This window comes from Poecilia mexicana, unplaced genomic scaffold, assembly GCF_051168715.1.
Source record: "Poecilia mexicana isolate PSO_F unplaced genomic scaffold, ASM5116871v1 scaffold_20, whole genome shotgun sequence".
In the NCBI taxonomy this organism is placed as follows: Eukaryota; Metazoa; Chordata; class Actinopteri; order Cyprinodontiformes; family Poeciliidae; genus Poecilia; species Poecilia mexicana.
The window spans coordinates 13586998-13659086 of NW_028263389.1; the positions used below are offsets into that span (position 1 = coordinate 13586998).

The window sequence follows — 72089 nt, forward strand, 5'->3', positions numbered from 1 at the left end:
AGGTCAAGGTGTAACCTTGTGATCGTGTTTCTGCTTTTGGCAGGTTATGCAATCCTGTCGCCATCATCAGGTTGTGATGAACTTAGAAATTTGGAGTAAGCAATGGAACACTCAGATATGGCAAAAAGGCCTAATGCTGAATGTTTATCCCCCCAACCAGAAATCTGCTTCTAAATGTTTCACTTTGACAAATTTAATAAATGTTAAAAAAAAACTATCTTGTCGTACAAGTAGTAATCCATGCCGTTGTAACAAGTGGGCTGGTTTGTGCTGTAATTACTTGTACCTTGGATTTATTAAGTCATCTTTCTAATCCCTTCAGTTCATGTAAAATACTGCATTTTTTAAAAACTGGAACACAAAGAAGAGTGCATGTCCTTCCAATTTTGTCCTCTCTGCAATGCGTGCCTGTCCATTTTAAAGTTCATTTTCAAATTTCTTTGTTTTAAAATCGTTAGATGATCTTGCCCCTCCCTGCCTCTCTGAGTACCACACTTTTTACTCTTATTAATTTTCTCACTCTCTCACTATGCTGACATTTAGTTGTGTTTATGTAAATTATAGTTGTATTAGGAATTATAGATTTAAACTTTGACTCCAAGAGTGGCCAAATGATAAATATCTATTTTCTATTGTTGACTCAAACTTTATCTCTGAGTCGATAATAAGGAAGAAAAACAGATGAAACACTTGATAAATGTGAGTTATTATTATTTAAGGATTTCCTGCATTAAAACTCCCAGCTTCGTGTGCTCTATTTATTTCAGCTCTAGTCGCTTCTGTTTGCTTCTGTTCGCTTAGATCTACTGTGCTATATTCCCATTGGCGCAGGAGAGTAGGAAGCGCTGTGACGTCGCCCAATCAGATTAGAGGTTTATTCCACAGCTTTGCTTCCATTCTGAGTGACCCGTTATTATTGGAAGTAGCACGTCAAAGATCGGTGAGTATTTATTTTTCTCGCGTTTTATTTCTCGGTTTTAATGTGGAGTTCCAAGCTGTGGGCGACACGCGTGGAAAAAGCAGCCTTACGGAAAGCTTTGCACGAGCGTTTCAATGAAGAGGTGGGCAGATGAGACGTCGGTGTGCGCTCGATTCTCTCTAACTGACGAGACGTGAGGAGTAAACATGCATAACACGACCCGTCGCCGCGATCTCCATTGACGCAACCTCCATGGACACGGCTGGTGTGCCTATTGTTGGAGTTCACGTTTAAGTCTGTTGTTCGCGTGTAAGCGAGAGCAAGTAAGAGGATTTCCCACGCTGCCGAGTTATATATGGAAGCCTTTCACTTCCAGATATAACCAGAAATGTCTGTGTCGCCCACCATCACGTAGACCCCTGTAGCACTGAGATTCCCCGGGCGATGACTTGAGGGAAAACACACTTCCTCATTTTTTATTTTTTTTTTATATTTAAATATATTAACTTTTTTTTTTTAAATGAAGCAAAGGCACTGTCTGAATTTCCTCAACTGCGATGGTTCAGCATTTGTTTATGACTGTGACCTAAATTATCACAAGATGGCGCCAGTTTGCTGTTTTAAACAGTTTCCTACACATCAACAGGTCTCCCAGCATTCTGGAAACATGAACATGTACGCTGTGCCCAGCCCAGGAATACCAGGGTGTCCACCAGGATTAGAGTACCTGACAACTGTAAGACCATGTTGCCCTACATTAAAGTTAAAGTGCACCTTGATATGCATTGAAAAAGTTAAAAGTATGTTCACAGTGCCTTGTGAAAGTATTCACCTCTTGGCATTTTTGTTTGTTTTGGTTACATTACAACTTGTATTTAAATGTCTTTATTTAATCTAGTGTCTTGATAATACATCTGCACAAAATATTCTAAGTCGGTGAAGTGAAATAAAAAAAAAGCTCTACGTCATAATAATAACTTAAAATATGCATGTCCTGACCCTTTTTGCTATGGAGCCTCTAAAAAGTTTCTGGTGCAGCCAATGACCTTCAGCAGTTGCATGCTTGGTGAAATAAAATACACTTGTGTGTCACATGATCTGTCACCATGCACCTTTTGTAACTCTTCATGAATTGTCTCCTTCGCTTCCTAAGTGAAGGAGACATTATGTGACATTATGTGAATCCTGTCACATAATGTCTAACCCCCCTCCACCTCAACAAACTCCCTTCTTTGTTTCTATTTTTATTTGGTTGCATTAAAAAAAAAAAATGCTTATATGTGGTTTTCCAGGTGGATCAGCTCCTCATCAAACAGAAGGTTGAGGTTGTTGAAGGTACAGTATATAGTATGAGTATTTTTTTTTTTTTTTTTTGCTGCAACAACAGCTGATGTCGTATGCTTCAACTCACACAGCCCTAGTCGGTTTTGAAAGCAATAACAAGTATGAGGTGCGGAACGTCATGGGTCAGAATGTGTTCTACGCCGTCGAGGAGAACGACTGTCTGAGCCGGCAGTGCTGCGGCCCCCTGCGGCCCTTTAACATCCATGTCCTCGACAACTTTGGCCAGGAGATCATCAGCGTCACCAGGCCGCTGAAGTGCATGTCTTGCTTCTTCCCGTGCTGTTTACAAGAAGTGAGTTCAATCGCCTGGTCACGAATTGCATCGTAGAAATCAAGTGGGAGCATTCAGAAGTTCTTTACACTGCCTTTCAGAAGTATTCAGCCCCATATTTTACACTTGGCATGTTACTTTCATTGTTACATTAATTTTATTAGGACTTTATGTGGCAGACCCATAGAAAGTAGCAGGCTAATGTGGAGTAGAAGAAAAAATTATTCATGCAAATAAAATGATGAAAGGTTCATGAGACACCTTACTTCTATGTCCCTAAATAAAATGCCACTCAAACCTACCAAGGTTTGTTTGTCCGGTTCAACGCACAAGTTGAGCATGGAGAGCTTTAAAACAGGGAAAGAGGCCAGTGGTAGCTGCAGAGAGCCACAGCTCAGATCCAAAAATCTGTTGATAGGACAAATCATCATTTTTCACCTGTACAAATTTGGCCTTTTTGTTTTTGACAAGTGACAAAAAGTACAGTTCTGAAAGTAAAGCCAGCAAAATCTTCTCAAAAGAAGATTAAACATGTGGAAGTAGGTGCTTAGGTCAGATGAGGCCAAAAACAAACATTCTGACCTTGCAAAACTCTATGTGTGGCAAAATATCTATAGCCATGCAACATCCTAATCTCACCATTCCATGGTAAGGCAGTGGTGGCAGCATCGTGGTGTGGGGATGTTGTTCTTCAGCAGAAAGTGGCTGTAAAAGACTTGAGACTCAGGAGTAAGTTTATCTTCAAGCAGGACAATAACCTAGAGAACTCTTAAATAAAATTCCAGTCAAATAGGTTTACTTTTGTGGCTCCATGTCAAAACATATTCATGGCACAATATTTGTTCTTTGTATTTTGCATGTATTTTGAAAGCTTGGTCGTTTAGGGTGTAAAAAACAGTCACGTTTTTCTTCCTCTTCCAGCTGGAGGTGCAGGCCCCACCCGGTAACACGGTTGGCTACGTGATACAGCAGTGGCATCCGTTGTCTCCTAAATTTATTGTAGCAAATGAACACAATGAACCGGTACTGAAGATCCATGGGCCCTTCTGTGGCTGGAGCTGCCTTCCCGATGTTGACTTCGAGGTGGGGCTCTTTATTTAAATGACTTGAATCGGTCCTAACAGTCTAACAGCTTTTCCCTTTAACAACTGTCAGGGAGTTTCCAGTGACGAACAGGACACACTGACATTTTGGTCACAATCTGGCCTTTGTTCCGTGGTTCGCATAGTTTTATTAGACTGAGCCGTGAGAGGGTTCGGGGTCAGTGATGTAGACGTTTTACAAGACCCTGTGGATGGGAAAACGAAACATGTTTTACGGCCATGATTTCTCTCTCGGGTCTTTGAAGAATTTACAGAAATAAAGAAATTCCTTTGGTCATAAGTAATAATATACATGAAAATAAACTGCTCACTGATCCGTATCCTAATTCAACACACTTATTTTCTATATCCTGGATGCTTTTTTTTTTTTTTTTTTTTCCCCCCACAGATTTTGACAATGGACGAAGTCAGCAAGATCGGAAAAATCAGCAAGCAGTGGACAGGACTGCTACGGGAGGCATTCACAGACGCCGACAACTTCGGCATTCAGTTTCCCATGGATCTGGACGTGAGGATGAAAGCTGTAATGATCGGCGCATGTTTTCTCATTGTAAGTGCAGCATAAAAAAAAAAACATTTCTCTTATACATATACTTATAGCAGTAAATCAGCCTGAAATGTGATGATGACCTGTAATGTCAGGATCTTGTAAAGGATGCAGTTTGGGGATTCTCACGTTGTAATTTGAAAGCAAGCGTCTGTATAAGTGCGGCTGCCGCAGACGCCACGGCCTCACTTGACCCTGCTCTCATCGGGAAAGTTTCTTGTTGCTGGTAGTCGGGATCTTCATGGAGCTTCTAATTAGATTACCACTGAGGCTACATTTAGTATTATTTATGACCTAAAACGAAACCCAGTCCAAGACTGTTTGAGCTACAGTTTGGATGAGATGTTTACATGGACCTACAAAGGCCAGGAATGCCATTTTAATTTGGGGGTTTCGATGATTTATTTGATTATTTTTCTTACACAGGGTTGAATTTAGAGATTTTTTTTTCCTTCCCCACACAGGGTCAATTGTTTACATACGCCCAATTAAGTATTTAAGTAAATATCCTGAGGCAAGTTGACCACAGGCATTCTGTAGTCTTCAGCAAGCTGCTAGCATGATTCTGGCTTTAAAAAAAAATGTGATCTTGTGATTTTGGTTGTCCAAAGGTGTAGCGAGGCAGAATCGGAGGAGAACTTTGGCTAGTTTTCTAACATGGACTTGACTGCTGAGGGTAGTTTGCAGATTTCCAGTAGGGCTTGGCTTTCCAGAAAGCTCACTATTGTCCTATTTTATCCACTCTAAAGCCAGATTTGGTGTGTGCTTCAATTCATATAGAGGGTGTTGGAGATGAAGTCCTTCTTTCCTCATAATTCCTTCTATGCTGTGCCAGCACTAATTGCAGCAAAAAGAACCCAACAGCATAATGCCACCAACATTCTGACTGTTGAAACAATGTCTTTTGGTTGGAAAATCTCACCTTCACTCTTCCAAACATACATCTTGTCCCAAAAATTAAATTATTGTCTCATCTATCCATAAAAATAAGGCATTGGTCTTTCCCTTTTGGCACCTGCAAAGTTCAGATGAGCTTGAAGGTGTTGACTTTGGATTGAGGGCTTCATTCTAGGCCTTTAGCCTTTCAATACATGGTCTCGTTAAAGTCTCGTTTAATGTTTTTAGTTTTACATAAAATCAGGATCTAGAGTTAAACTTTGGACACAGTCTGGTATCACTATCCCCAAACTCGCATCAAAATTGGCTTTTGAATAATAGATAAAGCTGGTTACTATTAATCTTTGAGTGACGTCCCCAAACCCTTCACTGCAACTGTGTTTTGTGGACCAGACTTAAAAGTTGACTCAGTACCTGGATCAAAATAATAATAACGAGCTGCACGTACAATAAAATAAAGGTAAAATGTGATTTATTGTCTAGCTGTCGATTTCCATTCAGTAAATGTATTCCAAGCCCTTTCATGATGCATTTCCACCCAATAAGTGTCACATGAATACCAGTTTTAGTTTTGGCTTCATCATTAACACTTTCTTCTTGTTCTCGTTCACAACAGGATTTCATGTTTTTTGAGACTACCAACTGAGACTAGGAGCCAAGCAGGATTTCTACATCGCAATCCTAGTGGAACAAGGCCACGAAGCCATGATGATCAGTCCCAAAATGCAGATCGATCAAACAACCTTCAATAAATAGAGTACTAAAATGAGCCCAAAAGTTCTAACATTGCATGAACAATGAAATGTAGAAGGTTTGTTTTTTTTGCTTCAGCTGCTCAGGTTCGTTTGTCTTGTTCCTGTGGCTGTGTGGGTTCTGTTACTATTTCATTTTTTTTATTTTTATTGTTTTTGAATAGCAGTGATTGTATGGATGTTGCTGTGTTTATTTATAGGGTGTATTTACATGATGGTTACTGATTACATATTGAGCCCAAGAGTTTTAATAACTGCTATGAAAGATTTTTTTTTTTTTTTTACAGTAAGAAGACACTGGTGTAAGATTTAGAAAAGGAAAAACAGCCATGTTCTGTTATACACTTTGAAAAAAAGTATGCTAATAGAATTTTGTCCATTCAGATATTTAACACACACATTGCCAATTTTGTAGGTATGTTAGGTGGTGTGATAAACAATTCATGTAATGTAGAAGTTTGGAATTGTGAAAAGCAAAACAAGCTTTGAGTGTGTGTTAAGTGATGCATATACTGTAACGTTTTAAGGTTGTGCAGCATCTATAATTTTATTTACACAGTGGATATTTTATTTTTTATTTTTTTAGGGAGGAACTGTAGCTTCTTATGACATGTCAGCAGTGACCAGGAGAGGGAGCTAGATAATTGCTTAGTATCGGTTCATTTTTCCAAATGAACAATTTCAAAACTCACTAATAGAAGTTGGTTATGTATTTATTATTATTTTTTCAATACTAGTCTGTATTTTCGGACAAACTCAGGTTGAAATGCATGCTGCTGCACTGTAATTCTGATCACTGCTGATTTTGGAAATTACACACTTGCATTTAATTCTACATATATCAAGATGATTTATTTATTTATTTATTTTTGTTTCCATCCTGTGGAGCATGCATGGCATGGTCTGTGTATCCATGTTCTTGCAGTTCCATCGTGATAGTTTTGCAGTTTAAATATTAGAAATCATACAAAACCAATAGGTTCTATTAAAGCCACTGGCAGCTACTTGCTCTTTGATCATGTCGAAATGTAACAAGAAAGACATGGATTATGTTCTTAATAATGCCAGTATTTTTATAGTGCTGTTAAGACATTTTATAATTTTTTTTTTGTTTTGTTTAGTTTAGGCATTTTTTTACAACCCCAATCAATTTGCAAACTTTGAAAAAAAAGACCCATCTTAAGCCATTTTATGTCATATTTAAGTCCTGAAATTCTATAGACTTTTATTTTTGTAAAGAATACTGCCAGTTAGAGAAATTGATTATACCTGTGCAAACCTAAGATGTCCTCTGTCAACAGTGTTTTACTCTGCCTTCAGTGAGCCGACACTTACTTGTAGAATTACTATAAGTGGATTTAATTCACCAGATCTATTTCCATTATCAATTTGGAGACTTTATGACTAGTTCTTGAGTTGGTTGTCTTTTTCTAATTTAATGGCATGCAGATTGCCAAGGTAAACCTGGTAAAATGTCATTTCCGCTGACCCGATCATTTTACAGCGCAGTACAAGTTTGGGATGCATTTTGTTGGTGCGTAACCTTCGGTTTGGGACAGAATGTGATGCAGTGTAACTTTTAAACAGATGAAGCCTGTATTCTACTTTTGCACTAATACTGTGAATTAATAAAATGTTTAGTCCTTGCAATGTATTAAAACTGAGCTTGGCTTAAATTGTGCAAATAGTCTGTAAAACCACCTCAATAAAATTTGCAAAATTGTTCAATTGCAACTTGTTCAATTTTACAGTTTTTACTTAATTGAAGACTTTCTGGAAGCTGTCTATGCCACTGTATTCCCAGTCTCAAAAATATTCAAACACCCTCTCTGATAAATGGTCTGGTGGCCCTCAGTACGCATCTCCCTTAATTTCCTATTTTGAGCTGTAACACAAGGAAGAATGGGAAAATAACATCTGTCTCTGTTTATTTCTTTCTGAAAGGGTCTAGCCACACATCTAACCACAACCAGAAACTCCCCTCACCCCCAGATAGAAAACCTCTCCGATTCACTGCTGGAAAACATTCATTTCTTGATTAAACTGAACACTGTACTACAAAATGAGATGTTGAGTAATAGTCAACATTTGGTGTGAATTAGATTCAGCGACCACATCTATGTATACAGATGTCAATAACACAGTGATTTGCTGCTCGAGAGATCTCAATCTGTGGGAAATAAATGAGCTGGTGCTCAAGTGAGGAGATGTCAAGTGGAACCCCCCGTTTTGACCAAAACTTTAACATGTGTTCTTATGGACACATGTCAAAGCTTGGCTTCTCATAAACAGTAAAGTCTCTGTGTGCTCTCTATATGGGAGTCAGGCAATTTAAACAAACAGCAGTTGAGACATTTTTGATTCGTTCTGTTTGACTGAGTAGGATTTGCCAGATGGACCAGCCAGAGGCCATTTGTTGTACCCTGTTCACACCCCTGATGGATTCCCATCATATTGGGTGTTGACCATTTAGTTTTTAACCAAGCAGTCCCTGTTCATTAAACATATCTGGATTGGCTTATTTTTAAGAATATAGACATTAAATATAATTTAAAATTCTCTGATTTTTTTTTTTTTTTTTTTTTTTAATCAGGAGATTTTTTTATGCAAACTGTGGTTCATAAACATATAAAGATCTGAGCCAGTGGAGCCATTTCATCCTATGACAAGTCATTAAAAAAATAATAGTTTCATAATTCCTGCAACTTAGCATGCACTGGGAGCTCTGTGGAATGCATTGTGCTCTGTAATGGGGTGACTGTACTGGTGTTCTCAAAGGCACTCACTGGAATTTGAGCTATTTGTGTTTCAAACATACTGGGACAAACACATGGCTGAATCCACATCTGTACAAGCACAGCCTAAGAAAACAACACACCCAGTAGGTTAAAGACACAATCTGTAATTGTCACACAATTATTTACTTTACTCTAGAATAAGAAAGACAAATCAAGAACAAAAGAGGAGCTAAAGTTAAGCTCCTTAACTCACCCATGGCCACAGTCAAACATGGTCATGACAGCATTATGATGTGGGATGATGGCTGCAAAGCTACAGACTAGTAATTAGCGAGCCAGTTTACAAGCCATCTGGATTTTTGACAGGTTTTTTTTTTTTTTTAAAAGTTATATTTCAGTAAAACTTGGTTCATAAATTAAAGTGGCCTCAAGGACACATGATGTATACAGTCCAGATTAGTTTCAGAGGTGGAGCTAAAAATTCAAAAAAAGCACTAACAAAAAAAAAAAGAAAAAAAAAATAGGTGGAAACATCTAAGAGTAAAACAGTTGATAGTTACTTCCCTGCCTATCCAAACATTCAAACCAAAAGTGGAAAAAACAGAATTAATCGCAACTCCTAACTCAACCAACGCCACAATCCAATAAAATATAGATTCAAAAGCATTTCTTCAAGTGTGGCAGGATGCCTGTTGATGGAAGCAGAGGATGGGACTTAGGTCCTGCCTCTGGGTTTTTATGTCCTAGGCAGCCAGTCAACCCTGAAGAGAGCGCTCCATAATCACTATGGAGAGCTCAATCATAAAACACACACACACAAGGCATAAAACACCAAAAACAAATCAACTTAAAAATCTCTAAAAACACACTAGTGCTTCAAGTTTAAGTCCCAGCTGAAGAAAATCAGGGAAGAAAAACTGTCAAAGAAAAAAACCCCACAATGAATAATGTAGAATTATCTTCAAACTTATGAAAATTAACATTCAGAAGAAAATTTAATAGCGTGCAGAAAGTTCTGATGAAAGTAACTCTTGTCTCTCAAGATTAAACGGAAAGAAGGCAAACAGTCTTGCAGGAATTTACGATTACACACACTAACTCAAATGTAGCAGCACTTATCGCAACCAAATCTTGACAGGGTGATTAGTCCTCATTCCAAGTGATTGTGCAAGTTTTCTTGTGGTTCTGGTGTTTTTTTTTTTTTTTGTTTTTTTTTTCTTGTCAGAGCCTGAGTCTCAGAAGTCCTACGCAAATGGAATATCTGGGAGACGATGATCACAACTGATCAGCTAATCAGTGGTGAAATTTGGAAAATGTTTGGCCACGTCATTTTACAAAGTGTGTTTAAAAAAAAAGAGAGAGATTATAACCTAAAATTTTTCTTACCACATTATTTGAACTCAGTGACATGGAAATAAATTAATGCAAGCAAATTTCGCCTGTTTACAATCCCTCTCTTGCTGTCTAAAGCCGTCTCCCACATCGAAATTATGAACATAATCTTTCCATTCAGTAAAGCGATAAACATAGATCACACAATCTGATACATAATAAAAATTTAAAGTTAGCACTGAATATAAAGGAATTCTATATACTTTTAAATGCTCTTCTATCACAAATAATAAAAGAAAAAAACATTCATATATGAAGGAAGCTTAGACCACATCTACACAGACAACTTTTGAAACTTTTGAAAGCTTAAGTTCCTGGATGCATTTTGACCAATTCTTTACTCGTGGCAAACTCTAAAAGAATGTGAAAGATCTGATCTGCTGTGTTTCTGTGCTCTATACTGCTGTGTTCTTCTTTTGTAGCTTTGTTATTGTGCTCTAGCCAAAAGTATTTTTTTAAACACGTTTCTCTTTATATAAAAGAACACATTGTCATCTTGTTCTGTTTGTGTAAAGTCATTGTTTAATTAACCTTCTCTATCGTTTGAGGGCTGTGGCAGCCTGGCAGGTCCCGTGATTCCTGGGCAACTACTATTACCCTTAATTTGCAATAAACAGCCCTGTGATCCTTTTAAGTTTGATCACTTCTTATAACCCTAATTCAACAATAAGTGTTATAAGCTTATAACCATAATTCAATTTACTTTTAAGCTTTAAAACTGGTAGATTGCCTACATAGCACATGATGCTGAGTTTTTAGTTTTTATTAAACAGGAGTTTTTCTTTACTACAGTAACACAAGTAACCATGTTATGACTATGCCTGGTCGAGGTGTGGTAAGAACATTTCAGATCCTATTTTTAGTTACATGGACAAAAGTGACTTGCTGAAAGACTAAACAAAAATGCCAGCCCATCCTTTTTTTTCTGTTTATCCAAAATTGTGATGCTGGTACACCAGGTCCGGGAAAGGAACCAGATATGTCTGTCCTCAGCAACACTCACCAGTTCCCCGTAGTGTTGCCAGACCCAAAGAGAGTCCCTCCATCGAGTTCTGAGTCTACTTAATCTCCTCCAAGTGGGACATGCCTCGAAAACCTGCAGAACAGCAGCATCTCTACTTCAAACTTCTCTATGGTGATGGAGTTCCTCACAGTATCTATAAAGCTTAAGCTTAAGTGACTCAAAAGTAGAAGTTTATTTCTGCAACTTGTGTCCAAATCCTTATTCTTTCACCCATGATCATCTAATGGATCTGGTTGACAGCAGGACCTTTGGCAAACCAGGGACCAGAAAGTGTTCCAGATATAAAGAGGTTACACTTCTCAATCTCCTTGGAAGCATATTACAGTGTTTGAAAAAAAAGGGTTTGACCATTAGTTGAGATTCAGATTTAGGAGATTTGTCGCTTTTGTCCACCGTCACAGAGTTACTGAGGTGTAAGAAATATGGTTTTATTGGCCTCATTTTCTTTGTGGATCTATATGCTTTATGGCTTGTCCAGTTCTTGAACAACTAAAGCAATTAACTTTCTCTCTTGCTCTCGATGAAGGCGGACGCTTTTTTCCCCTGCTCCCTCCCTGCCCATGCCTGCCCTGCTTGCTCTGTTTTTGTCTTGTCTTTTTCTATATTTGTGGAGCCTTTCTTTGCACATCATCCAAATCTACAAATTATGGATCTGGTCAACCAATCTTTCAATGCAATTGATCAAATTTTAGACAAGAAGTCTGGGCAAAGGACAGCCCTCTTGTCCTGCAGGGACACACCCGACGGGATTCACCCTGGATTTATTCATGATAACAGGATTTCTGCTGTTTGGAGCTTGTGGATTCCTGGATTATCAACTAATTTGTGATGGACTTGGCCAAACTGGCGAACACTCTGACTGTTGGTGTGGACAGAGACGAGGACTCTAAAACTCACTAATGGGATGGAATCGATCTTGGAGAAGTTGCTAGTTTCAGTTCAGTGGAACGACCAAACTAATTTGGATGATTGGGAACTGAGATGTATTGGAGAGATTTTAGGGAAGATTGAAATGTATAATCTTCCCGACCAAAGACATTCTGTTTCTGAATTGGCTTTTCCCATGTGGCCTTGGAAGGGCTGCGTATTTCCAATCTCCTTGAACACAACGCTCTTCCCATCTCACCCCCTCCTGTATCCATGGAGTTGTGAAGCTGAACGCTCCCAAGGACATCATGCCTTGATAACACCTCTATCGGACATGGCCCTTTGACATTACCGCCTGCACTCATGTCTTTGTTTTGCCCATTGTTTTTGTCTTAATGTTGCCACCTGCCCTACTGTGTCCATTCATCTTTTTTTGTTTTAGAAATGGTGGAGTACTTCCTATTTAACCCAGAAAAGGATTATTTTTAGTTTATTAGTAATATCAGAAATTGTGGAGTACGCACTATTTAGATCAATATTATACAGCCCAGAAATGGAATTAGAATTAGAATAACTACGAACTTGGAATCCAGAAATACTTTACAGGAACAGTCACTGCTTAGTTTATATTACTTTTAACCCAGAAAAGGACTTAGAACAAACTTAGAATTGTGGAGTACTCACTTTAACCCAGAAAAGGAATTAGATCAGTCACTCTTTAGCTTATTTTATCAGAAACTGTAGAGTACTCACTATTTAGAAATGGAAATAGATACTTAGCAACCCTGAATAGGAGCACTTAGTGTACATACTTTAAAACAATAGATTAGTTTTCTTTCCTCTTTTTTTTTCTTTCCTTTGCGTTATTTTGTTTGTATTTCCTTTTAAAGCACTTTGAATAGCCTTGTTGCTGAAAATGTGCTATATAAATACAATTACCTTACCTTACCTTACCTTACCTTACCTTACCTTAAAGCAAGAGCTCTTACCACAAAACTGAGCTTGTTCCCATTGAACTCTCCATGGGATGGCTCTTGTTCTATGTCCTGTAATAGGTGTTTATGAACAACCAAAGTGTAGTCATGGAGACGAGGGTACGTTTGGAAAACTCAGGGTTCTATCCTTGCTTGTCTGTTTCTTCTGTTTCTGTATTCAGGCCATCATGGTCTGTGTGTGCTGAGTATGAAGCAGCTGAGAGGAGTGCTAGCTCCTTTAAATCTGTGACCTTAGTTCTCCATCAGAAAAAGGTGGGACTACCGAGTACCTGACTTGCGGAGGGAACAACAGTCTTAGTATCAAAACAAAAATGAGAAAGTAAAAGTAAATAACAAGAAAGGGTTTTTAACAATCTGTTTGTGCTAGTGACCGTGAATGGCAGTAGTTAGACAGGAAATGGGCAGAGAGTGGAAGACATGCAGCACAGAAACTATGGATGCCTGTGTCAAAGATCAATAGCCTCTTTACCTCTGAATGGTGTGCCACCCCATAATAGGTAGGTTTAACAAAAATCTACATAACATAGTTCTCTAACAATGTGAGGGACATAGTAACCAAATAAAAATACCTTTTGTTTTCCCTGTAAACAATGTTCAAGCTACCCTACGCCCAAACTTTCCCCCATGACTAGCTGGATATATAAATATATGACATGTCATATAGACTGTTTAAGACAAGTTTTCACTGTCTTCAATGATTGGAATCAAAGCATTGGTTTTGTTTTCTCCAAACTTAACTTAAAAAAGCTAATAAGTAATGTGTGGCTATCCTCCATGGCAATGAGAGTGCACTGTAAGGAAAGGTTTGTAGGAAGGTTTATTTTTTATTTTCACAAGCTTTGTGGTTTTAACATGTGGTTGCCAAATAAGGATATTCTAATGAAACTGCCCAAAGAACTCATTATGTGTAATTCCGAGAACACCGTCCAAGTACCTCAATCTGCCAAATGTCAAATTAATTGAGATATAGCATGTGCAAATATCTTCAACAGTTGCTCACATAAAAAAAAAAATCATAGATAAGGTTTGAAGTGAAATAATCAAAACATAGCCTCTTACAGACAAGTTTTGCACAAGTACTAAAATGTAAAAGATTCACTGGGTAAAGTTCTTGAGTCTTTAATTAAACAAACCAATAGCAAATCCCCTAAAGTCTACCCCTTCACCACACCCCAGGTCAATAGATGATTTGCATTCCCATAAGTGTGACCACAAGAGTCTGAACTAAACAGGGCATGACGCAGAGATACATTTTTTTTTTAGGAGGATGAGCTAACTAAAGTAAATGACCGATATGCTTTCCACCCATCTGGATCGGTAATTAAACTTTCTGTGAGGTGATCAAAGAGTTTGAGATAAAAATACAACCTATTCTTTAACAATCACAGAGCAATTGTGGGTTCCTGAGAAAAGGTTTAGGGGGCTGACTTTCTAGGTTATGTGACTCACCAGCATGATTGCAAAACCATACAGTTTTACCACTAAAAGAAGTTGAAAGTGGTGTAGAAAGTAGATTCAAATCCAAGGTCTTTCTCAACTACTTCTCAAAGAAATTGGCTGTGTTGTGTAGCCTGTGAACAACTTTCTGAATAAACTAACAGTTTTGTAGCTATTGAAGAAAACAAAATAAGTTAAAAAATGTTAACATGGCCACGATCGCTTGAAGACGGTTTTTGCTTTTTATTCATCACCCTCTTTTCAGGCTGCCTTCTCAGTGTAGTCTAATTACACAGTGGTTGCAAACCCACTGTCTCCACAACAGCACCAAAACAGAGGATACATCACTGCTGTCAAGAAACGGCATCACTAATGCTTGTCATCAGGGAAGTCTGCAGGCTCGTGAGTTGAGAAAATAATAAATAAAGCGCAATAAAAAAAAAAGCTACCACTGTCCATTGTGACATGAAAAAAATTCCATGTGTTTTTTTTTTTTTTTTTGGCTAAAATGTTTTTAGCTTGAGGGTCGTTACAGCATCCACTGGTAACCAGGCAGAGTTGAGATAATTATTTGCAGCTTTGCCTTGTTGTCCACACAGGCTCCAAGCGTTTTACTCTGTCCTCCTCCAACTAACCACAGCCACCTCTTTACTGAGGTATTTTACAATTTTTGAGCAATTAAATGTTATTTTCTCACCCACAGCTTCTGTACCCCACATTTAAAATTGTCGCCAGTCTCACTGCCTCTACCTACCGACAATTTACTTGCAAGTACCGACTCAGAAAGGTAGAATTGCACAAACACATTGTCTTGTAAAATGCTTTAAGACAACCTCTACAGTATAAACCAATTGTAATTTATAGGGATTTTAAGTGGTAGACCAACACAAAGTACCACATAATCACATGGTAAAAAATGTTGTATTACTTTATTACTTTAAATAAATATCTAAACTAATGTGCTGTGTAGTCAATTTGTATTTTGAGTTGGAGGTTGGTGAGTTGGTGGAAAATTTCTGAACATGTGGAATATCACCATTAGGGTATTTTCTTTTTTCTTGTCCAAGTTTTGAAAAAAAAAAAAAAAAATAAAAAGGTTATTAAAAAAATGCATCCCCACAGCATGATGCTACCACCTCAATATTTTAAGGTGGTTATTGTGTATTCTGGATTATTTCCATTTACCTCACAATAAATTAAATCATAGTCTCATTTTTGCAGGCTTTTGGGTGCCTTGATTTTATTAAAGGATATTAAAGTAAAGGAGTCTGAATGCAAATGCAGACTATAAAAACTATGAAAACTAGATATCTTTGTTTAATCCCTCTCCAAAATGGTTTAATTTGTATTGGTCAGTCTCATAAAACTCAACAAAACACAATGAAATTTGTCGTCTAAATATTTCAAAAAATGTGAAAAAAAAAAAAAAATATGGAGCATGGATACTTTTTCAATACACTGTGGGTATCTGACTCAGAATAATCTTCTCAGAACATGACATTGATGGAACGATAATCTGCTCAAAGGATATTAACTCATGTAATGCTTTCCTCAAACTAATAAATATAATGAATTTCTAAATCGTTGGCAGGTGTGAAACGAAATAAGCCAATGAAATGAAGCAACGCCATATATATCATTCTGCAAAAATGCGTCACCGTTTCCACCCCCACTCCCCCATATCCTATTATTTTCATGTTTCAGACAGTCCCTCACAAGCCCAAACAAACAAATGAATGTATTTATGTCATGTATTTGTCTTGAGCTGTTGAAGATCACATTTGAATACAAATGTAGAACTGACACCTTTAAGCAACAACCAAGACGAGGAGTAATCTGTTGTTGTTACTTTTTGTTTGAGTTTCACAGTGGGGAGACTGACCTTTGTCTGATGTGTTACAATACGGGAGACAGACAGCAAGCGTCAAAGTGGTAATTTTCCCATGACATACCAATTTCCATAGACATGCCTGCTCCATACTCACTCTAGTGTGAGTTGCATGCTAAGAAGAATGGCTGACGTCCAATTCAAGCTTCTTATGTTGGTTTTCTGGCACAACTCTGCATTTCCGAGGTTTATCAGGGCCTCACTGGAAGCATGTAATTTACTTCATATAAAAGCTTGAATTTCTACTCACTCTGCATTCGGATGGATAAACCCATGATGTCATTACATATGCTGGAAGTCATCAGCACTGCCACTCACTGCCAAAAAAACAATGTTAGCGCGTAAGAGGCAACTCTATTCTAAAGCCCTCTATATATTGTGACTTCAATGGAAAACAAAATCCCCTTCATAAAAAAAAATCTCTCCTTGTAAACTTGGATTCTTACAATTCATTCTCCCTGCTTATGTTATTATGGAAATAATCTACTGCCAGTCATCACAATGTCCTGTCAAGTGTTTGCAAGGAGGAGAAACCAGTCGGGTGAGGTTTGTCTTTTCTTATTAACAAGGAATGGAGAGAAACAAATTAGATGTAGCATTTGGTTTAAGGTTCAGCTGGGACACATATTAAGTCTGACAGTAAATGGAAGCCACATTCAGTGCCTGTGTTTTTGCTTCATTCACCCATTTCCCAAAATAAGGCGGGACAATTGGTTTATACCATAGAGGTTGATGTATATACCAGAAAAGGTACCAACTACTAAATAAACATCTGTCAAGACTGGTTGATGGAATCTTGACAAACTCAGTTCTCCAACTACAAACACCACTGTTGTGACATGGGTTTTACTCCTGTAAAAAAAGGAGTGGATACAATTAGACAACCATGACTTTCTTACCTCTTCGTAATCCTGCATTATGTCGTGCTGGTCCATGGCACCTCCTACGTAGCCCCAAAACAAACCGAAAGAATAAAATAATTTAAATGTGTGGAAGTAAGCAAATGTTCAACAGGTTTTTATCACAGAGCACGCTATTTGCAGGAGATATATTTTCTATGAAACGTCTAAAATGTTTTTTTGAGTCAATACAAAAAAAAAAAAAATCTGCTATTGGGAATATACTTTTTTCTTGCTCTATTGAAAGCTAGGTTTTAAAATGGGGGTGCCACAATTGTTAAGTTTTCCTGTGCTGTGGGTGTGATTTCCATGAGTTTCTCTTAATGAGCTTGAGTGTACAGCTAAAAATGGTCAGCTTGACGCTCAGAGGGGAGGAAACCATAGTGGAGACACAGCCAGTGGGTGTGGGGCACAAACACAGCTGTGTTTAGTCGCACTTTCACGCAGGACGTCCCTGTGTCCATGAGAAGGACCGTTATCCTCCCTTTCTCCTCCCTCCTCTTACCCTCTGCTATGGAAACGCAAGTGGCTGCTGCGGCAATTAGTGAACCCCGCCTGCTGGGCTCTAATTTCTCTGAATTGTGCTCCTTATATACAACCCCCCTCCGCAGCTGAAGAAACTTGTCTCCAGTGGCTGCAGGTCTGCTCGTCCAAGAAAACGCCCTATTATACTTGTTCAATTATTCTAACCTCGCGAGAGCTTAGAGTTAGACCCCTCCGGGGCTGGTTTTGACGGGCAGGGAATTAGGAGCTCAGTCGGTCACACTGACCGGTAACAAGCCCGGCGACAGCCATGGATCCCTTCAGGTTCTGTTTGATGTTATCATTCTACATGAAGTTTGGAAGTTCTGTCTTCTCAAGTAATGCGCCTCAAGCTCCTGCGCCTATTCCTAATGGTAAGACATCATCTTTTTTTTTTTTTTTTTTTTTGCGCCTATTCTAATTTTAAAGTAAGCTAATGTGTGAATACCGCTCACTATGTGAAGGGAACTAATGGGCTTATGCCTAAGATTTATACCACGAAAATGATGTCACTGCAGCCTATATGAACGTGCAGGGTGCATTCACGTGTGGGAATGTCATCGTGTTTGGAGCAAACATATGTGTACAGCGTGAAATTGATTGTGCGGTTTCTCGCAGTCTTGTCTTGTTTTATGTTATTTGGCGCAGCTTTTATGTTACATACGAGAGGCAGTAAAAGTTTTAGTGCCAGAAGCGCTAATTGGTGAGGAGAGTCTTTGAAGTTTTTCTGTAAATACCGCAGCGAGGGTAGATAGACATGATATAGGCTACCAAACCGTAGAAAGTAAAAAAAAAAAAACAAAAAAAAAAAAAAAAAACGTTTATAACTCCTTTAAATTGTAATTGAGAAACAGAGATGTGCTTGTAAGTTTGTTTATGGGCTACTGAGAAAATCATTTCCTCCCTGAACGTATAGGCTGTTGAACCACTATGTCTAACTTTTATTGACCTAGATATCCCTTCCATGTTGGCAAATTGCTTCTGGCGGATTGTACCAAATTACCCTCAAATCCAGACAGACATTCACACAGAGGTCTTGTAAAATATGTGGATGTTTAAATGTTTGTTTAGTCTGGAAGTTTGAAGATAAATTGCTATATAGGCCTGTAAAAAAAAAAAATCACTGGAAGAAACGCACCACTAGAAACAAAAACAATAACTTTTATCATACTTTTAGTCTGTTTTAGAAGGATGTTTGCTTTTTATTGAGCAATCTAAGTTTAAATGTAAAACAATGTACCAAAATCTGTGTTTCCACTTCTGGTCTCAGATTGTGTAGAACCCTGACCAGAATTTGATAAGGTGCCTGGATCAACCTCAAGCCACCACTGATATTTCTTTTAAGTTGTTTGAGTCTGAGTGCTGCGTTGTGCTATGTTTATAATCTCTAAATAAATGTTTTACTACTGAGCTTACAACTAAATTAGGGTCTAGTTTGTATTATTTTTTAGATGAGTTTGTGTGAATATATATCAGGAGTAGTTCCTTATCTTAGATACACATAGATAAGAAACCGTCTATGTGAACTAGGACAATATTGAGTAAATAAAAGAAGTGCTGGAAGCCTTTGAAGTCTAACGTGTTGTCAGATGGTTGCACCATTTCTGCAGTTTTTAGCTGTTTAAAATGACTGAAACCTAAAGTGATCATATTCTTTGCATTCAAAGCAGCATTAATGGAGATTAAATATTTACACTTTCTTAGAAGACAGCAGTTATTAAAATGAAAATTACATTGGCTTAGCCTGCTGGTTGTATCAGTGCACAAGGGTAATTTCTGTGAAAAGTCAAGCACTAGTACCCCATCCCCTTAGCTGGTCTGCTTGTTGCTGCTCATTTCTCTTATGCCTTGGACTGGCACTGTGCAGTACAGTGGGCTGAGGAAATGACCTTTATGAACTCACTTTCAGGACACCCAGGAGGCTGTGGTTTAAATCCCCAGGGCACTTTCAACACATGTTTGGTTTACATTTAGAATTTTTTTTTTAAAGTTTATGATAGAGAACAAATTTCTTGGTTTACGGGACTCTATAGGATCCTAACTGTAATATAAACACTTCACTGTAGCTTCCACACACTGACAAAAACCAATCTTGAACTGATTAAGATTTACCATTTTTAGGAAATGTTTTGTGAGTGGAACCTAATGTGAAACTAATCATATTGGACAAGCTTCCTGCAGCAATAGTTGAGTCAGAAATGAAAAAAAAAAAGGAATAGGCTTATTTCACAGGAAAGATGTGAGTTTTCATTGTGAGAATCTAAACCTCACTGCATTCTCACAGCTTTCCCCATCTCTTTCCTGAGAGCACCATTCCGCGGCCAGAGCTCAGATACAGACAGTGATTCAACAGTGAAAGGGAGCAGTGGAAGAAGCAGGAATGCAGAGCTCTCCATTTCTCACCAGCTTGCACCTGGCCAGTCACTGGGAACAGTGGACATTGCTGTTGGTGTGGTCAGTTTTGGAAAGTTACAAAAATTGGGCCATGCAGACAGCCGCTGTCCAGCCACCTGAAAGGACCCTTTCACTTATGTTTGACTGTTTGAACAGCAATTCTAACAAAGTAGTGAAAGTTAGAAACTCTGCAAAGTTTTGTGCCTTGCTCTGATACTAGAATACTTTGTATTTTAGAATCAGAGCAAATGTTTTCGTATTTTTTAGGGTATTTAGAGAGATGCATCTTAAATTTGATAATTTGGCCGTGCTTTCTGAGTCCTTGATTTGTTCTGCCCTAATGTTAAGTTACCTATTCATTTGGTTTTTGCATATCAACAGAATATTCCCATTTCTTAACACCCTTCCTCATTATGCATACAAAATACTCATGAACTGATTATTTCTTATAGAATGTGTGTAATCTGGATGTTTTTGAAGGAATAATATCCTAGCTCATGAGTGTAAAAATTTAAATTATGATCTGTTTTAATTTTTTGTGCAAAAAGAAAAAAGTAATCAAAAAGTCACTTTCTCCATTCCATATTGGAATGGAGAAATTGGTAGATTTACTGTACATAAAAATAGCTCTACAGAGTGGAACGTAATAAAACATGAGCACGTCACTGCCACTGTCACATGACCAAACACATACCACATGACAACCCTCCACCAGAAACCAGTGGCAGTAAGATGGAAATAAACATTGGTTGTTAATATCAACCCGGTTTTATGTATTGGACCAATACGGATATTTTAAAATATGACTAATATCGACATTAGTGCCAGTATATTCTACATCCCATCAGAAAAGTATTCAAGAAAACAAAATAGAAGTCAAAGTTTAAAAACTTATAAAATACTTGAAGAAAAAAAACAATAAAATGCACTTAAAAAATACACAACTTGTTCAAGTGCTATGCAACAATCACAGTTAATACAAACAAAAATATAATTAAAAACAAAAAAAGAGGTAGATGTCGAGCTAGCCCAGGAGACCCAAATGGTAACATTTATTTTGAAACACTTAAGGAATACTTAGGTGAGGCTTGGTAAACGCCATCATTCATTATCTGGTAAAGTGCCTCTCTCCTACACCGTAAAAGCGTCTCTAGATTATACCTTACCCAGACATCTCTGACGTGACAGCAAGGAGAACTTTATAGAAAAGCAAAGGAAACTCCACCTAAGGTTGTCCATGCCATTCTGTGAAACACCACTCTCTATTGCCTATAATGCCAGTCTAACAAACTAACAAACCCTGCTGGCAGGCATGGTCTATAATCATCCCGTAAGACATTGTCACTGTATCACCACAAGGTTGGGTCCATGCCTTCTTTCAGCCAAACATGTGTTGAGCTGTTTGTTTTTAACTTAGAGTGTCTGAGGTAAAGCACTGTAAAAACTACTGAGTTACACATAACATCTTCAAATGTACTTCAAAGACAGACTTTTATGGATTTTTTGTTGTTGCTGTTTTCTTGAGGAAAGATCTGTATTTTTTTCTGAAGAAGTCTTTAGGTTATTGCTGGGCATTGACTGTTTTTTCACTCATGTACATTTCATTCAATCCAATCAATGCCAATAAAATGGTAAATATTCAATATAATAGAATATAATGCCAGTTATGCCATCTTGTTTTTTTGCAATGCAGTTCGGTTAGCCTGACAAACTGAAACGTTTTAGCTAGTCTCAGTCTCAGTATCAAGCTTAAATTAGGGCTATGTTATTGTGAGACATGCCAATTCTTGTTGGCTTTGCAAAAATTTACTTTAGACTGCTGATACCTTAAATAAATATTCATTATTATTAGGATTTATGCTCTTTGAAGTTTTTATTAGTAATAGTTCAGTTGCCTGTAGTCGAAAGACATCATGCCATAGTGAGTTTCTAGAAAAGTGAAGAAATCCTGAGAGTAATCGAAGGCCTATGTGAAACAGTAATTGCGTCCTAAACCTAACCACTGGTTGTTTCAGCCTTGGTGGCAACATCTGCCATCAACCATAACGCATAGCTTACAAAAGTGGCAGTGCCAATAGTTTTTGCAGAATTGTTGCATCTTAGTCAAGAATTAATCGCCTGTTGAGGGTCAGCCTGCGGCTTGGCAACAAAACCTTCATTTTGTTAAGCTATTTAGAGGTGTGCATTTTGGAGTGCAATGTATTTTTCACCTGCTGTATAACACAAAAGCCTTTGAGGAAGGAATCATGAAACAGCTGCAACCATATTTGACTACATGTGTAATGCTCATTTTCTTAAATGCTATATTAATTTTAAGTTAGATGTAGTCTCATTGACTGCACCTTCCAAAAAGTTATTTTCTTAGAGGTTTTGGTGTCCGTCACGATCATTGTGGGCATAGTAAGACAGACAGGCATTTGTGTTATTTTTGGTTATCAGTCTTTTTTTTCAGTATTTTATCATTGATGCTATTTTTGCTGTTCTATTTCCTATTTTCAAATAATTACTGCTATATTTAACTGAGCCAAGAGAAGTCAATAAATCTTTAGATTGAATTTAGTTTGGGGTTCTTTTATGACCTCCTGGATGACTTGTAGGTACACTGCTATGTCATTTTCATTGGCCACTTTTTGAAAGGTTTGTCCTTGTTCCATGTTTTCTCCATTTGTAGATAAGAATAGCTCACAGTGTGGCCTACCAGAGTTGCCAATCTTTAAAATATTTAGTTTTACCCTCAGACTGACAGACATCAGTGGCTTTGATTCTGATCTGTTCTCAAGGTTTTCCTTTTTCTTTTTAGATTGGGTTATGGTGTGCTACTTTTCAATATCTCTATTGCTGTCAGGGAGTTGTTTAAAGGGATTTTTTTTTAATTCTACAGCTTAGGCAGTAATCAGGTCTGTGTGTGTCATTTGAAATAGAACAAAAACCAAAAATTGAACCAAACCAAAACTGCAGCTAAATTTCTTAAAGCTGCAGTATGTAGCATTTATTTACATATGTGTTAAAACTATCACTGTGACACATAAGCGACAGATAAGGTCTTTGTGCTGCTCACACCCTTCTTGCTTCTCTCTGCTACCCTACAGCTGGTTCATCACAACAGAGCCTGTCATGAATGCCTAGGATAGTCAGCATGGCCACCATAATGGTTGCTTATTTCAAAAATAAAATGAAATTGGAGTATATCAGGTGCAGTTTCAGGCCCTCGCCCACTGAAATTAACACTCCCACATACTTTATTTATGACTTGTTAACAGTTACTAAATTGTGTCGTTTGGTAAATCTGCCTCATAATGTGCAATGCTAATTTATCAGTGAGGATTATCTCAGTAATAGGAAACTTAATGGTCTAAAGAAAATGGCCATCATAACTGCTGGCATGCCACCTGAAGCAAACATCAAAGCTGCTTTTGTAGGTTTCCGAGTTATTCTTGATGCAATATTTTCTCTGACGTGACAAAAATTGTTTTTGGCTAAATATTTTAGAGAGGCATGCCACATCCTAAGGCTAAAGTGCCTGTGGTTTCACACATGTAATTGAAAATATTTTTTTTTTTTCTGTGGGTTCAGAGTGTGCCTAAAATGTCATGAAAATTTTGTGCATTAGGGCACCATTAAAAGAACATTATAAATAGGATGTCTTTATGTTTTTCCCTTTTTTTCTTATTTGACTAAACAATGTGCTAAACTCACTTCCAAATACCTTAATCTGACTTCTTTGAGTTTTATATTAGTCTTGCAAAGTTCTCTTAATATTCCACATAAATATGCTTATTCTCTTTTTCCTCTTTTAGCTAAAAACATAAATAATTACTGATGAATTATCTATCTCAAGAGATGGCACAATCTTGTGATTGTGAAATCAGAAAATTTCCCATTTTCTGATTTGTGTTTTGAAGAAATACAAACACAGAGAGGGCACTGATGATCTGACTTACATTGATCACAGGAATGGTATCAAAGTTCCTAAAATTTCTTGTATTTCTCCTGAACTGAGAGTTTTAGTGACTCTTGGAGTAAAAACCTTCTTTTATTTGAATGCCCAAAATAGAGCAGCAGTTTGCACTCAGAAGCCTCAACAAATAAATTCTGTTACTCTTTTGGGATGCTCTCCCTCGATGGTTTCCCCTTTGAAAAGTAACGTATACCTAAGCTATTCTCTAGCGAGTAAATCAGGACTTCTCCTCACAGAAGTGTGAAAGTTTAGCCAAACATCGCAACCAAACGTGGGCCACAAAAATTGTGCAAAGGAAAAACTGCTTAGAGAGTCTATGCCTTTCTTGGTGAAGAAATTCAGTAGCTCCGTTTGCTGTACATTCCTCTCCTCCTGGGCTGTTCAAACAGCACTGTGAGGAGAGAATGATGTTTATTCTGACTGGACACTCATCCTCTAAAATACCAGCTTCACAAAAAGCTCCCTTGTTTGCTGATTACATCTGGATCTCAACTGTGCTTTAACATTTGTCAGTCTGACAAAAAAGAAAAAAAAAACACTTCAAAGGACTGAACAATTTGCAGAAGATGAGATTCCAGTTGAAAAATGTAACATAATTTGATTTGCTAAACTTTCTTTGTCTGTGTCTAAGCAAAAACAATGAAACATTACAGTATGTCTCTACATACAGTTATTCAAAAACTTGAGTAGGAGTCAAAAACTGTTGTGGAAAACACTGTCATGAAAAGAGGAGTTAGAGTCCCCAAGAGAACAATTTGAGACATCTGGCATTTTTGGGTGTTTGTGATTCAAAAGAACATTATTTCATTCCTAGTTTATTACATATTGATACTTAATCTGGAGTGTACACAGTTGTGAGGGTAGTGTCTTAAGGTAAGTCATGTCTTTCTTATTCACTAACCGCTGAAGAAATACTAGAAATACTTACATTATTATAGTTTTGGGAGGAGGAGTACAAGGAGTACATTAAGATAACTTGGCGGAGAAAGGGTGTTTGATGGCATAAGGCAGGAACAAAGATGGCATTCCGTTTAACAGCAAGAAATTGAAATTAGGAATAAAAATATGTCTACATGAGGATGCTATATGGTTAAAAACGTTTGGTTGACTTGATCTGAGCTTGATTTTTAATTTTAAGCTAAATTTGGCCAAGACATAAAAGAAAGTCAAGCTTGTTTCTCCAAGATAAATAAAGAGAAACATTAACCTTAAGCTGAAATAGTTATAAGACCTCCAGTATCTGGAGAGTCAAAAGCTGTTAAGTTTTTTTTTTTTGTTTTTTTTTTTTGTATTGCTATTGATGAATACACTTAAAAACTTGTCTATAAATGCCTATAGTAGTAGGGAATGTTTCACTCATTGTGCCAGACAAGAAGCTGCACTTTGGCTTTAGTGAATATACTGTATTGTGCGCCACGTCACCTTAGAACTGTACATTCAGCTGATGTTTAGAGAGTCAGTCTTTTTTTTACATTGTGTCCAGATTTGGAGAGAAGTCTGTTAGTGATTAGTGTGAACTCAAGTATTGTAGAAACCGCATTTAAACAGTGTAATATTTTTCTGACATTGGTTACTAAAATGACAGTTAAAACTAGTCTATTGTTTACCAATGTTATTATGTAGAATTTTCTAGAACATGGTTGTTTGACACTTTTTTGATTAAAAAAGTGAAAGAAAACTCATCTTTTCATGCAGATAGCTGTAGGACCAAAGCCTGACCTCTCAAACAATGATCAGAGCCGTAGCAGTAGCACTTAATGTCTCTGAAGGAGATTGTATGTACCGTATTTTCCGCACTATAAGGCGCACCGGATTATAAGGCGCACCTTCAATGAATGGCCTATTTTAGGACTTTTTTCATACATTAGGCGCACCGCATTATAAGGCGCATAGAATAGACGCTTCATACTCTATTATTACACATCCACATTAATAAAGAAATGGTCCCCGAGTACTTTATATAGTAGGCTGGCCCAGCCGTTGTTTCACTCACGGTGTTGGTGTTGCGATATTATGCCCAACTGCTTTCTGGGTAACACAGACCAACCGACACGCTGCCGCTGCAGTCTCTGTCTCTCTTCCCCTGCCCCTCCCCCCCTTTAAATGTATTATCAAACTTTATTAACAAACCAGTGTTCTGACAACTATCCCAGCATGCACCGCGCACTACTTCTTCTACGGGGGAAAAAGAAGTTGGCGGCTGCTTACTGTAGTGGACCAACTACAGTAAGCAGCCTACTGCATGTCTGTGTAAACATGACGTCTTTCATTTCGATCTGAGTTAATTAGCGTAGCATTTCTGCCGGATTTTCACAACATATCAGCCACGACAATGGACAGGGGAACCAACAAGTTCATGTCATCTTTTTTGGACGACATCAAGATGTTTGAGCCACTGGATGCCTCCAACATTGTGCGCGTCACAGCTAAAAGCTACCGACAGATGAGGAAAACAGCAGATCCTCACACCCTCAGCATAAATATAGCTGTGGACAAGATCACTGATGCCTATTGTTCTTGCAAGGCTGGGTAAGTCGGCATTCATGGTTTTGATGGTCCACAATGTACATTAGCATATGTTTACTACTGTAGCTTGTGTTTGTGAGACGGTCACGCACGTGGTAGCTGCACTGTGACCTAAAATGGGCATTAGCCAATGAAACGCGGCCCCTGTGGTAAGGTCCGTTGCTGGACCTGTTGTGGCTCAATATTGGTCCATATATAAGGCGCACCGGATTATAAGGCGCACTGTCGGCTTTTGAGGAAATTGAAGGTTTTTAGGTGCGTCTTATAGTGCGGAAAATAAGGTATTGTTTTGTCAAGTTACCCATAGAAAGTCATGCTGTGTTTGACTTAACGTATACTGTTATAGAAAACAGAAATTTCCTACTTGTCAACTCTTTCAAGTGTTGTTTTGAATACTGTTAAGAAAATAAATTTAGAATATGCTAGTTTAAAAACTTAACATGTCTTGATTGAAATAGACTAATTATAATTTTCAGATAAATAACTTATTCTACCCTATTGATCTTTATTTTATCTGTAGTTACAGCAGATTGTTCGCTAAGATCTTTTTGAACTGTCCTTTGTCTGTGTGGGAAAACAATCAGGAGAAGTTCCAGCTTTTACACTGATCTGTGAAAAGCCGTAAAACAGCAGGAGTTCAGGCCAGTAGAGGGGAGTCTCTGCTTCCACTTTGTTTAGACAAAGGGGACAAATGGCCTTTGATCTTGGAAACAAATTGCAGGGAGTTCCTAACTTTAGAGAGGGTCAGAGACAGCTCCTGGTTGGATGAGCAAAAATATGCCTTATTTGAATAAATTAAAAGACAAGAATACTCCTTTACTATAAAACTTTCTACACAGGAGTAACAAATCAGATTTGCTCTTGCAATTCTCCAAAAACGTCTTTGCACGTCTTTGCTTTTCTTTCTTTCTTTCCTTCTTCTTCTTTTCCATTTGTCTCAGGTAAATGAATGTATGTCTCTGTTGTTCTGCAGTTTCTGTTGTAATTCCATGCGTTGTCTTCTATTGGATTAAACTCTGAAATTCTGTGACGTCTACACTCATTGTTGTTTTCTGTGTGGTTTCACTTCGGCCCGCCGGAAGAACCTGGGATCTGTGAGAAGAAGATTGAGCCAGAGATTTTCCAAAACTTATTATAACCTAAAATCTTCTTCAGCAATACAGATACCGATGGTCTGGAAAAGTGAGCTTTTACTGATTGTTTGTAGTTAGATGTTACAGTTTGAGATGTGAGACTTTTCTTTTACAAGCAGAATTTTAATTTGATACAATAGGAGTAAAAATGTATTTGCTTACCACTTACTGTGGTCTCTTTACACACGGTCATCATGATATACAACAAAGATTTTCCGATATTATTTGCAGTAGATGACACATTTTTTCCACCAGTTGTGTATGGAGAAACCACAGGCAAACTGTCTGAGTAGTTCATGTAAGGCCAGAACCCTACGCTTTTCCTCGTCTCTTTTAAATCGGAGACGGTGTGCTTCAGGATGTTCAGAGTGTACTTTCATGGGAGCTTGCATGTTTGAATGCATTCATTTGGCCTTTATGTTTATGGAAGACTAAAGGGTGTGATTCTATAAGTTCAGGGAAATGTTGAAGGAGTTGTTAGTGATGTTATCTGTGCTTTTTTTTTTCTTTCTCTTCTTTGCTACTGAGACATGTCTTGGTGACACGATGAGTATTTCATAAATGTAGTTTATGAAATACTCATAAACAGCATGTCACTGTAATCTGTTTTTAGTTTCCAGTGTCTTTGCTGAAGGAGAACCTCTCATTGTTTGGCTCTTTGTGAATGTTTAAAATTCAAACTATTTGTTCAAAGTAATCAGATGAAAATGTAGCTTTGTTGCTTCAACATGAAAAATATTTTCACAGATTATTTTTTTTTCTCAGACTTGGCCTTGAGACAAGACATGCGGCAAAGAAAAAAAAAAGACTTATGTCCAAGAAAAACATCAATGAGTGACTGAATAACTTTTGTTACAATGTGGGATATTTTGAAAATTATATTTTTGGAGAGGATAAAGTTAACTCTACTAAGTGTTGAGCCAACAGCAACACATTCTGCTATTGTCCATGTGTGGGTTTGATGCTTATCCAAGGTAGTCGTTTTACTCATAATTCTAAGAAATAACTCCTTGACCAGAGTTAAATAATGTCCACCGAGAGTAACTTATTTAAAAAGTCCAGAAACATTTGACAATTATCTTTTTTTTAATGTAAATTGAAACTGTAGGCGTTAAAGAAACATTGATAACAATGTCCTGAGATTTAAACTACTTCCAGGACACTTTTTAGATCTTAACGTAATTGAGAATCCGTGATCACCTTCTAAGAAGTAAATGTATCAACAGAAGCAAGTACTGTGATAGACAGTAAGCACTAATAAGTCAAAAAAAAGTATTATCAATAAGGAATTGCTCAAGGATTTAACAGTGAGCATGTGGCTACACAGTACAGTAGCAACATAAAGGAAGGATGAACCTTAATAGTTATTCTTTAAATAAAAGTGATGTGTTAGTTGATTTTATTCCCTTTAGCATACATTAGAAACATTTGACCAGGGGTGTAGATTTAACTGTTGGGGAGTGTAGATTTAAATGTTACAGCTCCTGCTGTTTTACACAGATGTAGGAAAATGTGTTTCCTAAGGGACATAACCTCCTTGGCAGTGCTTTGGTCAAGACTTTCTTCACGCTTAGAATTGGAACAGGGAATGCATGTTGCTCACAATAGGTTACATTTTATTCCGGGTGGTAAAACCAATGGTCTTTTTAGGATAATATACTGTAATACTAGGACAGAAAGTAACAATTATCATCTTGTGCCTAACCATACATTAGGCACAAGGTGATCAGGCATAACATTGTAACTAAAGACAGGTGAAGTGAATAACAGATTATCTCTTCATTACACTGTCTGCTAAGGAGGGGGCTATATCATGCTGCAAGTGAACAGTTTGTTCTTAAAGTTAATGTGTTTGAAGGAGGAAGAAAATATTCAAGTGTAAAGATTTTAGAGTTCCACAAATCTTTACACTTTTCATATTGGGATGGACTGGATTACAGAATCTCTATAAGTGAAGTTCTTCCTGTTTTGCAGTGTTACCTACAGTACCTATTGGAAGTGGTTGAAGAAAGAAACAGAGGCCAAGGCTCTTTTGTTGCAAGTGGGCAATGAAGTTTGAACTATGTCTTCTGATCCAACTGCTGGTGTAGTTTAGCTCTAATTTGGAAGAAGTTGAGCAGATTCTGATAGGAAAGGTTTTTAAACCTTGGCAAATCACATTTTGATATGTTTTGTGCTACACAGCTTCAAACCAGTCAGGGTGTCTATGCTGACCCCTTTCCACTGCTGGAAGTGCCAGCTGTGAACACATGACTATTAGAATTGGGCCATGGACTTATAAAAATCAGGATAATGTTCTCATCCTGAAAGCAAATGATCACAGCAACAAGTTTGAGGTGTTTACTCGGCCTCCAAAACTCACTAGGTCTCAATTACACCAAACATCTATGGACTATGCAGGATAATAAAGTCCAATCTAAAGAGGTTCAACCTCACAACTTGCAAAAAAATTCTACCACTAACTTCATGGTGCCATATAATGCATCATACATTCAGGGTTCTAGAAAAGTCTATTCCTTGAAGGGTTAACACGGGTGTGGCATCAGAAGAGAACCAGCACACTATCAGCCAGGTGGTCATATTGTAATGCCTTATCAGTGTAAAATGCATTATTATAGTTTGTTGGGTTAAGGCTGTGAGATGAGGGTTGTACTTGCTCTTTAGCTATGATGAGGCTCAAAATGTCATTTCAATTAGATCTGTTAAAGCCTTTTAAAAGACAGGGGGATTCTCTTTCAGACTTGATTCATAACCAGTTTAATGTCCCATTGACTCATAAATGATTTACAAGTGGTTGATGTAACATGCTGTCTATTAAATAAAGGTCAGATTTTCTTTTCATTTTCAAGTAGTCTTATAAAACTGTTTTAATGGGCCAATAAGTTTTTGTTGCCCTCTCTGAAGATTAGCTCATGTTTAGCAGACTTCTACTGTCTGCCAGTAGCAAATTAGTTTTCTCCCTCCGTGTAGTAATAACATCTGACGAACAAGATGTAGAGATGTTGAACATTTTCTCACCTTGTCTCCTCAAACAAACAGAGCATATTTGCTTCAAGGTTTGGAGGTTATTCAATAAAACTCTTCCTCTTTCTAGTGTTACATTAGACTACTGGTGAAAATGTGTGTTTGGTTAACCCTTCCTTAAACCTCAAACTTCAGCACTCGAGGCAACTGGGAATGTCCCTGAGGTTTCTGGGAACCTCTCTATCCCAAGAGGAAATAGATAATTGAGTCTGTTTGAAAATATGCCACTGTTTTTAAATGAAATTAAAATTACAACAGTCATTCCTAAATCAAGGCATAGGTTCAGACTGCTACACCAAATGGTCAAAAGTATGTTGACATAGGTTTGAGGTTTACAAGGGACATGCTTCACAGGATAGCAGAGGGAATCTCAATACTTATATTTAAGCTTAGGAAAATAAATGTTTGCGGATATGTTTTAACTCCAGCCAATTTTTTTTTTTTTTTTTTACAACTTTATATGTTGTAGTTTCCCTGTGTAGGGACATATCCATTCATCCCTATAATTTAGCAGCCCAAAAAATTTATGAATTTTAACCAAAGTTGTGTCCATTTCAGAAAAGCTGGTGGTCTTAACTGTGGCAACTAAGGAAACAGATGGCTTCCAGCGCTTTATGCAGACCGCCAGTTATTTCAACTACACTGTGAAGGTAAGAGCATCTCATTTACTAAATCCATGCCCAAACATTCGTATTGTTTGTAATTATACAGAACTAACACGCACTCAGCAGGAAAATGCTTTCCACACACAGTTGCCAGAATCAATTGAGCCTGTTAAAGGAAACAAAGATGTGCAGCAAGCTGCGAAAAACTTCCATCCCAAAGGGAAACTCCATGATGTAGCTCCATAATTGACTTTTGTGGTTAAAAGAAACCATTTTGTTTGTTCTTAGCTTGGAGGTTGGTGGGGACATGCATGCACTGCTAACCTCATGCGCCCCTATATGCAGTACTTTTACACTAGTTTGATTCTAAAACTACTGTAAAAGTACAGTAGTCAAATCTTCAGTAATCAGGTTACAGAACCAGAGAAGATAAGTATATTGGTGTCTTAATTTGGTTGTCATTTTCAGTAAATTACATTATTTTTTGAAATCTTAATTTTTTCTATAACTCACTTCACCATTAATTGTGATTAAATGATAAATGTTTAACACTTAAAATTAGAATTTCATCAAACATATAAATAAAAAACATAAGTGTGAACTTAATGAAAAGTATGATTAATATTCATTTAAAAGTTATTATGTTGAAAAGCTACTTTTAAAATTTCTCTATCAAGTTACTTAAGACTTTGGTCCAATAAAAAGTATAAATTTTACAGAAGGTTATGAAATTCTACCTCCTGTCTTAATTTTTCATGTTAATTGTCATCATCTTTTTTTGTAAATAACTCCCGATTTCAAACATTAACTAAAAGACAGATGTTTGAGGTAAAATAGTTAAAATTGTGGAGGTTGAAATGGTGCAAAAACCTAGTTGCTTTGTTTTGCATATCTTAGACTTATACTTCTCCACATTTTCACCCAGAATCATTATTCAGTCTTCTTCCGTAGGTGTTTCATTTATTAACTCAGCACTATTTGTCCACTGTTATATAAAGATTCTCCAAATCTGTCAGATTCTGATCACATCTTTCGTCCCTAGCCCTCTCCAGGGGATTCTTTCACAGATCATCTCTCACATTTAGTTCTGCTTCTGATGACAGAAGTGCATAGAAGAATATTGGAATTTAATCAAAATGTAGATTGGGGGTGTAATCTACATATTCATATTTTTGCTCTTAGAGTTTTTTTTTCAGTTGAATTAGACATGTTGTTCTGCAAGGTCTAATTTTTTTTAACATCACAGAAACATGGTAATTCAAGAGGTGTGGGTAGACATTTTATATCCACTTTTCATCAGCAAAAACACACATGAAATAAATCTCCCCATTAAAAAATGTACATGGATATTTTCGTTTTTTGGTAGCATTTATAAATAGGAATGAGTGAAATGTTCCTTCCAGCTCTTATGACTTAGAAACATGGGACCGACTCCTTCAGAGGTTTTCCAATTAGGAGACTTATGGTTGCTTAGATGTAGATGTAAATGGACATTTTCACAGCCAAACTTTATGTGTTCAGCCAGTTCACAGTTTGGACATTTTGTCTGTCTTTTTGTCTGCCTCAGGTCTTGGGAATGGGAGAGATGTGGAAAGGCGGTGATGTTGGTCGTTCTATTGGTGGAGGGCAAAAAGTCAGACTACTGAAGGAGGCCATGGAGAGTCTGGCTGCTCAGGAAGATCTTGTCGTTTTGTTTGTGGATAGGTATGTTATGAGCCAAAACTAATGTAAAGGTATCTATATTTTGCATCAGTCATTTTAATGCAACATATGACAAACTTGGCTTTGAGTTTGTTTTGTTACTTTACAAACGTTAGTTTGATTTACCTTTCATTTGATCTACATTTAACTTCCAACCAAAAAGGGAGCCAAAGCACTTTTTGCAGCATGGTGCAAATGCTAACCACCATGTGCTGTAATAACAGATTTGAAAGCCAGAACTTCTTAGTGAAAGGTGTTTTTGTTGAAGCAAAAACACCAATCAAACATTCAGAAACAGGCATTATTATACGTGAGGAGAACAATTCTCAAGTACAGGTAGCTGAACTGTAAACTTTTAAGACTGATGGAAAATACTTCCGTGGGTAAAGTGAGGGGATTAAAAATAAATATTTTGCACAAGTCTTTATCTTTAAATGGAGCAAGAAATAATATTTACAGTGACGTCTTAAATGTATAATTTTAGTCATAATTGCAGTTCATAGCACCTTGAAGCAGGTTGTTAGAGAGTAATTTTCTCTCTTTTAAAAGAAGCAGTTGTGGTCTAATAAACCACTTGGAAATGTCAGAGGATTACAAGTAATTCAGTGTGTTTTATATTTGAAATCCTCCTGGCCCACCGGGAGTGTGTGGGCAGGTACTGATTCGGCCTTACGTCTTGTTTTACGATTCAGTCACCTATAAAGTTAAGTATGAATTAATTTATCAGTTTTTCATTGTAAAGAAATGCGCTTCAGGACATGCACAGTTTCTGAAATGAATAGAAAAGACTACAAACACTTGTCAAGCAGCAAAATTTCAGACTAAAACCTATTACTGAATGTCTTTTGCATTACTATGCCTTGCAAAATTATTAGTTCCCTATAACTTTTTTACATTTTATAAAGTTACAACCTCAAACTTTAACGTTGCATCGGTACTGTCAGAGATAGAAAAGCACAACATCTTTTATGTTTGGGAAGTGGAAGGAAAATGATACATGGTTATACAATTATTTATCATATAAAAATCGTGGCATGAAATTGGTTTAGGCAGATAACTCACTGCCCCTCTGCCATGATAAATAGAGCTCCATGTTTTGCATTGCTGCTCCCCTTGCTGCTGGCTAACTCATCAAACACTCAATTCAGTGTTAAAATTGTTTAACATATCCTTCTCAATCATATGATATTATTTGGTCTTTTTAGTTCCATTACACTACACTACACTACAGACAGCCTGAAAAGCAATACAATAAAATAGTTATAAATGGAAATCTGAGATTCCCAAGCTGGATTTGTCTAGAATTTATTTCCGTGTAATTCTCAGACACAATCTTGAATGGTTTTATGGAGAGCAGGCGTATGTTAACGGGATAAGTACGTGATTTATGATTTAACAAGTCGCAAGGGATCTGTATATGAACATGTGTCTGCCAGATGCCAGCAAAACTTTTCAACTTCCTCGCCTACGTCAGGCTTCCTCTCGTGGCTCAACCTTTACTTTTCCTGCCATCTTCTATAAATGGGCCATATACTGCACTATTTTTAGATCCACATTCAAGCTGCATATGCTCTCAAAAGCTTTTAAACCCGTGCTGTCACACGAGCAGAATAAAAGCTCCCATTAATTGAAGAAGCTAAAGAGTCAATGTCTCTTGTGAAATTATCATGATTTAGCTCTAAAGACCAACTGCACCCTCGCCAAACTAACAAAAGCACCAAATAAATTAAATTAGTGATACTTTAAGATCAGATAATTATGTTGTTTTGTGTGTGTTAATGTCTGGAAAAATAAACCCCATTTGGAACCACGGCACTGCACAGGCTCTCAGAAAATTCAGTCTTACTAAACACAAAGGCTGTGCTTTGCTTACATTCAGATTCCTATTAGTCCAGGGCAAATGAAAGCCTATGCTATGTGTCAAACTGAGTGAAATATGTTGAAGACAAAACTGCTCCTCCAGGATAAATAAAAGGCTAACGATCTGTTATGTTTTATCTTCTTTCCTCCCCCCTAAGTTATGACCTTATCTTCGCTGGGGGACCAGAGGAGATTCTCAAGAAGTTCCAACAAGCCAATCACAAAGTGCTGTTTGCTGCAGAGGGAGTGATATGGCCAGATAAGAGGCTCGCTGACAAGTACCCTTTAGTCCGAAGTGGCAAGCGCTACCTAAACTCTGGAGGTGGGTTCCAAAAGTTCAGTTTGTCTTTCAGGGCTGAAGTGTTTTGATTGCTGTTGGAAGCCTGATCATTGCTGTTCACACTGTAAAACTCACCCACAGAAATCGTACAAACTAACGTTGCACCTGAAATATATTCATTGACTTGCACAAAAGTGAGACAACCACATTTCTCAAACTTCTATTTTTTTTGTCAAATTTTAGCAGATGTTCTGTAAAAATGTGTAATATCAGTAAGAGTTGTCAATCAAATATGTATCACGAATCATGCATTAAATTCTTTCTACCAGATATTTTTAACACATAAATAGCTTTTCATAACATGTACCACATCAAACATTTTTTTTTTTTAATGCGCCACTGAGATAACAGATTTTTGCTCAAATGGAAACTTGATGATGCATGCATTTTCATATAGGGCTAGGTTTGTCTGGACACATCAAATCACCATTTGAAATTTGTTTTAAGTTTCTGCTGAGGCGTTTTTGTATGGTTTTAGCATTGGTTTGAAGATGTGGTGCAAAAATGCTAATGAAACCTGTAAGGAGGCAAACAGTGTCTCAGCACTTTATCTGAAGGCATAATCTAGAAGAGTGCAACAAACACTGGGATCACTGCTTGTTTATGTAGCTATTTAAGCTGTCTGTCTCAGCTTATGACAGTCTTTTACACACTAATATAGATGTATTTCTATAGTATAAGTACAGGGATTCCACACAGAGCTTTAAATATGTGGGTTTCCATCTGTATTATGTCTTTAGGGTACAGTAACTCCTAAACCACCTCCAATTTGATACCTGTGTTTAACCGCACTTTACACTATGTCTAACATTTGCAGAAGATTTTACTGCAGCACACTCTATGCATGCGTAGAAAGTTGAAGTAATGCTGGATTACACAGGTTGAAAACACTTATTCACCCCTGTTCTCTGGGTGTAACACATTCCACCATTAGCTGTTGAACTCTGAGGACTTGCAGGCCTCTTTCTGGAATTCAGTGGGCTAATCACAGTGTTCTAGTATTTGGTGCAAAGAGTGTTGCAGCACCAAAAAAGAATAGCAATAAGCATGTGTTAGTTTTAAAATAGAAAACCCCAGGATCTTTATTGCTAATTCCTGGTGTAAAATTTGAGTATATTTTCCAAGTAAACTTGGACTGTAAAGTATTTCCTGTCTATGGTGAGCAGAATGTGGGAGGAGGAAATTTGCCCAAAGTTTAACCTTATGCTTAGACATCTTTTTTTAGCTGTTATCCTCCCAGTGGTCGATTAGACGTAATTACGGTTACATGTCGGGGTGTTTTCTAAAAGTAAATGCAAATGGTGCATCTTGCAGACTTAAAAATTCTACATAGGTAGAACATTTCGCAACAAAGCAAAAGCTTATTTGTGGCTGACCTAAACCCCATCGTTTCCAATTCTCTGGAGCATTGGACTGCTCCTTTCCCTGTGGTCATCAATTTGGTGCGACCTCCCATAGTGGAGCCTTGCTGTCTCAGACTGATCAGAGACTGCTTTTTCCGTTCATTGTCATTGACTTGACATGTGGATTTGTCTTGGGCCCCTGAGTGTGCCACAGTTTGCATGAAATTGCAGGTTTTGTTTGTGTTCCTCCGGCTACCGCCCAAGTGACCAGTGAGGAAAGTTTTATAGCATTTGGACATGCACAGTTGTGTCACAGAGAGTGTAGTGCTCTGGGGATGGAAGAGTTTAGATCGAGAGATTCCGTATTGGTGTTAGTCTGTGAATATTTAAACAGAGGAACAAGAAGGTCACTTCAGGTCACTTTTATTTTGCTCCTCGATATAAAACAAAGTTTTGTCAGACAAAATGTTTTCCAGTGCCAAGTCTCAATTTTACATACTGTTCTTCCAATTTTTTACATCATAGATTCCACACTAGTTAAACTCATCCTGCCAGCATGATGATTAAGTTGCAAAGCTCAGTTAATCTCATACTGTTCTTCTTGTGCAGCGCAATAAGTTCACTGTTCTCCAATGACCTTGATTGGATCACAGTTTGGTCTAGCACTTTTAGGATTTGCTGGAAATGCTCAGGAAGGTTGCAAACTCCAGACATGTACACCACACTACTTGGCACATTCCACTACAACATTTCTTGTAATTAGTTTCAGACAACATTAGAGCACTGACAGATCAGGATTTGAGTGGCTTGAGCTGCTTCAATGCAAAGTATTATCAAGGCATAACAAAAAGCCTTAATAAGCATCCCAAAAACTGTGATATTGTCTGGGGATTCCAGGATAAAGCTAATTAAAGATGGAAAATTTGAATTGGGGTAAATTCACATAATAATCTATTACCGTGTTCAGTTCAATCCAGAAGTTTCATGCTGCATTGTTCATGTCTTTTTAGTATTTTGCAGAGGGAATAGTTTAGAGGGATCAGAGAATCATTGTGTCTTTTTCGGATAGGAAGACTAAGGCAGACTGTTCACTGCACTTTCCCAGGATCTGTAAAATGAACCACATACCAACAATATAATCTGCATAAAATTGATGATTTTGCTTTGAACTTTCTTCCCTCATTCCTACCATTTATAATATGTCATGTCTGTCCATTGACTTGTTTACAGTGTCTGAGGTTTTTCCCCAATGATGGGATATAAAACGACACACACCAGCAACATAGCTAAACCCTGCAATCTGTTACTGTGGTTGCTGTCCTTGAACGACAGAGTGAGAGAAGAAAAAGGAGCTCAAGTTAGAGAGCAGTATACCATGAGAATGTACATTTAGAGTTTAAGTGTGTGATGTAAGATGGTCACAACACATAGATTGCAGCTTTTTGCAAACCGCTTTTACTTTCTGTGGAAAAGAAAACGTCCCTGCCCTGTGTTTATGTGTGCCTCAGATAATTGCCAAAAATCACACTTTGTTTAAGGCGTCATGGCTTCCTCGGATGAAGTTGGAGGCTGTTAAGCCAGCCAGCCACCCAGCAGCCTGCCAGTTGTGTAAACATCTCTCACCATATCATTTACACGCTGGTATGCATTTCACACTGTTCATTTATTTGCAGGTATTATTGGCTATGCCCCGTACGTAAACAGACTAGTTTCACAGTGGGATCTCCACGACAATGATGATGACCAGCTCTTTTACACAAAGATTTACCTGGATCCATTGAAACGAGTAAGTCGTTGTTTTTTGTTTGTTTTGCTTTTGTATTGGCATTTTTCAAAAGAAATGTTTTGGACACCTAGTACATTTTTATGTTCACATCTTACAGGAATTTCTGAACATGACTCTGGACCACAAGTGCCAGATTTTCCAGAATCTGAACGGGGCTGTCGGTAAGTAATTATTAGTATTTACTGAGCTGGTGAGAAGACTTAGTTCTTGGCGAACTAACGTCATGTTGACATCATGTGGCAGATTTTAGGTTTTCAAAATCTGACCTTGAAATCTGGTGGTCTTTATGTTTTTTGGCAGATGAGGTGCTTCTTAAGTTTGGAACCGACAGAGTGCGAGTGAGAAACACAGCGTACAATTCTTTACCTGTTGTCGTCCACGGAAATGGAAACACTAAAGTGAGTATGAAGCTCTGCCCTTTGGTACAAGTGGGAATGGGCTTGCAAAGAATTCTCATGAATGGCAATCTCTTTAAGAATATTTTAGTTTCCAAGCAATGGCTGCACAGTGGCGCAGTTGGTAGAGCTGTTGCCTTGCAGCAAGAAGGTTCTGCGTTCGATTCCCGGCCCGGGTCCTTCTGCGTGGAGTTTGCATGTTCTCCCTGTGCATGCGTGGGTTTTCTCCGGGTACTCCGGTTTCCTCCCACAGTCCAAAAACTTGACTGTCAGGTTAATTGGCCTCTCCAAATTGCCCCTATGTGTGAGTGTGTGTGTGCATGGTTGTTTGTCTTGTGTGTCTCTGTGTTGCCCTGCGACAGACTGGCGACCTGTCCAGGGTGTACCCCGCCTCTCGCCCTGAACATTAGCTGGAGATAGGCACCAGCAACCCTCCCGACACAACGGTGTAAAGAAAATGGATGGATGAATGGATGGATAGTTTCCAAGCAACCCCAAAAATTATGCTAATATCTAACTTTTTTTCTTTAACAGTCATATAAAAAAAAAGCAACAGTTATTTCTACTGCTGCTCAGATAATCTATCACATTATTATTTTTAGTTATAAAAATAACATTTAACATGTATTGTTGTTTTTTTTCCTTGTTAACTATTTGCTAAATCAAACATTTTGAATTACCACCTGGTCAATTTTATGGTAACTTTAAAGTAATTGTGTTAATTAAACAGGACATACATACCTATTTTTTATCCTTTGTATTTTTTTTTTTATAGAGTAACATTATAACTACTTGATATTAACTGTGTAATTAGTCAAGCTGTCTGAATGAAGACTGAAGAACTCGTGGTTTCAAAGTTTAAGGTGACTTACTGGCCAGACTTTCTTTTTAATGATTCAAACTCTTGTTGGATACTATATATAAAACAAAATGATAGTTTTTCACATAGTTATGCTATTTCAATCTAAACCAGTATTTACTTTGAGTATGTGGAATGCAAGCTGTTTTTTTTGTTTTGTTTTTTGTTTGTTTGTTCTTTTGTGAAATCATGTATTACTATGTTCATTGAGTGCACTTTTAACAGTGCTTTATTTCACCTTGAGGCAGCTATGACTCTGTGGAACGAGTAGTTACCCTGCAATTGTAAAGTTATGAGTTTAATTCCAGCTCCCTCTCTGCCAGATGTTGGTTTGCAATTGGGCAAGCATCTTCACACCAAGTTGCCTATTTGTGTTAGTGCATGTTAGCTAGTTCGACTGAGTGAATGTGGCATTTGCGCTAAAGCGCTTTGGTCAAAGTGATCCTATAAATGTTCAGTCTATTTACCATTTATAGTAGACTGTGTGCACATAACTAACTGAGGCAATACTAACAGAATGTGGCAATTATGAATGGAGAACATGTAAGGAAACACATAAAATAGGAAAATAAGGTTCAAACCAGTTTAGGTTTTAAAGATGGTCATTATTCACACCTGGAGATATTTCCAGAGAGAAGATTTTGTCTTTCTTCTAAGTGAGGGAAATGTTTAGCTGCTTTCATTCAGCCACCTGACCACCTGTGCAGCAACAAGTTGGGGAGGAGCAGCACTACATTGCTCTAAGCTCCATAAAACTGGGAAATATTTCAGTCTCTCTGGCAACTTACCGTAAGGATTGTGAAACCCTAGGTACAGTGTAATGAGAACTTTTGGTGGTTTTGAAACCACAACTTTTTTCTTTTTACCCTTGTCCTTTATGTCTTTCTCAGAAACCACTCATCATGAATAGTGTATTTCACTTGATACATTCCCCCACAGTGAGTGGAAAAAAAAAATGCAGCCTACTGGATACTTGCCAGATGACCCTCGCCATAGTTGACTTCTCATCCATGTCACGGTTGCTTGCTAATGCTCTTGACCATGTGTTTCTCATTTGCTCAATGCCATCATTCAGTTATCAGTCCAAGAGAGTCAGTAAGTTAACAGGATGTCTGTAAGATAATGCTGCAGTTCTGCGGAAGTTTAGTCTGATATTTCCCGTCCTTTAACTCATCACAATCTTTTTCCACTAATGACCACACGAGCTTTGAGCGAAACCCACCAATTTATTGAGTCATTTTCCCCAAAATGTCATACCAGCTGGAGCTGAAGCGCTTAATGGTAGAGCACTAAATCCATGCCTTTCTAGGACTGGGCAGTTGAATAACTGGCATATAGTTAAATATTACCTCATGTTTAATCATCTACAGCTCATTCTGGTTGCAACAAGATTATATGTCTACTTTAGCATGGGGAAATTAGCAAAGTAAATTCGATACTCTTATACAAAATGCTTTTGTTAAGATAAATATCCAAGGACTCAGCAGCAGTGGATGAGATCAGCATATTTAGGAAATAATAAAAAATAGTAGGATACCACTTGAAAAGGTTTTGCAGCGGTCAGAATTTGAAAGACTTTTTTTTTTTACCAAACACATTTTTTTTTTGTTTGTTTGTTTGTTTTTTTAGATAAATGTTCAATCCAATACATATCTCTTACTTATATGGCACAATATATAGGGGAATAAACAGGGTTTCCAATATTATGACACATATTGCTGAGAAACATTGTTACAAAAAGATTAAAAAAAAAATTACCAAACATATTTATTACTTTTCTAAAGTCTACTTGCTTTTGTTTACACAATGCTTCATGTATTAGAGTTATACAAACCAACTCAGTGGTGAAATAGATTGTTTTAAAAATCAATATTGGTGGTGACTTCTTGTCACTAATGACCTATTTTAATTTTATGTACATAAGTTTCATTTCAAAAGTGTTTTGCTTTGGATTTATTTAATTGAAAATCAAAACTAGAATGTTTTTTTTTCTCTCATTTTACAAGACTGACATAGAGGAGAGTCAAATGAAAATTGTAATAACACAACACTTAAAACAAGAAAATCAATAAAACATTAATTGAGATGAAAAAAAAACCCCAAAATAAAACATGAGTCATGTATATTTGGCACCAATATTTGAAATGTTGTATTCCAGTGACTTTTATTACAGTAGTCAAAATATATAGATATGTCCATTACATCAATTACTGAACATTTTCTGATTTCTAAACCAATCGTTTTGTTGCACCACTAATTTTGACCACTTTTCCTGAATAAGAAGTCTAGAATAGAAAAGAAATAAACATTATACACTGACTTTGTTCTTTCCACAGATGTACTTGAACTACCTGGGGAACTACGTCCCCAACGCATGGAATTATGAACATGGGTGCAGCCACTGTGACGACGATCTTCTGGATTTGTCTCAGTTACATGTAAGTGATTCACATTTAGCACTTTTCCATCTGTTTTGTAATGCTTGTTCTTTCTAAAACTGCTGCCACGGAAACTTTTTTTTTTTTTTTGTCCTATTTTTTGTGAAGCAAGGAAAAGATGAAACAGTTTCTTGTATTTCCAGTACGAGCCGTCTAGCTCCGGGTAACCGTCTAGACAGACGGAGCAGAGCTCGGTTTGTCTTCTTTCAACAGATAAGTGAGGCTGTCAGTTCGGCCTTCTTTCCTGCAATAATAGCCTTATACGTTTTTGGACATTTTTAAGGCGCACAAACGTGATGTGATCTACTCAGGAGAAAAGGGAAGCATTGCATGGCTGTGGTGCAGGATATGGTTTCTGAGGTTTTGAGAAGTGCTCATTTAAAGGGGAGTCACTGTTGACCAGCCTGCCTTTTAGTGGGCTCCGCAATCCGGCTTTTTTCCACAATAGTGAGTTACAGCGGTCATGCTGAAAATTTGTCAGTCTAGGCTGGAGTTGGGCAAGAATGGCAGGCTTTCGTAAATGTCTCAGGCATTGTGCTTTAATCTGTGAAGTATGTTACCGTATTTGTCACTCTGGGCATTGAGCTTGGAATCTATCAACGATTTTTTTTATTTTATTTTTTTTTTTTATTGCTTTGTTTTTGAAAGTTTTTCTTCACAGTTTAATGGCATCAGGACTTTGCTTTTGAAAAAAAAAATCATTCACCTTTCTCATTTCAACCACAAACATCAATGTTGCTTTAGGGATTTTCTGTGATGGTCCAATGCAAAATTGCGTATAATTATAAGTGAATTTATACATGACTTGCATTTGTATTCAGGACACTTTACTCTGATCTCCTTGCAAAATTCCACTTCTACCAATTACCTTGGAGACTGCAATTGTGTATTCTAGTCTCAGTGTAAATGCAGCTTTCCTGTAAAGGCCTCGTGGGTTTATTAAAATACAGTAGAAAAATATGTAGAACAATACAGGAAAAGGTCCAGGAGAAAGTTGTGGGAATTTTGAACCCTGGTTTAGATTTAAACAATGGAACTAAATGCATAAAATGAGAAAAATGCATCTTTTCTCAGCGAATTCTGCACATGTTGACTACAAATTTCATGCCACCACAAATCCACCAAGACATGGTCATCTTGACACTTGGGTGAATGTTCACTTTCCAGCAGGTCTGTGACTCTTAATTCTAGTCTCAGTTTGCAAACAGACCTACAATGAAATTGTGTGGACCTAAACACAGTCTTGAGTTAAGAACTCTTGACTAAAATCCAGACCAGAGTGTGTAAAATTTGAAAACAGATGCTCACAGTAGCTTGTGCTCATTGACACTGAGCTAATTTGCAAGGAAAACTGACAAAGATTTCAGTCTCTGGATGTGCAACGGTGCTGGAGACATGCCCTGAAATACTTGCAGCTCTAAAAACCAATTGACACGAGAGGGTTGAATGCAGCTTTCAGATTTGAGAGAAAAAAAAGAAAAAAGAAAAAGCTAATAATTTCCTATCCTCTTTACAAGTATGCACTGCTTGCCTTGTTTTGTTTGTTTATTTGTTTGTTTGTGTTTTTCTTTACATAAAATACCAATAAAATAGACAGGAGTTTGCAGTTACCCTGTCACAAATGTGAGAATGTCCAATGGCTACAAATGTTTTAAACTTTTAAAACTACATTGGCACTAACCGAGGCACATAAAAAGCCTCCAGCTGACCTTTCACAATGAATACAGAAATGTTTGCTGAAGTAAAATAGCCTGAGAAGACATATCATTCCGCTGTGTCTCTTTGTTTGTTTGGGACAGAGACGACCAGGATATCGGGTCATGTGGGAACACTGTTCCGACTGTGTCTACACTGTGCCTTTCTACCCGGGTGAACTTAGTCCTCTGGCAGTCCTCTGTGGCTTTTACGAACTTTAACTTTGAACCTTTGGCCCTGCAAAGACACTGGAAGTCTTAACCCACCAACAAAGACTAGCAATCCAGACAAGCCCGATTTCTGTGTCTGATTCATGTTAAACCTCATTGTAAATGCTCCAGTTTGTCAATGCGACCTTTTCTTCTTTATTGGTCCGCCCTGTCTACAGTCCTGGTGTAACAATTTAAGCTTGTGTTGGCTTGATGTTTGAGGTTCCTTTCCTGTGCCTGAAATACAGTCATTGCGGAACGTGCAAATTAGACGGTTCGGCAAAGGAGGCATTTTATCCCTGGCCCAGACCTTTTGCTGTGAACTGGTCAAGACGATCACAAGTCCAGACTGGCCCGTGTGGGCTAAGCAGAGTATCATGGGAAAGTCTTTCCTCATCTCTGTGTCCTCCTTTATTCCCATCTATGTATAGCATGTTCACAGTGTCATTTTGTGAGTTTTTTATGTGCCTTCAATCATCACTTGGGCTTGAGTGTAGGAGAAAAGCATGCAATGCAAAGAATAGCACTAAGTAATGCTATTCTGTTGAAGCATTACTTAGTGCTTAGTGATGTTGGCGACATCTGCAGAGCCATAATGTTTATATATCTGTACGATTGAAGCGAACTGTAAATATTCTTGATTTATTTAAAACAGTGTTGCATCACTCTGATTAGCTGTTTAAAACAGAAATGATTTATCTTTCCTTTTATCCAAACAGGAGTATCCAGACGTGCTGGTCGGAGTGTTCATTGAACAGCCAACTCCATTCCTCCCTGAATTCTTCCAGAGACTGCTCACTCTAGACTATCCAAAAGATAAACTGAAACTCTTTGTTCATAACAACGTGAGTGTGTGCAGCTGCTTTTTGGGTTTTCTTTTTTCTAGATTACTGCAGTCCAAATCCCTCCCAATAATCTGTTAATATTGGCTCCCTGCCCAGGAGGTTTATCACGAGAAGCACATTCAGAGGTTCTGGGAGGAGAATAGGGATGTGTTCAAGAGCTTCAAAGTTGTGGGACCAGAGGAAAATTTGAGCCAAGGAGAAGCCAGGAACATGGGAATGTATGTCCGCTTGTTCTAAGTCAAATATCTTTGAGAATCTTGTGCTTGAAAAACAAAACAAGATTGAGATTACCAGTTCATAATGGGCTAGCACTGAAAAAGCTTTTGTATTTTAAGCTACTGATGCACCAAATCTCACCTGCCAGCACAAGCTTTTCTTCAAGAACTGTAATTAAAAAGACAGCATTTTTTGTCTTTTTTATTAGGCAATTATGAAATTATCCAAACTGAAAAATTAGAGAAGAAGGAAAAAGGATTCTCAACCATTCACAGGTTTAGTTTTTTACTATAGTTGCCTGAATGTACAGCTTATATGAATCCATGGAAATTGCATTTCCCGTTTAAATAACAACTGCCGCACTGTGAGCACAACCTGGTAATGCTAACATACAGTGCTTTTTATGACTGGGAAAATATATTATTGAGTTTCCAATCCTCCTGTAGTTTGTTCACAAGTTGATCTGTTGGTGCATCTCTAGTTAAAACATCTTCAATACGTTTAAATTGGAGATGTTTAATGTATGTTCCTTAACAGTATCGCATCTCCAGTCTGAAAGACAAAATCAATAGAATTCCACTATAAACAATTCATGCTCTCTGCATTTACCTGGACAGATGACACTAAGTATGAAATATACAACCAATATTTTATAATTCATCATCTACATAAAGTTTAAAGATACTCAGACTGTGCTTAAAATTCTCTTATGCATTTAAACAAGACATTTTTGACAATGTTCCGTGTTTATTTTATCAGGGATCTTTGCCGCAAGGACTCTTCATGTGACTACTACTTCAGCATAGATTCCGACGTCATGCTCACCAATCGGCAAACGCTGAAGCTCCTCATTGAACAAAACAGGTACTCACGCAACAGCTGAAACAGGCGTCATACCAGAAGTTACAGAAGTTCAGAAGTTACAGCTGAAGTTAGCTGTAACTTCAGCATGCTGAAGTGCGGGATTCATTCCTGAAGTGGCAAACCCACAAGAACATTACAGCCAAGTTAATTAAAGTTTTAAAAAGGTCGCTTTGGGTTCCAGTCCTTTTGCCCCTCCTCATAGAAACAGATGGAGTCGAGTGCACTAGTCCTAAAATGCTACTTGGAAATACCTAAAAAACAAACAAAAAAACACACATGCAAAAAAGAAAAAAAGAAAAAAACTACAACAAAAAACACGCAAACCCTTTTCCCCCCATCTGCAGCGTATGATTGTGAAGAAACCTTCCCATAAACTGGATGTCACTGTGGCTTTTGTTACCGACTGGAAGCATGCAAGACGAGAGACTTTCTAGGATATTTAAAGGCACCATGGGAATTTTCTGCTGGCACTGAGGCTGTTGGGGGAAAAAAAAAATAAAAATAGAGAATGTGCTTTGCACGAGTCTGTCGTAGAACATACGACTATCTTCTAATTTAAGTTAAATTAAACCAATTTTGGTATGTCTTGTTTTTATTAAGTTGTAACAAAACAATATTTCACAATACATTTAGAATATTTTTATTAACAATAAGATTTATCGAAGCACTTCCCCTCCAAAATGTGACACAGTGAAACATTTTTAGAGCTACCAGAGGCAAGGCATGGGAATCATTTTAATTCAATCAAGCATAGTAAGTGGGCCTGGTTTGCATTAAATGTTTATGGGATTTGTTACTGAATTGGCAGTTATTTCAAGCAAAAGTCAATTGCTCAGCTCCGGCAGGTTTTTAAAGGGAATCTGTGCATTAGATGTTGGTCTAGTTTTATCCGTTTTTTCCACTTTGCCTTCACAGAAAAGTCATTGGACCACTTGTCACTCGTCACGGCAAGCTCTGGTCAAATTTCTGGGGAGCCTTGAGTCTGGACGGCTACTATGCACGATCTGAGGATTATGTTGACATTGTACAAAGGAAACGAGTGTGAGTCAAGCGTATACCACTTAACGTTTCATTTTTTTTTTTTTTCAACTTTTCAAACACAGCATGCAAGTTTTAATCTCTGAGTGTTGATGTAACTCCTATCAAATGCATCTCAGTGTTTTGACAACATTCTTAGCCACTATTAGCGATACATAGCAACATAAGTCCAGTAGCTCATTGGAATCAGTGCAAATACTTGAAAGTTCATCTTTAAAGTGCACATTTATTAAATATTCTACATAGTGCTGTGATTGTGTTACACTTAACTCGCCTTCCATTGCTACTCAGGACAACGTAATATGTTCTGTGTGTTTTTCATGACAGCAAATTGCTTTACTGTTCTGCTAGACAACTGTTACAGTATCGTTCTCATTTTTTTTAATATCACATAACATATATCAACTTTGTTAACCACATAGTTACTCCAAGTCAGTAGTTGTTAAATCCTAAATATTGCATGAAGTTAATCAAATCACCAAACTCTCATTGTTCCCTTAAGATAGTGTGGAAGTAAAGTGAAAGATTTTATGTTTCTTTTTGCTTTAAGGGGTGTGTGGAACATTCCTTTCATGGCGCACATATACCTCATCAAGGGAACTGTATTGAGGAATGAACTTAAAGAAAGGAATCATTTTGTTCTGGAGAAACTGGACCCAGATATGGCTTTGTGTAGGAACTCCAGAGAAATGGTAAGAAGGTGGGGGGGAAAATGGTGTGTTGGATTTTTAATATTACAATGAATATGTTTTGGTATTAATAAGCTTCTGCCACACTGTTTCTGTTCTTGGCACATATTTTGGCACATCTGAAAATATTTTCTAAGATATATGCATATGCTACAGTATCAGTTTTTTAGAATGGCAAATGTGGAGTGTTTAATGGCATGCTGGAAATACAAGGCAGCTAGGCAATAGTGTGACAGAAGTGTTAAGGTATTAGAAAAGGATTTTGTTTATATACCAAGAAGGCTTAATAATGCCAGTAGAAAATGCAACACATCTAACTTGTAACAGAAGTCAGTGACGTCAGGGAAGTATGTAGGTGTTTTGAAATGTATTTGTCACCAAGGCATGACCCAACTATGTTCCTGGTTTGTCTACAGAGCATTAAGGTACTCTGCTCTACTTGCATCCCATCATCTTTTGTTTTTTGCTACCATTATTGCCATGATCTCAGTCAGTTGTAATGCTTGGTTTGGCAGCTGACATGTATCTTGCTTTTTTTCTTTTCTGAACACCTTTAAACTGTTCACTTGGCTCCACTCTATGCCACCTACTTGTCACCTCTCATCGCAGCTGAACCACTGCCCTGCTCTCTATGCATTCCTCCCATACTAACCCCGAAAAAACATCAGCTTCAGAGGGAGTCTTGCACTTTTGATCATGCGGGCGCGTTTTCACTCCTACTAAGTTCTACTGTGTGTGACATGGACATATTTTCATTGTCACTTTGTCTCTTACTCTTGAGTAAAATTTATGCAGCCTTATTTACATGATGCTTCTCCTTTATTGTAGACCAGTCACAGGGAAAAAGACTCCCCTTCTCCGGAATCATTCCATATGCTCAGGTCCCCAAAGGTCAATATTTGCTTTGATTGTTCTGCTGTCTGATATTTTCATTTTCAATAGTATTGCACTCAGAAACGAATTGATTGTGATTCTTGTAAATAGGCAGTGCTAAGTTAAAATGTCAGGTTCCAATAACATTTAACATTGAGATCGAGAATTTTATACAATATGATGACCCCTTGAACTTTTTCCACATTTTGTCATTCTACGATGACAAACTTCAATGTATTTAATTGGAATTTCATATGGTTAACCCACACACAAGTTTAACAAATTAATGACATGTAAGGAGAAGAATAGCCTACATCATTTTTATTTCATGCTTTTATCTGAAAAGTGTGGCATGTATATGCATTCACCTCTCGGTACTTTGATAGCCCTAAATAAAAACCAGTGCAATCACTTCATAATTAATTTCTGTCAACCTGAAAAATGGAAGTCTCTGTGGTGTGGGCAGCAACATCCTGTGAGGATGTTTATTTTTTTGTTTGTTTGTTTGTTTTTAAACACAAACGGGGAAGCTGGTGAGACTTGCAGGGAAGATGGAAGGAGGTAAATACAGTGTAATCTTATAGCTCTGTCTAGAGCTATAAGAGGCAAAGGTTCATCTTCCAGCATGATGTCATCAATACAAATAAATTATTTTCATTCAATTTCTCTGCTATGCATAAAGAAAAACAGATAGGATATGATTTACGTTTGTGTATGAAACATGAGAAAATTTACAAAAAAATAAGAAAAAGTTCAAGGTTTGAATGCTTTTGCAATGTCTGTCACAGTGTAAGAAACAACAACAACAAAAAATAATTCTTACAGTTTTGGGGAAAATAATGTGAACCTTTTGTTTGTGAAAAGTTTAAATTTATAAGCAGTTTAGATTTAGATAGACTTTAAAGGGCTGAAGAGTCATTTTGCAAGTCCTCTACCCTGATGCTTTACCCTTACAAGCCAATCACGCGTTAGCAGCACCTCCCCCACTGAACACACCGACTGATCTCAGACTAGGCTCCAACACAACACACCCTTTTACCTCGCTTCTTATGCATTTGGCCTGAATCACATCTTTGCAAACACGAACTGAGACAATTGCAATTTGGAAACTCAGCACCACACGGCTGCAAAACAGACCCATAATCTGTGATTTCTGACATTAACAAAGCCTAGTCTGATAGTGAGTCCAGATCCACTCCCACACAGCACCCTCCCTATGCATCACTGAAATTAGAGCGTCCTCTCTAGATCTGCTTCATCCCAAGATGCCCTCCTGGTCTTGCCTCCCCTCCCCCCAAACCCCTTAATGACTCTGTCTTGTCCTTACAAGAGCAACTCAGAGAAAACTGACCAATAAATAATCTCAGATTATTTATATGCCACCTGTCTACTTGAACCTAGAATTAAGCATGATTTCAGTGTGTTTTTAGACACACTTAAATCAGTTTTTATTCTCTTTTGTATGCCAAAACCACTAAGGGATTTACCGAGCTTTAAATCTGCATGTTTTATGGTTATGTAGACGCACATCTGTTGTAAATAGTGAGACATCAAGAGACTTTTCACCTTTAGCATTTGTATGGAATTTAAGAGCATTTATTTCCCTGTTTGCTGCAGGGAGTATTCATGTATATAACCAACCGTCATGAGTTTGGGAGGCTCATTTCCACAGCTAATTACAACGTATCTCGTTACAACAACGACTTGTGGCAGATATTTGAAAACCCTGCGGTAAGTCATTATGGTCTTTCATTATTTTTACACGCATGTGAAATCTATTTTTTGCCACCTGTAAATTAGAGGTAATGGAAGAATTAGAAATATGAGACAATAGAAAGCTGTCATGCACAAAAAAAAAAAAAAAAGGTTCCTGGCTGGTAGGGAGAGCGATTAGCCCTGTGAGGTATGCAAGTCGGCAAACAGCGTGAAAAAATGTCTGCTTATCTAAAAATCTCTCTGCATGCAGGACTGGAAGGAGAAGTACATCCACCCAAACTACACACAAATTTTCACTGAGAACCAGTTGGAGGAGGTTTGTGTTTATGTGTGGCTTTCACATGTACAGACTGAGAGTGCGAGAAAGACAGTGACATAATGTCGCCTGGAAATCCCAACATCTGGTTTTAGCATGTCTGGGTATCGCATTACAGCAGCTACAACCCCAGGTGAAGATGTGAGTCAAGTCCTTCCTCTGTAGTCACTCCATGCATGTGTTCATGTGTGTGTTGCAGCCTTGTCCAGATGTGTTCTGGTTCCCGGTGCTCTCAGAGAAGGCGTGTGATGAAATAGTTGAGGAGATGGAGCATTATGGTTTATGGTCTGGAGGCAAACATGAGGTCAGTACTGTTGGTTGAGACTTCCTGAGCATAAAAGTGAAAGGTATTGCAATACTAGCTCATGCCTGTGGCCACTGTTTTCTGGGATTTCTTTTTGCTTTTTATAAGCATTTTGTGTGTTTAAAAATAATATTCTGCTTCTAAGCATTTTTTTTTTAATTCTTATGTATAACTTTTGATTTTATGGCTACATCTACACTCATGGTAAGAGAAAAGTACACCCTGTTCTAAGGTTTCACTGTATAAATGATATGGCATAATTTGGTTTCTATAATTATTTCAGTCACCACTCACCACAAATTCCTCACTGCCAATAGTTATTGAACAATGATGGGGTCAAATGGAATTTTTTCAAAAAAACATAACACACTACAGAAACCCAAGATGTTTACAAAATGTGTCAATTCCTACAATCTTATTTTTGCAATGATTATATACAATGTAAAAAGTCACATTGGAGAAGTAGAAGCTGAACACAGCTAGTTCCTTGTTTTTATTTAGTTTCATAAATAAATGGAAAATCCAAAAGCATGGATAGCTAGTTTGAGGTAGCTAGTTTGTGGCTAAGATATTTCCATCCTCTCAAATACAGCGCAGTCTTTGCTGAATGACAGCATGGGCTTTAATAAGACTCAACCAGCCTAAAAAAGGTTGCAACTTCAATCACTGGGTGTGACATAAAATCTTCTGAAAATAGCTTACAATTAAACTTGATAAAGTTCAAATCCTATCTCTTTCCCAGGGCTACAAGATTGTGTTATTGCATCCCTGGTTTGGGAGCTCTTACAATGCTGCCTTCCTATTTTATAACAGAAAAGCTCATAGACACAGAACTAACATACAACAGTTCCCATGTCTAAAATGAGAAGCTGCACTAAAGAAAGAACTAATGATCAACATTTATTTTCATGGTGTTTGGGCTGTTTTATGTTGCTTTAAATTGGTAATACGGTGTGTCTGTGAGTTTTCCGGGACAGACTGAATTCATGCAGACACTTTGAATAGCTCTGTTCGGGAAGTGACTCTCCTGGACGGGTCATTAAGCTTCATGCTGACAGACAACAGCCCTGCCTGTGGTTTTATTGGCACACAGACATACCAGCATAATCATCACGGTGAAAGCTGTGGTCACACACTTTGAGAACGGCGGGTCATTTGTTCCATTGTTAATCGCGCTACTTTCTTTTCTCGTCCTTTTTTCAGGACAAGAGGATCGCCGGAGGCTACGAGACGGTTCCGACGGATGACATTCACATGAAACAAATTGGCTTTGATAAGGAGTGGCTGCACTTTCTCCGGGAGTTCATATCGCCCGTCACATTGAAGGTTTTCTCCGGTTATTACACAAAGGTTAGTTTGACATGACTCAAACCCCTCTTCTTTCTTCTAAAAGCTAAGACTTGTCTCATGAACCCCCCGGGGGATGGGAGGAGTAATAATACCATGAATATTATGTCCAATTGACTTTTTTTTTCAGATTCTAATGTAATACCCTCCAAACTCTATGCAAGTTGTGTTGCTTTGATTCCTTCATTCATGCTTGAGGAAACCTTGAATCTCTCATAAAGCACCAACTATTTCCACAAAGCTCCTCCCTGGAGCTGCAGTCTCCAGCTGACCTTCTGCTTCACAGAGCACCCCTCCGCAACACTTTCCACACACAGCTCCACCCTTCTGGCTGCGTTGTTTTGCTGCCAGAAACACGTTTCTTTTAAATATAGGACACAATTCAGGAATTGTTTTGCTTTATAAAAACATATAAACCCTGATGATGTTTACAGGCCCCTATTTGCGTGTCCTTCAGATTTTCCAAATGCATTAATTTCTGACTAGCGAGTGACACAGTGTATTTCTGTTCTATCACGGCAGGGATACGCATTGATGAACTTTGTAGTTAAATACACACCCAACAGACAGGCCTTCTTGAAGCCCCACCACGACTCCTCCACCTTCACCATCAACATCGCTCTCAACAACAAGAATACTGATTTCCAGGTAAATGCATTTTGAAAATAAGTCACAGACTGCCATTTTGGTTCCTTCAGACTAGAGCAGTTTATTCTAATATTGCTATTAGGTTGGCCATTTTTCTTTCTTTGGCCAGAAACACAATGGATGCAGAAGTGATAGACAAAATCTTGGACCTTTTGGTTATTTTAACCTAAACGCTTTTGCCCCTTCATAAAATGTAAGCAAAATTGTGTCTTGAATAATATAATTCATATTCTTTTGAATATGAATGTGGATTCTTTGCATTCTCTTATAAACTTCGTTTGCCTCTCAGTATTTCCTGTCATCAAAGTACAACGTTTTTGTAAGTGTTGTAAATTTTACCAATCAGATGAACAGAATTTATTTTGCGAGACAGAAGTAAAACTCTTTTTTGAAAAAGCATCTATTAACTCCATGAAAACATCCCTATGTTGGAGACGATGGGGCGACGCTAGCTTGGAATAAGACATTAAAATAAAAATACCTGTGGTCTAGCAAGGATATATTAAAGGGACTTGGTGAAAGTTCTTGTATGATGCACTTTGGGCATCTTAAAAACACAACGTTTTTCGTCTGCTCTGTTTACACCCAAATTAGGGTGGAGGCTGCCGTTTCCATCGGTACAACTGCTCCATAGAATCACCAAGAAAAGGCTGGAGCTTCATGCACCCAGGACGCCTGACTCATCTCCACGAAGGTCTACCCACAACCAATGGCACTCGCTACATCGCTGTGTCCTTTGTTGATCCTTGAACTGCCCTTCAATGCCCTGCTATAAATTATTTTTTTTCTTTATTTTTGCTTTAGTTTTTATTTTTTATTTTTATTTTTTTTTGGTTCGTTTTTGTGTTTGGTCATCACACGATGCAATTCTCTTTTTTTAAAGCAAATGCTTTGAAAGAATGATTTTTTCAAAGAATCTCTGTCAAACAGAGTGAAAATGGTAAAGAAAAGTGACTGAAATAAATGACAGAGTAGATTGGAAGTAAAGCTAAATCAGACAACATTTATGTGTACTGTAGGTTGCCATAATGTTTATAATACTGATTTTACCATCATGGTAGCCGTCATACACACTGGTATCGTCACAAACAAGCAGCTGAAGCATGTGCACATTTAACTGGAGCAATTGTGTTTCATGTATAAAATGTTCTTCACAGTTTGAAGCTTACTACTACTACTGGTGCTACTCGACTTCTTTATTTGCTGGATAGCATGTTAATTTGATTTTCTATACTGAAGCAGCTTATTCAAGACTTTTATTGAAGAAACTTTGAAAAGGGCTATTTTCTCAGTATTTTCACTAACAAGCAAGTCAGCAGATTTCAGTTCACCTGTTAGAATTTTCACATTTTACTGCCCTCTGCTTTTTCTTGCTTTATTGAAAATGCCAAACATTTGCTTTTCTGTAAATAAAAATGCCTTTTTTTTTTTTCCAGAGAGATGTGAGTGACTGGGTTTTGAAACTCAGAAAGCGAACATGTTTAAGTTATTGTCAAGATTGAATAAAATCTGTTTAAGAATGGTTGCTCCTGTATTATTTTGATGATTATGCTCCCGTTCCGGTTTCTCATACCAGGTCAGCCCTTCCTGAAAATCCTGCAGACGTCTGCAGAACAACGTTTGGATTACATCACTTGCTTGGTGTTGCCATGAGAGGCCCATTTCACTTAGGCATCTCATGACTTCGTTAACATTGATTTGACATGCATCTACCTGACTTTGAATCTATATAATTCAGTTGAATTTATTTTTTTTTTATTACATGTGAAGTGGTATAAGAGAAGTGTTTGTTGTAAATTCATGAACAGAATTGAACTGAATTTAATTGACACTTCTATCTCATTTGAGACATTTTTTTTATTATTTTAATCTGGTCTCAGAAGTTTCTACAATGTTCTTTCTGGGGACCTTAAGCAGCTTTTTTTGGTCTTACAAAAGGTCAAAGGTCCTTCTCCAAAGACCTACCAGCTGATCAACTTGCCCACTCATCACGTTTACAGACAGACCTACATGGTGTTATCCCTGTTTCAGGTTGTTTTCACGTTTGGACATGTCACATGTAGAATCAATCAGGCCTGTTTGCTCTGAAGGGAGCCTCACGTGTGTGTTTTGGGGTGTGGTGTGATGATATACATAGGTAAGAATGTAGTTCAGTGTATCTTGGAGGGAGTGTGCAAACATGTACATGTAACCTAAAGAAAACTTTGCAGATCAGAGATGTAAAGACTGAGAAGGTGCAGATGGGGAATCTATAGCGGGTGGAACAGGGTAAGGTGTCATGCTTTAAAATAGTGATGTTCAGTCAGTTTGAATCAAATCAAACCAGTGCTTCACTGATATGAAACATCTAAGGTCTCACATCTCTTATCAGTTCTCATTATATTTTAACATCCACAGCCTCTCTAGAGAGTTGTCCCCACCTCTAGGGGCCATGTTTTCACCCTACGCTGCTGGCTGCCTGACCAAAGGCACGTTTCTGCTCCTTGTAAAGCTGAGATGAAGGCTGAATGTCTGAGTAGCTGCTATGAGCCAGCTATGATGAGGGGGGGGTGACGCGGGGGAGATTTGGGTCAGACTAGGGAGGGAGACTTATTGCTGCTGAAAGAGCCTTTTGTGTCCATCATTTCCCCCTGAACTGGCTCGACTTCATACCCTCTGAAAGGTGACATTGATTGTAAGCAGGAATGCAGCAAAACCTGCACTCTGCCCGAGATAGAAAAATGCCACATAAATGGTTTTATCAAATAGAGGAAGGGATAAAGAAAGCTCGATTTATTTTAGTCCAACGCAAGGAAATGTAAAGAAGATGTATTTGAATCCCAAAAGGCAGGTTGTTTTAGGCATGCTTTAGCTTGTTGACATTTCATGCTTGAAGTCAAGTAACAGAATAACATACATTGACGTAAATAGAAATATGTCAATAACTATGCTGTTTCCGGGGGGGAGTGCAGTGATTTAGGCATTAACACAGCCTACACTCTGCCCTGAATGGATTTTTAAGAAGTGTGTTCATAATCACAACTGAAATGCTTTAACCCAGCCAGTGTGTGATCACAGTTGGCCCACGTCTCAAAACTGGGGAATGTGACAACAGCAGCTACCTATCTATCATTTCTGTCTCCTGGCCATGTAGCAAACAAATACCTATAACATTTAGTAAAAATCTGATATGTTTGTCAATATTTTTTACCTATTTTTAACTAATTCTTAAAGATCACTTGGGGTGCTTCAGTTACACTTTTTTGGTATGACCTATAAAAGCAAAAACACGAAACTATGTGTTGCATCAGCTCTGATTCTGAAAGAAATTGCCTGTGGCACACACTACCCTAATAATCCCACTGCGCATTCGTCTGCAAACATATTTTGTTGAAATGTTACATTGAAGAAATGCATTAAGTTACATCTCATGCTTGGTTTTAAGTTATTAAATTTTTTTAAGTAGTAATCTGAATTCAGATTTAAGTCCATAGCTGCAAGTAAAATACTACCACGGTTTCCGAATAAGATTTAAGTCTGCATGTTTGAAGGTGTATTCTAACACGTTGACATACCCTTTCAACTAAATTATTACATTGTAGCTCAGCTGTAGTTTAGATGTCCCTGCTTGATCACACAACCTCTGCCCCAGTTTTAATTTTGTTGCAACTTTTAATAGATCTAATAGGTTTTCTTCCAGCACTGCCCAGTGTTTAGCTCCATTCATTTTTTAATCCGTTGCCGTGCTGTGGGGAAAATTATGCCACCATGGTGCATTGTGCTTTCAAGACACTATTCGATTAATAAAGGCCACACTTCAGACTTAATTGTAATCCAAATATTTTCTTTCCACTCCCCAACCGCACACCATTTTGTGTTTCTCTATCAAAGAAAATCACAATAAAATGTGGCTGTAATGGGTTGTTTCTAGCTACAGCACTGGGAGCACTGGGAGTAGGAACTCGATTTTTTTTTCTTTTGTTTAAAAAACATTTCATATTTCTCATACCAAACTGTCACAAAATAGTGAGAGTTTGAATAAATATGTTTAAAAAAAATTTGGAATTTTTTTTATATAAAAGTTACATACTGCAGCTTTAACCACAAGGCAAAATTGTGAAGAAAACTGAACGTTGCACTAAAACAAATACTTCAGTCAAAATAATTGGAATTCACTAATGACATAGGACATTTGTTAGTAAACTAAACAAACTATTTGCTAACTTTACATAGATGATTTCCAAACTTCTGCTTGGCTTCATGCTGAAAAATTCTGAAAATATTTAAACTTCCAGAAACCTATCTTTAATATCTAGCCCCAATCAGCTTTTCTGTGAGGAATTATGAGGAATGCAGCCACAGCTTTTAAACCCAGTCACATCACTTGAAGGGGCCCAACTATTTCTGCACTTGCGCATTGTATATACAGGATACCACATGGCTAGCTCTCTGTAAATTTCTCTAATTATGTTTGAGGAAGAGGGCGGAGGTTGGGGATATCTGGGTTCAGGCACAGTGCAATTTGGAGTTAGTGGAAAAATACTCCAAAGAGACAAAAAGTGAGGAGAGACTCGGTGCAGCTGTGTATTTTTTGGCCTCGTGCATCTCTGTAAGATTTTTGAAATCATTAATCTTCATTTCACACAAATGTTAAAAAGTGGAACGAGAAAACACCCATCAAAAGATACTGTAAAGTAAAAAACATATATATTTTGTTATACACTTAACTCATGCTTTGTACTGTCGAATCACTGGCGGTGGGAGGCCTCTTTAACATACGCTCTTTTCATCCCCATTTTACTATTATCTTGCTATGTTGTTTTATGTCTTTTAAAATTGTTTTGTGCTGATAAAGCTCCATCTGGGGACATGCAATGCAAATTAGATGAGGCCATAAATGTTATAGTGTTCTGTTTTTGTTCATAGTGAACATGTCCCCCCATGCAAATGAACAATAAAGAAAGAAAGAATGTATGACGTGTTCTGCTGGACCAACACCTGTTCATTAAGTGTTTGTGTGTCAGCTTTAAATGAAACACATTTTTTGGACAAAGTTTGCATCCTTTGTTGTGAGCCGAAGCTTAATATAAGTGTTATTTTATTGCAATTTTATTATTGTTGCCTTGGCCGGTTATTTGCTCAACTTTCCCACCCTGTTCTGTTTAGAATGAACACATCTATTGTATTGACAACAATTACAGAAATATTCTGAGTAATATTTTTTCTTCCCCATTTTATGTGCCACAACCATTTATGTTTTTTTTTATAGGGATTTTATGCAACAGACCAACACAAAGCAGTGTATAATTGTAAAATGGTAGAAAATAGGCTATAAAGGCACTTCTAAAGATGCACAGTGCCTAATAAGCCCCCTTTACTTTATAAAAAGAAAACTTATGCCGGAATAAAATCTCTTTCAATCTGAAAGCATTGTCCAAGATCTTCCAAAACATTTCTGCCCACCTATCCCCAAAGGCCTGGCAAAGAGAGCATTTAGTACAGTATCACTCTGGAGGGTTATGGTAACTCAGTATCAGCTGCAAACATCCAAGGCTCAGGGGGAAAAATCTGATCAACATTAATCATGCTTCACAAATAGTCCCTGAATAGAAAAAAAAAATGTCAAGAGGAAAGCAACCGCTGCAAGAAAACTATAAGAAGCAAACATGTTTATTAAACTTTGTATTTGCTTACATGACAAAATCCTTCGTTCGATGCATACTTATTGTCTCGCTGCAAGAGAAAGTTCTTTGTCAGCTGTAGTAAGCAGTTGGATTATATTCCTTCAATTTGAAATCAAAGAAATACTTGGCTGCAGTAAATGCAGCTGTAGCATTAATACACCATCTTGGACCCGGGGTCCATTGGACTCTGCAAGATTCGTATCCTGTGTGAGGTCTCACTCATCCTGAGTGTGTGTGTGTGTGTGTGTGTGTGTGTGTGTGATTTGGAGAACTGACTCCCCCACGGTCCCCTTTTCTCTCCCTCCCTACTACCCCGCTGTCCGACACCCCACACTCCTCCTGAGCGTCACTATAAGACCGCGGGAAGATTTAAAAAAAAAAAAAAAAAGTCAATAGAATTTACCATTTCAAGCCTATGTATGACATCACAAATAATATACCTGTGTGGATGGACTTCCTTCTGGCAGCCTAATATCTATGATTATATGCAACCCAATGATGTGCTGGCAGGGACAAGAAATGGGAACTTTGATCCGGGCGATTTAACAAAAAAAAAAAAAAAAAAAGGGGGAATTATTGTGAGCCTGTCATCACACCTATCATCCAGGTGGGTAATCAAATATGCTCAGGTTATACACTACCAATTATAGCAGATTGTATGCCTTGAGACCATCAGCACACTCCCTTTCTAACCACCCAGACTGTTTACCATCGTCATAGCAAACTGTTTGTACATACCATTTATCCAAATTACACATCTACACTCTGTACAAACAATCAGCAGCCCCACACTCCCAAACATATATTGATTTATGGAGAAGACAAAAGTGGAACAGAGGATGGGTGGAGGATGGGGAGTTGTCAAAAGCCACAGGAGCTCCATTTATAGCCAGCTAAGAAAATCAAAGCGGGACTTTTATGAGCTATTCTGGAGACTTCTGAATGATCTTTCAGAGTGTTTAGTCTGACTTTTGCGCCTTCAATCTCTTTGTAGGTTGAATTTCAGCTGAAAAAAAAAAATAGCAGTGTAGGGTAATTTGGTGTCAGGGTGTGTCTGTACGGGTACACAGAGGCTACGTGTCTTAGGTCAATAAAAGTGCATGAAAAAAAAGAGGCTTGCTTTCGGGTCCCTCTGTTTTTCTATTCATCAATCCTAAAGTAGATCCAATCTTTTCTAAAGCTTATTGGAAGAAAGCTCCAAAGACAAATTGTGAAATACCAGTGGAAATGTGAAGAACTGTTTTTCAACCACATTAAGGCTTTAATTGCTGTAATTCCATATTTCCATTGATTGAGAAGATAAGAAATATCAGTGCGCCATAAAATGTAAATAAAATACTTTCTTTTTTCAAACTGACGCACATTGCACTTTTATTAAAAAAAAAAAAAAAATATATATATATATATATATATATATATATATGTGTGTGTGTGTGTGTGTGTGTGTGTGTGTGTGTGTGTGTATACATATAATGTTTGGAGCGATGCCAATCTTATCTTAAAAAGCATTTTCTGTTAGTTGCTTTGAGGTTTGTTTGCTTTGTTTTTTTTCCTTCGTCTCTTTTTTCTGTTTTATTGGTGATTCTAGTTTATTTCTTGTCTCTAGTTATTCTTTGTTACTCTGTCATGTTTCTTAGATTGAGTTATTCCTTAGTATTAGATTTATTTTCTAGGCCCCTGTGTGCTCTCTCTTGCCCCCTGTGCCACATTGTCTCTCTCTCCCCTCACACTTGCAAACTGTTAGCTAATCAGCTCAGGTCTTCTGTTCCAGCATTGAACCCTCACAGTAATCTTTCTCTTGCTCATACTCCTTGCTAATTCCTTCTGTTAATTCCCATTGACCCTGGATACTTCCCTGGATTTTCCTGAAGGTGTTTTGTTCTGGATTCTTGGTTTTTGTTTGGCTCTGTGTCCCTGTGCTTCCATGTTTTTTTTGTCATTTTTTTGTCTGTATTTCTCCATTAACATGCTCCCAGCTCCTGTCTGCATTTTGGTCCATTCTTAAACTCTCCTCTCACATCATGACATTTTCAATCTAAATTTGCCAGGTGCATGAATAATTTTGGGCCTAGCTTTTTTGCTGTCTTTGTTTAGTTTGATCATTTCTGTTGCCCGTTTTAAGTTTTAAGTTCAGTCCACATGTGGACTGCAAATTCTGATTTTTACATTTCAAAAGGAACAAACTTGTTGTTTTTGTAGACGCAAGAAGAAGCTAAAACAATGAACTGATGTTCAGACCTACAAAACTGGTCATTCTGACCACATATTTAGACCTAGATGACAAAATGGAGCAAGATTAATTTGGGGAAACTTTGGAATATTCAAAAGACTGAATTTAGACACTGAAATCAAAACACTCTTGCTGTTTGATAAAGACAGGCAGTGGAGCAGCATATGTTTCAGAAGAGCCTGCTTGGTTCAGTGTTTGTTTTCGAATAAACACATTTGGTTCTGCTTACATGAAGTCAATTTCCTTGCTACTTGCACCAGAGATGGTTTGTGATTCTTGGCATGAAACAAGAGACAGCCACCCAGACTTATCGTTTTCATACTGGATCTCAGTGTAATAAAGCTCGGTCAATCATATCCATCTTTCACAACCAATATTCCAATACTTGGTTGAGGGGATAATTGCTTAGGTCATAAGTGTGACTTAGCTGTCAACTACAGCTTAGACCCTATTAATTTAAAGCCAGTCCAGGTTATCATTTTTGGTCTGAAATACTATTAAAAAATCTGCACCTAGCTGAGGCCCACAAGAATCTATTTCCCAGGTCTTTGTCCCTGCTGCCACTTGTTGGTGCTAAGTAAAATTTATTTCATTTTATGCTGATAATAGCTATATAGCCAGTTTTCCTTGACTGCCTGGTTTAAATAAGCAGACGGATGGCACCGGATTTTCTGAATGCTGTTAAGGTCCCACATCAAAAGCAGGACCCATTATGTCACTATTTTCTCCCTAAATTTGTGAGAACCATTATTACAAATGTTAGTTTTCCCCTAAATGTAGTTCCCTGTGAGTTATTGCAAATACCTGCCCTTTATATGTTGGGATCTAAAACGCAAGAACTTGAGAGCGATTACCCTGAAAAAGTTTGGTTCTTGAAAACATTTTGACCACTGTGGCCCTATTTTCTCAAAATGGACTGATCAAAGTGCAGTTTTCTTGGATGTGGTAAAACGTTTTCAGTTTTCCTTTTTCTTTACAGACCACACGTTGAGAACATGGGTCACGTTGGACACGGGGGACACGTTGCACATGTTGGACACATTGGACATGTTGGTTGGACACGTTGAACATATGGGTCATGTAGGACACACGGCGTTGGCTGGACACGTTGGACATGGGAGACATGTTGAATACATGGGGGACTCATGGGGGACACATAGAGACATGTAAACATAAATTTATTATATACCCATTAACATATAAACTACATTTTATTATTTAAGACATTACATTAGTTTGCGTAATTTCTCAATTAATATAAGTTTGTATTTTGGAATCATAATTAACTTGAAACCTATCTTTGTGTCATTTGCCGTTTGACAGCTGTGCTGTGCACACAATGGAAATCACCCAGTCTGACATTCATGAGGTTGGCTCCCTGAACTCACAGACACTTACAGACCATGCTGTGTCACAGTACGCTAAGTTGTCAGACTTTCTGGGAGCTGACATCAGAATGTATTTTCACTCCACCTACATTAGTGAACTGAACTGAACGTGACGTCACGTTCAGGTTCGATACTGATGGCCTGGTGGTGGAGCTAAAACGTGCTGCGGCACTTTTAGCTCCCATCCACCATATGCTGCTGCCGCATTGTCAGGTCCACATGCTTCAGGATTGTTATAACTTCCTGAAAAAAGCATGTGGACCTGACACGGTGTACCCCACAGGGCTTGAGTGCCCTAAGACACAACTGTGGGTACACAATTGGACATGTGGATGGTGGTTACCACCTGACAATAATGTTCACGCCCGTCTCCTTGACCCACCCAAACACACGTCTCACAAAGAAGTCCCTGTTTGGGATTTACGCTTGTGAGATGTGTAATTGCATTGTGTTTGAGTTCCAGAAGAAGCTGAAGGCGGCAAAGGGAGAGGATAAAAGCAGGCCGACCATGCAGAAGCAAATATTCACCAATACCAGTCGATATCAGGTCTCGTCTGTTCTCAGGTCTCGCCAAAGCACTTTGCTGTGCTTTTTATTTCAAGCAGGCTCTTCTGAAACATATGCTGCTCCACTGCCTGTACAAAAAGTACAAAAAGCCATCAAACTTCCAAGATAAAGTATTATATTATTGTTAAACTTTAATGGTCAATGCATGTCTGTTTGTTAGAAACATACCATAAATTAAGGATAATGGCTGGCTGTTTTCTAGTGGTTAGATAACCCCCAAAGTTAATAATCAAGAGTAAGGTAGTAATTGTGTAATGCCAGTTATACTCAAAGGCACTTAAACAAAGAAAAACAATAGTTTCATTGATAATTTCAACATACACAAAACTTCACGAGTCTGCCTGAACGTGCTCTTTTATAATTAAGCACCTCACCTCATTAATCTTTGGCGAGGTTCCTCCAGGAAAATAAAACTCAACCACAAATACCATTTTCGGTCTGCATTTATGCCACTTTTGTTATATTTTCAGCGTCGAAGGTTACGTAAATGTTTTCAGGAAAAGAAGACATGAGATCATTCCCATAGTTACTCTTGATCTTTCATTTCATAGAAAGCACTGTGTCATTTCCCTTCTGTATAATAGCTGTAGTTAATTGTAGGCTGCCAGTCTCGAGCCTCAGTAAGATTTGCAGCAGGCACTTCTGTCCTGAAGTCTGATCAGATATTTCAGATGAAGAATCCCTCACACTGAGGGTGTGTCTGTTTTGAGCCATCCATGTGAACCTGTTGCCCTCCAAGGAGAAAGAAGCATTGGAAGCACAGCAGTAGCAGACTGGCAATCTGGTAACCACAACACATCAAGACAAAACCCAGTGGTGATCCACCCTTATCCTTTTTTGGCTGCAACCTAAAAGACTAACCACAAGTAAGGGATTTTTTTTTCCTTTTTCTTTGAATATCGTTGGTGCTTTTACAATGGAATATTCCCCACTGGACACTGTGGTCTGCAGGGCAATACTGTGCCACTGTGTCTTCCATCTGGGAATATTACCTTAGTCTTTGTTTTGCTCTCAGATTCACAAATTTGTCTAAAGGGATAAAACTATTTTACAGGAGAAGTTTGCACAGAAAAAAAAGCCTGAGTAAAACAGGTGAAGGAAGATCAGCAATGGATTGTGGATTCATAAACTAACAACAATTTTTCTCATACAGTTTTTGAATCAGAAACGTTGCATGCGATGGCCCTGTGTGGTGTGTTACGTGAGTTATCTGCTGATATTTTTGGAAACAGGAAGTAATGTTCCTTGGTTTGGTATATGTTTAGAGGTACTTCTCTGTAATATTAGGTTGGTCAGTAATTATAGAGCAAAACCAAGCTTAGCAGTGGGTCCTCACTGTGAGATGGCTGAGTAAATTTAACCTTAGAAGGTGGAGGTCTGATGAAATCAGTACAGAGCACAATCCAAAGTCAAGTGGTTATTATGAAGGACATGTGGAAACTCTACTTCCTTACGTGAGGTTAGAAGCCACAGGAAGTTGAAAGAGCTAGAAATCACACAGATCTGTTGAACATAACAAGCTCTCTGGAATGCAAAGCTGAAAACTGACTCAAAAGGTCAAATGTCTTTCCTCCCTCTCTGGCCAATCCTTTTAATTTCCTCTCACTCCAGCATTTTGAGCTCCACTGCTGTGAAAGTGTGTGTGACAACTCATTAAAACTGCTAATTACTGCAGACTGTTGGACATTTTCTGCTTTAGGTCATGGGAGTAACCAAAGAATGCAACTGTGTGGTAAAATTTCACCAAAGCTTCTGGAAAAGGAAGATAAAAATATTATGAATTTTATCGGTTTAAATGAGCATTCATCCTCCTTCAAAAAAACTTTATTATAAGACCTTGAATAGAACTATCAATCTTTATGAATATTTTTTTTTCAGATATGAGGTGTGTTATGCTGTAACCTACAAAGGTTAATTATGAGGTTTATCTAATTATACTCTAAATTCTAGCAATGCCTTTTTTTAATACCAATCTTCTAATTTTATGGGGTTTTTTTATTAAAACTGTTCTTTGGTGATTCTTGTTTTTCATTTGTTAAAAGATATAAAGATAACAAATATGTTTTTCTAAGAGGTACAATGAATCAAGAGCATATCACTCCAGTGTTTGCTTCATTGCACTTACTTCCTATTTCAAGATCAATTTAATCTTCCTCTATTTGTTTTAAATGTCTTAATGAGCAGCTTCTTCATGCATGCTCATCTTGTTCATCAATATGGTGCTGGATGACTCCTAAATCAGAGAATACATCAAGAGGTGATTGAGAGTTTTATGTTGTGGCCCCAAAGCTCTGGATTGAGCTTCCTCAGCACGTAAGAAGAGATCGCTTTGTTCTTGTGTTTAAATCTCAGTCAAAAACATTCTTTTGTTAACCCAGTGTGAAAGTAGCAGTGATTGTTAGTGTTTTAAGGGTTTAATTGTTTTTGACTGTGTCTCATGTTTTACCTGTTGTGCAGTACTTTGATCAAACATTTGTTGTATTTTATAGAGCTGTAAAACTAATCATGATGGGTAGCATCCAAGACTTCAACAGCCAAGGACGTTTTTGAAAACTTTATTCCTGTCAAAAGTCTTCCAAATCTCCACTGAGGCCTGATGGTGTTGTTTGAATTTTATGGTTGCAATTTAAGGGCAAAGAAGTATTTTGAGAGAAATAATTGTACAAAAGATGTAAAGTAATTACACTGCTGGGTTTTGAACTACTGACATGATTTCAAGACGTTCGCAAACTCTTACACTCTAACCCTGAATTGTCCCACTTCATCTGTTACTCCAAACAGCTTTTTTGTCCATGTTGAAGGAATGAATTCCCATAAAATAATAGTGAAAACACTATATTTCATAATAGGGAAAGTGTGTCTATAGTTAAGTTTCTGACTCCCTAAACAAACCAAAAACACCAAAAAAAAACAAACACCTTTATATTCATTAATGATTTTTTTTTAATGGTATTGTTCTTTCCAATCTTTCATTAACATAAGTACACAATTTATTTGCTGTTGTTTCCCCCACCTGAGATGTATCTCTACCACTCTTCAAGAGCATGAGGGTTCACTTTCTGGTAGGCTTATGGTTTGTTTGTGGCTTAGAGATGGAAATTATGTTGTACCTTGAAAAAAAAAAGAACTGCACAATAAAGAGAAGGTGTAAACTTTTGGTGAATCTTAGTCAAAAACTCAAAATGGATAGAAAGTTTGAACTCAAAAGATGCTGTTGAAAAAAATGTTAATTCAATCATAAATGCCAGAGTTGGCATAAGAATGTTTGAGAAATGGGTGAAACAAGACCCTTTATAAAAATGGCAGGAATAAAGTTGTACAAGTTACTGTTTATAAAGGTATGGGGGATTAAAGGCAATTTCTCATGATCCAAGGTATACCACATCGACTATCAAAGTTGGACCAGGGAGTGTAACGGCAAGATATTTCAAAATGTTAAAATAAATGGAATTAAGTAAAACGGTACACATGCTAATATCACATAGAAATAGAATTAAATATTAGAATCTGTGGCTGTGATGTGACCAAAGTAAAGATTAGTGCTTTTAAAGTGCATTGGTTTTGATTAGCATTTGATTTGTGTGATTCCAGCAAGGTTGGTTGTTTTACATGTGGTCTTTGTGAGGCAATTGGGGTAAAAGGAGGGGGTTTGACAGATCACCTCCCATGCAGTTTGGTGGGTTTCCTAGATAATTATTGCAGACATAGTAAAAACCACTAAGTAACCAAGGTATTACAAGGGCAATCCAGGGGAGAAACAAGGTAAGCTTCAGGTAGGTAACTGAAAGGCACAAAAACTTCAAGGAGAATATAGCAAGCTTTCCCTTGAGGCATAAAAAGAAAAAGAGCTGAAATACCACAACTGAGACAGACAATCTGGCAATGGCTGGGAGTCCCGCTGGTGCTTTTATACTAACTTGATGACATGATACGTTGCAGGTGGGTGAGCAGTGTAGCAGGAACAGCTTTGGCAGCAGGAACAACCTTTGTCTCGGAAGAGATCAGCACCACAACAGGAAAACGGGGTAGAAGGGAAGGTGAGAGAAAACCAACAACACACAAACAACCCAACTGGTGAACATCCCGATTTTACAAATTTAGCATTGTGGTAGTCTTCAGAATTAAAACAAAAGCCCATCAGATCATACTGTCTTTGTTAAAAAAGTATACTGCAGGCCTTGATGTGAAGAGCTCAAAAAATAGAAGAAAGAAATCATTTTATTAGTTTTAGTTGGGTTCTTTGAGGTCTAATTCCAAGGTTGAGTCTCACTTAGCTCAGCAGATTTCCTCCTGCCAAACAATAACAAAAGTCATGTAAACTCTGACCTAACCATTTTAGCTCTGACATAAGCAGAAGAAATGGGGCATGATATCCTGCAAAAAAAAAAAAAAATCAAACCCTTGAGCAAATCTAAAGTATACAACTCACAGACACACACAGATTATCTCAAATCACATATTTTAGGTAGTCAAATGCTTTGACCCGACAGAAAGGGGAACTGGGCTGTGTTTGTCTACGTGCACACTCATGCGTAATCGTCTATAATTTCTGTTTGTGCTGCAAGCAGGTTGAACGGCCTCCCAAGAATGCACGGTTTTAGCGTCGGGCAAGCTGACTACCTGCTGTTTTCAAGTTCTCCTACAGAGATCTTATGATCTACCTCCCCTCTGAAAGGAACGCTCCTTGGTGTTGACTTTGCTTTGTAGAGGTTTTAGTGGACTACCTCCTGTTTCCACTTCATGGTTAAGACTCCAAACTAAAGAAAAATAATAAGAACAAAAGAAAAAATATACCCACAGAAGGCTCTAAATCACTGTGATTTACAGCTCCCTGTGTATGAGAGTTCAGCCTGCAGTCTGAACCCTGAATAAACTCTCTAGCTTGTTTGTAATGGAGAGAAGAAACATGAAAATCCAGTATGTGTTGAGAGCAGAATGTAATGTAACGCACCAGGTATTTTTCCCTCTCAGCGTGGCACTGCCAAGACGGCCACAACTGCCAGGGCCCCCTAATATAGGGCAACATGAAAGCTCAGGCTGAAACTAATGAATCATGGTAGTCTGGGCAAAGGCTGACATCATTTCCTTTAAGCCTCATTGGGTCTGGAATCTGACACCGCTCCTCACCCTCCCTGAAGCCCTGGCGGCACAGAGCTGTGTAACACATCCAAAATACTAGAATGTTCTTCAATGGTGATACAGGCTGCAGCACGCCTAAAGAATGCTTTCACTTAGGGTATTTTAAGCTCCATTATGAGGATAATGGAAGCCTGCAAAAGACGGCAATATTCTGGTACTTCCCAAAGCTGCTTTTTATGGAGATGAACAGTAATCTATTTTTTAAATTGTCGGGTACTGCTTCTGCAAAAAAACAACAACAAAAAAACACCCATTAAGAGGCTGATTCTTCCCATTGTGTTTCACTCACAAATGGAACATTAAGTTAAATTTCACGCTGCACAGTGTCATTACTTTTGGCCCAATGAAACGTATTAGAGTTTAAACAGAAGTGTGTAACAGAAGGGCCGAGTGATGTGCATTGAGAGGATTGGAGAAGCTTTTCTCTGCTCCCCGAGAGCCCAAAGAGTGATTCTTTAAAATGACGTCTTTTCCCGAGAGTTATTTCCGCTGAACTGACTTTGTGACTCAGTGCTGATAAAGTGGATAAATTCCCTGGCGGCTTGAAGTGATGTATGAAGGAGAGGTCTGTTAAGAGTCATACATAATGGCTGTAACACTCTGTAGCCTCTCTGCTGCGTGGGACAGACATATGGTCGGTGAAGAATGGAAGTGGGATGAAGCCAGTCATGCAGCAATGTAAGAACAAACCTCTTGCTCCCACGAGTTTTAGTTCTACTGAAATGTAAAACGAGCCTTACATTTTTCATCCCTAATAAGATGATTACAACCTTAGTTTGTGTTATTGACTTGATTTGTAAAGGGAAACAATCAATCAAGCTACACCAATCGGGCCGTACGTTAAGAGAACTGCATAACAATTCATCGTAACTGTAGTGGACATTTTGTCCTCAAAACCGATGTGTCAGAAGTAGGAAAAAAATGAGCAATCCTAAGAATTTGAGTTAGTTTGATAAAGCTAGACAGCTGGGTGTGAGCATCTCCAGAACCGCAGCTGTTGTGATGTTGCTCAATGCAATAGTCAGTGACTATCAAAACTGACCACCTTGGAGACCAAGGCTCACTGAGGCATGTGGGGTGGAAAGCCTGACCTGTGTGTTAACCCTGATTATAAGAAGGTGTTAGATAGAGTACAGTGAATCACAGTTTGTCCCTGCTGACCATCCACATTGTCCATGGTTTTCAGTGTCCAGCCCTGAAAGCATCAGCAATCTGGATGTAAACTTAGTAAATGGATGACAGGACAGTGGAAGAAGGGGGCCTGGTCAGATGAATCTTGTTGTTATCTTACTTGAAGAACCTGACATCAGGATGCATGGCAGGAAAAAAAAAGTATAGCTAGTGAAGGCAGTGCTAATGGGTCTTGCTACTTAACACTGTAAAACTACAAAGTCAACTGTTGAGTTATTTCAGGTAAAAATTAATAAAGTGTTCTACTCCAAGGGACCAAATTAACGTGTCATGATCGCAGATGCATAATTTCCCCTAAAGAAACTGTTACATCTGATGACTGGACTGTATGTGTCTGTATCTGTGTGGATAAGTTAATCACTATGGGAGAAATATCTTCAAACTGTAATGGGAACTTGAGAGGCAACTATAGAGCAGAATATTGATAGATGGTACAATATTATTGTTGAATAATATTTGATTAAAAATAAAAACACAAATCGGACTTGCAGTTGAGATATTTTAATTGCATCTTCTTATGCGTGTTTCTGCCTTCATGATCGAAATGTCTGACAGCAAACCCAGTCGTACTGACACTGTAACAGAGATTCACCTTCTGTGATGAATGCAAACATGTTGCTGATGTCCTCCACAAGGTGTCACTGTGAGATCTAGCCTGCTTCCCAGCATTAATTCCTCCAGCCTAAAGCAAGATAATCACATTTCAGAGAGAGTTTAAAAGTTTGCTTCTTAAAACAGTTTGGATCAAAAAATTCTAATTACCATTTGCTCATTTGCATTTGTCAAACACCCAGCCATCAAAATTATCAGACGCTGACTGAAGTTTGTGTCAACATCATTAACAACAAAGCAGAATTTCAAATGAAAAGGAAATATTTGATCACTGAGATGAGAATCTCAGAGCTTTTCATCTGCTCCACTTCTTTCCCCATGCTCTGCGAAAGATGGGCCGCAAAATCGGGCGGGGGGTGATTAAACTTGCAAGCACATACTTGAAAAGCCCTAATCTCTGCTTTTAGAGAAAGAGAAAGGCTGCTGGATGTCTGATCTTGGCAAAAAAAATAAAGTAAACATCAGTAATTACCTTATGTAACCTGCTGTGCTATTCAAAACAGATCTTAAAAATTGAGCAGTAAGCTCTACTGTTCACATATTTAAAAGGTTTTCCACTAAAGAATAGAAAAAAAACAAAAAAAAAAACATGTTCGCTGCCACACCACAAGGGAGCGCCAGTTATCTTTAAATAGATTCCTGGTTTAGGTTGTAGCCAAGCAGCAGTTTAACTCCAAAACTAACTGCTGGCACTGACTGTGAGCCCTTAATTCATGATGTTTTTTTGTTTTTTTTTTCTTTCGGTTTCTGCTTTCTGTGTGATTCACTCATAGCAAACTAGGTCATAATTAACAAACATCATTTAATAATAATGCCAATTCATTAGTGCAAGACCCAGGCAATCTCTTTCATCAGTAGAATAGAATAATGCCAGTGGGGTTTGAAAAGCGGGTCGGGGGGATGGGGTGGTGGTTGAAGAGAAGCAGGGATGCGGGGGTAAACAGCACTACCGATTCTCTGCTTTATTGTGGCTTCCTGGTGGATTTTTCTTTGCCCTCTGTGAATTTGTAATCACAAATAAACCCAATCTCCTAAGCAAAAAGGATTTTTTTTACAAGGTGAGGAACAATTTGGAAAACATTTTGCATCAAGAGAAAAAAAGTAAAAAAGCTCTTTTCATAAAGAAAGTAGTTGGCCCAAATCTTTTTTTTTAAGAATAATGAAAAAAAAAAAAAGTAGGATGTATATCCCCATGAAGATAAAAAAAAATCCTATTGGTGTCAGGATTTTCTGAGGCAGCTGGAGTTTTAAAGTGTTGTAAACAAGAGTTTTCATTCAGTCATCCTGCTTTGTAGATGATCAAAGGAGACTGCGGCAGTAAAAGAAGAGGTTGTCATGACAGAAGCCAGGTTTATATCCTGAGTATTTGTGTTCACGGTAGTATATTAGATTCTAGGACGGCAAGCGGCTTCCACACAGCAATAGCACAGTTGAATGTGTGGGTTTCTTCAGCCCGGGGTCTTGTGTCACCCCAGGATTAGAATGCTTATCTATGAAAATTGCACTCCTGAGATGAAGCATCAGGTGGGAAAAGGAGCAGAACTGGCAGTGATCCTCCTCTTTGTGTCTGATAAATAGAGCCACCATAGGCACTTTCATCACATATTGTACAGCAGGCTTGTTGGAAATCTTCACTCATGTTTTTGAGACAGTGTGGATAGTGAATGTGAACAGGAGTGGCAACAAAAGAATAAGCAAAAAACCAAGAAATTGCACTGATCACTGACATTTTTTTTTTGTCTGCATTCTGGTCTCCTGTATTTTGAGTTATTCCTGTGTTCTGTGCTCTCAGTGTGTCTTTTGTTTTTACAAATATTTAGTTATTGGGCTCATTTACCTATTCCCCTTGCCCCCTTGTGCATTTTACTTTTTTAATTTCCTTGGCTACCAAAAGCTCCTGGTACACAGGTGTTCTACATCAGTGTAAATAAACTCACCTGGTCCTCGTCGCAACAATCAGTGCCCCTTGTGTTTATACTCCTGGTAAGCTTCTAGTCATCGCCAGATTCACAATTTACCTCTCCCAGTGGCTCAGTGGTTTGAGCCTTGTTTGATCCTTCCTCTGGAGAATACCGTTTCTGTTGCACATCTACCCATTTTGTCACGAGATGCAACTTCATCATCACTCTGTTTGCCACCTGTGTGTATTTGAGTCCTCTACAACAGCACAAACCTTTCACAAAACACTTAAATAACAATATTCTTTTGGGTTTTACTTGTAATAGTTCACTGGCACTGCTACGGAGTTAATGGAGGTTTTGCTCAGAGGTTTCACCCAGGAGCTGATGATAAGTTACTGCAGCAGGTAACTTTTATTAAAAATATGGTTTTTGTATACATTTTCTCAAAACTTAACGTGCCCTGACCATATAAGATAGATAATATTCTCTGCTTCCTCCTTGTGGTCCTACTGCTTGGTCAGAAACATCCAGTCAGATCCAGGAGGAGGGTTTTAGCACTGTCAATCATGCTTGTGTATATGGTGCTCTCACCCTCTCCCTTGCATTCTGCTACACAATGGCTTTTTCTACACAACGGAGCTTGCACGATCTAGTAAGCAGGGCCACTGATGAAGGTGGATA

The 72089-nt window shown here is 37.9% G+C and overlaps 2 protein-coding genes across 4 annotated transcripts; both read left to right on the forward strand.

The window, feature by feature from the left end:
- Positions 1–849: 849 nt before the first annotated feature.
- LOC106916588 (phospholipid scramblase 1) lies at positions 850–7567 on the forward strand. 2 transcript variants are annotated; one of them, XM_014984972.2, is made up of 7 exons: positions 850–940; positions 1566–1655; positions 2212–2254; positions 2335–2555; positions 3456–3617; positions 4026–4187; positions 5698–7567. In XM_014984972.2, the coding sequence occupies exons 2-7, from the start codon at positions 1587–1589 to the stop codon at positions 5725–5727; spliced, it is 687 nt and encodes a 228-aa protein (XP_014840458.1). In that variant the 5' UTR covers positions 850–940; positions 1566–1586; the 3' UTR covers positions 5728–7567. The 2 variants fall into 2 exon arrangements, with proteins under 2 accessions (XP_014840458.1, XP_014840456.1); XM_014984970.2 differs by lacking the exon at positions 850–940 and having other exon boundaries at positions 951–1655.
- A 9871-nt stretch (positions 7568–17438) lies between these two features.
- plod2 (procollagen-lysine, 2-oxoglutarate 5-dioxygenase 2) lies at positions 17439–54239 on the forward strand. Of its 2 annotated transcripts, XM_014984975.2 has the most exons (20): positions 17439–17969; positions 31189–31280; positions 32803–32939; positions 34955–35118; positions 38153–38265; positions 38363–38426; positions 38566–38663; positions 41856–41957; positions 44581–44706; positions 44803–44924; positions 45682–45786; positions 46702–46827; positions 47375–47516; positions 48342–48404; positions 50004–50117; positions 50353–50418; positions 50618–50722; positions 51926–52072; positions 52592–52717; positions 53312–54239. In XM_014984975.2, exons 1-20 carry the CDS (start codon positions 17867–17869, stop codon positions 53465–53467), a joined length of 2271 nt encoding a protein of 756 aa, XP_014840461.1. In that variant the 5' UTR covers positions 17439–17866; the 3' UTR covers positions 53468–54239. The 2 variants fall into 2 exon arrangements, with proteins under 2 accessions (XP_014840461.1, XP_014840462.1); XM_014984976.2 differs by lacking the exon at positions 48342–48404.
- The last annotated feature ends 17850 nt before the right edge of the window (positions 54240–72089 follow it).

What these genes read in the sequence shown, in the direction of transcription:
- LOC106916588 (XM_014984970.2), top strand. Translation starts at nt 1,440, where the DNA reads ATGAAGCAAAGGCACTGTCTGAATTTCCTCAACTGCGATGGTTCAGCA. An exon ending in TCCCGTGCTGTTTACAAGAA is followed by an intron (nt 2,556 to 3,455) that starts GTGAGTTCAATC and finishes TTCCTCTTCCAG; the next exon opens with CTGGAGGTGCAGGCCCCACC. An exon ending in TCGGCGCATGTTTTCTCATT is followed by an intron (nt 4,188 to 5,697) that starts GTAAGTGCAGCA and finishes CGTTCACAACAG; the next exon opens with GATTTCATGTTTTTTGAGAC.
- plod2 (XM_014984975.2), top strand. Translation starts at nt 17,867, where the DNA reads ATGGATCCCTTCAGGTTCTGTTTGATGTTATCATTCTACATGAAGTTT. An exon ending in GTAGGAACTCCAGAGAAATG is followed by an intron (nt 47,517 to 48,341) that starts GTAAGAAGGTGG and finishes CCTTTATTGTAG; the next exon opens with ACCAGTCACAGGGAAAAAGA. An exon ending in TCTCCGGTTATTACACAAAG is followed by an intron (nt 52,073 to 52,591) that starts GTTAGTTTGACA and finishes CTATCACGGCAG; the next exon opens with GGATACGCATTGATGAACTT.